At 40.9% G+C, this 72,089-nt stretch overlaps 2 protein-coding genes across 7 annotated transcripts in view; both read left to right on the top strand.

Annotated features, from left to right (window-relative positions):
• Positions 1-6,339, top strand: part of ivd (isovaleryl-CoA dehydrogenase) — a 10,832-nt gene extending 4,493 nt beyond the window's left edge. The window contains exons 7-12 of the mRNA XM_036955209.1: positions 2,502-2,598; positions 2,704-2,797; positions 4,294-4,375; positions 4,590-4,694; positions 4,875-4,947; positions 5,135-6,339. Of these exons, the coding sequence (XP_036811104.1) occupies positions 2,502-2,598; positions 2,704-2,797; positions 4,294-4,375; positions 4,590-4,694; positions 4,875-4,947; positions 5,135-5,268 (585 nt within the window). The 3' untranslated portion in view covers positions 5,269-6,339. The remainder of the gene's footprint in view (positions 1-2,501; positions 2,599-2,703; positions 2,798-4,293; positions 4,376-4,589; positions 4,695-4,874; positions 4,948-5,134) is intronic.
• A 10,495-nt stretch (positions 6,340-16,834) lies between these two features.
• Positions 16,835-45,415, top strand: bahd1 (bromo adjacent homology domain containing 1). 6 transcript variants are annotated; one of them, XM_021574828.2, is made up of 7 exons: positions 16,835-16,969; positions 34,809-36,358; positions 39,625-39,986; positions 40,554-40,713; positions 41,084-41,163; positions 42,914-43,005; positions 43,160-45,415. In XM_021574828.2, the coding sequence occupies exons 2-7, from the start codon at positions 34,816-34,818 to the stop codon at positions 43,347-43,349; spliced, it is 2,427 nt and encodes an 808-aa protein (XP_021430503.2). In that variant the 5' UTR covers positions 16,835-16,969; positions 34,809-34,815; the 3' UTR covers positions 43,350-45,415. The 6 variants fall into 6 exon arrangements, with proteins under 6 accessions (XP_021430503.2, XP_036811101.1, XP_036811102.1 ...); XM_036955206.1 differs by lacking the exon at positions 16,835-16,969 and adding an exon at positions 27,988-28,074; XM_036955207.1 differs by lacking the exon at positions 16,835-16,969 and adding an exon at positions 29,482-29,600 and having other exon boundaries at positions 42,914-43,010; positions 43,160-43,301.
• Positions 45,416-72,089: the final 26,674 nt, after the last annotated feature.

Below are 72,089 nucleotides of genomic sequence, written 5' to 3'. Positions count from 1 at the left end.
GCCTGTTTACGTTTGACCAGTTATGGGTCTGGGTCTATTCCCTCTTTTTTTTGTTCGGCTTTGAGCAAATTTCAGGTCTGCGGAGTGCAAACTTAAACGTTTTGAAAAGTCTGCAACTTCCAGCGTGTGTTTACTGTGAACTCTGAAGCTGTACCCGCTTTAAGTTAGTTTTAAGTGGGCAAGTAGGCTACTGTGTCTATTTGATCATAATGTAGGCCTACCAGAGTGGCCTACAATGGAGAAAATGCATCCTATAACATTTTAACATGGAAATAGCTGTTCTATCAATCAGCCTACAGTAGCAGCCAATGTTTGGTGTTCAATGTAGGCCTACATTCCATGAGACTTTTTTTAAACATACAGGGTTTGGCATTAACCTGTTTATCCACTTGTCCTTCAGACAAGGTGACTGGAAATGTTGTTTAAGCAAACCACTTTACAAAATAAAATGCATTATACCATTTACAGAGAAACAGACAAATTAATGTCCCCTCTGCCTATTGGCAGAGGGAATACAACACTACAACACTGCCCCTTTAAGACAAACTCTTTACCTGACTCGTTTTTCAAATATGTCTAGGAATGTACATGTTTTGTGCTCTTGTAGGAAGCAATCACTCCCCTATTGCTGACTACAAATTATCTATAACTGGGCTAATGACTCACTAACTAGCAAAGGATATGAACAAAATGTGCACACGTGGCTACATTCAGCTCTCGCTTTGAGCTCAAAACAAGCGCATCTACTCACAACTGCTTATGCTGTAAACACAGTCCAGTTCAAAGTAAATGGACAGATCCATATATGGTCTGTTTGCATATAGGCCTATTGCAGCTCTGATTGGTTATGCCGCACCGGTCTGTGTAGAGTACGGCCTGAGTCCTGTGTGTCAATGCAATAGATTCCTACTCCAATGCGTTCTGCCTACAACAAAATATCTTGCGTAGTTTTTGTTTCGGGTATGTTGTATTGAAAGTGGCTAATATTGCGTTGCTTCGATCACAATTGCCACAGTAAAGGGAAATGTTGCGTGTTTACTGGGAAAACTGTAGAACAGTGGTCACCAACCTTTTCTTAGTCAAGATCACTGAGTCAAAAATGCAAGCTGAGATCTACTGCTCAGATTATATATTTTTTTATATGACTTAAACGTAAGCCTATGCAACATTAACCAATTAAAACAGTACTGTAGCAATGAGGTTTGTGCAGTAAGCTGTAGGCCCAATACATTATCACCGCATATTGGCTTTTGCTTGAATTGCCCTGCATAGTTCGGGACATGTTTTTATAAATATTTTTTTTCAAATTCTATTTCAAAATTTGAGGCAGGCTATATGATCACACTGGTAATCGATCCGTTGTTGTATTACTTGAGGCCCAGCTCCGTAAACATACTTTTACATTTTTATTTTACTGGCCTGAGGGAGAGGGCAGCAGACTGACGGTCTGCCTCTCAACATCCCTCCGCTCTCCCTTTCCTCCGCTGACACTGACCAAAAAGGGACACTGTCTTTCAGCTGATGGTGAAACTCGAGTCTCACCACATCATTTCTGCCTACAAATTCATGTTACTCCTATGAACAGAGAAAGTAAAATATTCATAACAACGCCTGTGGAAATAGGAAGAATATGCATTTTATGTCTTAAGTGTTGAATACAGTCTCTCTCTAGTCATGTTTGTAAATCTCAGTGTCAACTTTGCTTTCTTTTATGCCTGCTAAATTACTGGAGACACAGTAATATGAGCCATCCGATTGGCCAGCGGTAAGCCTATAGTGCACTTGATTTGCTCTCCGGGCCCGCCGGGAAGGCAGCGTTTGTACCTTCAGACACATGAAATGGTTCAAAATGGTAAGTTTGCCTACCCATTGCACATGGCAGCTAAATTGGCTGCACCTACTGGCAATAGAGACAAATAAAACAAAATAGGAACACAAGGCTTTATCGTTGGGTTTTTTACAGAAATGTTTGGCTATCGACTAGGATTGCCTTGGAGGACGATAGACCGGTTGGTGACCACTGCTCTAAAAAGTTGAGTCCAATCTCTGGCTTCTCTCCATGGGCTGATATTTGTTCTGCACGGCAGTCTGGGCTACCGCACGGCAGTCTGGGCTACCGCACGGCAGTCTGGGCTACCGCACGGCAGTCTGGGCTACCGCACGGCAGTCTGGGCTACCGCACGGCAGTCTGGGCTACCGCACGGCAGTCTGGGCTACCGCACGGCAGTCTGGGCTACTGCACGCCCGCATGCAGTTTTAGAGGGACCGTTGTTCTGGACCCGTTTATACTTAACACTTTATTTTATTATGATCAATAATGGAAATGCTTCTGTCTCGGCCTCTACATGGACTTTCCCGACATTACCCAGGTTTCCCAGTAATCGTGTTTTTGGAGGATTATGGATTTCTGGAAAACCTGGGAGTTTTGTGAAAGATACTAGAATTTTGCAACCCTAGTCTTGGACATATTGGTAAATTGTGTCCAACTTTTATTCCTACAGGGTATGCCAGGGTTTAGTACAGCACAGAAGCTGGATAAACTGGGAATGAGGGGATCCAACACTTGTGAACTTATCTTTGAGGACTGCAAGATTCCAGGTGTGTGTGCCTGAGCGTGTATGCACATTTGTGTGAGTGTATTCAGTAATATTTTGTATCATAATGAATTATGTTTTCAATTGCAACGGTGTCTTTTGATTACAGTGGAGAATGTCTTGGGTCCTCTCAACAAGGGAGTCTATGTGATGATGACTGGACTCGACCTGGAGAGACTTGTGCTCGCAGCAGGACCTATCGGGTAAATATACATATTCTAACACCTATTCTGTCTACATCTATCTAAACTCAGCAAAAAAGTGTCCCCTTTTCAGGGCCCTGTCGTTCAAAGACATTCACAGATCTTCATTGTAAAGGGTTTAAACACTGTTTCCCATGCTTGTTCAATGAACCATAAACAATTAATGAACCTGTGGAACGGTCATTAAGACACTAACAGCTTACAGACCGTAGACAATTAAGGTCACAGTTATGAAAACTTAGGACACTAAAGAGGCCTTTCTACTGACTCTGAAAAACACAAAGAGAGATGCCCGGCGTCCCTGCTCATCTGTGTGAACGTGCCTTAGACATGCTGCAAGGAGGCATGAGGACTGTAGATGTGGCTAGGGCAATGAATTGCAATGTCCGTACTGTGATACGCCTAAGACAGCGCTACAGGGAGACCGTACGGGCAGCTGATTATCCTCGCAGTGGCAGACCACGTGCAACAACACCTGCACAGGATCGGTACATCCGAACATCACACCTGTGGGACAGGTACAGGATGGCAACAACAACTGCCCGAGTTAAACCAGGAACGCACAATCCCTCCATCAGTGCTCAGACTGTCCACAATAGGCTAAGAGAGGCTGGACTGAGGGCTTGTAGGGTTGTTGTCTGGTGAGGACCTGCCTTACATCACCGGCAACAATGTTGCCTATGGACACAAACCCACCGTCGCTGGACCAGACAGGACTGGCAAAAAGTGCTCTTCACTGACGAGTCAAGGTTTTGTCTCACCAAGGGTGATGGTCGGATTCGGGTTTATTGTCGAAGGAATGAGCGTTACACCGAGGCCTGTGCTCTGGAGCGGGATCGAGGTAGAGGGTCCTTCATGGTCTTGGGCGGTGTGTCACAGCATCGTCGGACTGAGCTTGTCATTACAGGCAATCTCAACGCTGTGCGTTACATGGAAGACATCCTCCCTCGTGGTACCCTTCCTGCAGGCTCATCCTGACATGACCCTCCAGCATGATAATGCCACCACGCACAGAACGAGCAGTATGGCTGATTTCCTACAAGATAGGAATGTCAACCTTCTGCGACAGCCAGCAACGTCTGGGATTGGAGGGCTAGGGCCATTCCCCCCCCCCCCCCCAGAAATGCCTGGGGACTTGCAGGTGCCTTGATGGAAGAGTTGGGGTAACATCTCACAGCAAGAACCGACAAATCTGTTGCAGTCATTGAGGAGGAGATGCACTGTATTACTTAATGCAGCTGGTGGCCACACCAGATACTGACTGTTACTTTTGATTTTTGGAGCCCCCCCCCCCCTTTGTTCAGGGACACATTATTCAATTTCTGTTAGTCACATGTCTGTGGAACTTGTTTAGTTTATGTCTCAGTTGTGGAATCTTATGTTCATACAAATATTTACACGTGTTAAGTTTGAAAATAAACGCAGTTGACAGTGAGGATGTTTTTTTTTTTTTGCTGAGTTTGTTCTGCAATGAAGATAATGCTCCCCTCTTTCAGCATTATGCAAGCTGTGATGGACTTTTCCGTTCCCTACCTGCACGTTAGAGAAGCTTTCGGACAGAAAATTGGACACTTCCAGGTGGGAAATCAACCAAACCATTCTCAGGCGGTCAAATAAGGAAGGGCACTTGTGTCAATCATATTCCACTTACAACAGACCTATTTGTCTTACACATACCACTTCCTTTAAGGTTATAAAATCACTACATTTGATGTGAGAATTAATAATGCTTTCAAGTATAACACTTAGTTTGCCTTTTCTGGAATTGATGTTTTTTTATCCTTCCTACCAGTTGATGCAAGCCAAGATGGCTGACATGTACACCCGCCTGGGTGCATGTAGACAGTATTTGTATAACGTGGCACGAGCCTGTGACAAGGGACACTCCAATTCCATGGTGAGCATTCTGGACAACAACAACAGTCCATTTTATTCATGTGAAATTCATAGATGTAACGTAACAGCAAATATATTGGCTGAAAGTGTTGATGACAAATGTAATGTTACGTTTTATAATGTAATGTGATAGGAAAAAAAAATATTGGATGGCACAGTATTATCTTGGTGTTTATTGTAGGACTGTGCTGGGGTCATTCTTTATTGTGCTGAGAATGCCACTCAAGTTGCTCTGGATGGAATTCAGTGCCTGGGTAAGAACCAAGCCATGCACTTTTATAGAAACATGTTGATCTTTGTAGCTAATGTTAACATTGCATGCTCAACTGTTTTACACTTGTGTTCATCCCAACTATAATCTGTCTGGGGAGGTGGAGGGATTGGAGGGCTTGATTTTCATTTCATTTATGACAAGTCATTGTTGCGTTTCTTCACCTACAGGTGGCAACGGCTACATTAATGATTACCCCATGGGCCGTTTCCTGAGGGACGCCAAGCTGTATGAGATCGGAGCAGGCACCAGTGAGGTGCGCAGGCTCATCATTGGTCGAGCCTTCAATGCCATGTACAAGTAGACCTTGAAAGCTGAAGAGAAGTACACGCATTGGATCACGACTCACCCAAAGGCCTTACACGAAATACCATTATACACTCTTAGAAAGGTTTCTAAAAGGGTTCTTTGCCTGTCCCTGTGTAGGAGAACCCTGTATTGGTTCCAGGTAGAACCCTTTCACCCAATGAAGAACTGTTTTAAGAACCCTTTAGTGAAAAGTTTCTACCTTGGACCAAAACTGTCCCTGTAGGAGAAACAGCCGAGGGAACACTTTATGATTCTCCATATCAGCTTTAGTCACGGGCAACAAGCACCGGAGTAGCACCAACGAATGATGATTCATCTGGTGTGGACTTAGATCTCTGCCTCCAGTGTTTTTAGATACAATAAGTAGTCTGGTATCAACCCAATTAAACTGTATTTATCATACTTTTAACATTTCTTGTTATTTCAATAACAATTTAATTTATGGCATTTTAATCGGGTTTTATTGATTCTACCTTGCAGTGAAATGACCTTAGTCTATATAGTGGAGGAATCTAGTAGTGTGTGTGTGTCTGAAGCAGTGAACCATACAATATGGTCTGTTATGCAAATAGTTCTTGCAAGCAGCAGCATTTTTAAATCCATGACAAACTTCAGATTAAAATTTCCCCCTTCCGTTAGTTGTTGCCTTCCGTTAGTGTTTCCTGTGTACATGGCTTTGTACACAAGTGGCTACCATTAACGACTTTTAAAACTATCGTTATCTTTTTGTGTTGTCACTCTTCTTATTTTTTTTCCAAAGTATTTGTAAACTTTCCATTTCACGGTGGTGTTGAGCTGTGTTGAAAATCCTCTCCATGAATGAATGTGAAGTGAAGATAGTCAGCAAAAACAATGTACTTGTACCAAACAATGATTTTCTATAATGGAAATATCATTGTTTACTTTTAAGAGCATATTCAAATGGTTAAATCAACTAAAAATTGTCTGATAGGAAGAACAAAAAAAATGCAAGATTTGTTCATTCCTCAAGATTTTGTTTCAAACTAAGTATCCAAGTTGGTTGGTGTCCTGTTTGTGTAGAATAAAAAATTACTTGGATTTTGCACTATTGGACCATGTCTTATTTAAAATTAAAACAGTGCGCCATGTCTAATATTAAAGAAGTCTTGAGGTATTGCTCGCCGGAGGTAGAATACCTCATGATAAGCTGTAGACCACGTTATTTACCAAGAGTTGTCATCTATATTATTCGTAGCTGTCTATTTACCACCACAAACCGATACTGGCACTAAGACCGCACTCCACAAGCTATATAAGGCCATAAGCAAATGCTCTTCCAGAAGTGGCGCTCCTGGTGGCCGAGGACTTAAATGCAGGCAAACTTACATCCATTTTACATAACTTCTACCAGCATGTCACGTGCAACCAGAGGAAAAAATCTAACTCTAGACCACCTTTACTCCACACACAGAGATGTATACGAAACTCTCCCTCGCCTTCCATTTTCCAAATCTGACCATAATTATATCCTAATTGATTCCTATTTACAAGCAAAAACTAAAGCAGGAAGTACCGGTGACTCGCTCAATACAGAAGTGGTCAGATGACACGGATGCTACGCTACAGGACTGTTTTGCTAGCACAGACTGGAATATGTTCTGGGATTCTTCCAAAGACATTGAGTACACTACATCAGTCACTGGCTTCATTAAGTGCCTCGATGATGTTGTATTTTTATACCCCAACCAGAAACCATGGATTACAGGCAACATCCGCACTGAGCTAAAGGGTAGAGCTGCCACTTTCAAGGAGCGGGACTCTAACCCAGAAGCTTATAAGAAATCGCAATCCGTTTTTAATGTCCCGTTGGTAGGATATACGTGCTCGTAGTTCCTCTATTTTTATTATCGATCGAATAATCCATCGTACGTTGGCTAATAGGACTGATGGTAAAGGTAGATTACCCTCTCGGCGACGGATCCTTACAAGACACCCGGACCATCGTCCATAAAATCTCTGTCTTTTCCTCCTGCGAATGACTGGGATGAGGGCTTGGTCTGGAGTAAATCCTTCCCGTCCGACTCGTTGAAGAATTAGAATTCCTCCACTACGGGGTGAGTAATCTCTTTCCTGATATCAGGAAGCTCTTTTCGGACACGACACGGTGGCAGAAACATTATGTAGAAATTGGCCTAGAACCGTTAGGATCAGCTTTATCTCCCCCTTTAAATAAAGGATGCATCGTGACTGCCTTCCAAGCAATGGGAACCTCCCCAGAGATGACAGACAGGTTAAAAAGGTCAGAGATAAGCTTGGTGATGATAGGGGCAGCAACCTTAAGAGGAAAGGGTCTAAACCACCTAAACCAGATGTTTTTTTAGGGTCAAGTTTAAGGAGCTCCTTTAGCACCTTGGACTTAGTGATTGCCTGCAGGGAGAAACTTTGTAGTGGGGCAGGGGAAAAAAGACGGAGGAACATCAGGGATAGTCACATTAGAAGGGGTGGGAGATGAGGAAATGTTGGACGGGCAAGGAGGCATGGCTGAGTCAAATAGGAATCAAGTGGTGATTAAAGAGCTCATCCTATGTGCTCCTTGTCAGTAAGGAGGCGGCAGGTAGCCTTGTTAGAGCGTTGATTAGACCGAAAGGTTGCAAGATCGAATCCCCGAGCTGACAAGGGAAAAATCTGTTGTTCTGCCCCTGAACAAGGCAGTTAACCCACCATTCCTAGGCCATCATTGAAAATAAGAATTTGTTCTTAACTGACTTGCCTAGTTAAAGGTCAAATTTTAAAAAGTAACAGCCACATCAACATTAAGGGACACAGGCAGTTGTGAGGAGGGTTTATTCTCCAGGTCTTTAACCGTTTCCAGAACTTCTTGGGGTTAGACCCACAGAGAGGGAACTGCTCCTTAAAGTAATTAACTTTGGCTCATATATCCTGAGTGCACTTATTTCTAATTTGCCTAAATGAGAGCCGATCAGCCTGCGTGTGCGTGTGCCGAGCGATTTGCCAAATGGAATTCTTGAGGTGGAATAACTTTGCCAGATCACGGTCGAACCAGGGGCTGAATCTGTTTTTAATTCTCATTTTCTTTATGAGCGCGTATTTGTGAACGATACCACTGAAAATATCAAAAAAGAAGGTCCAAGCGTCTTCGACGGGAATAAGCTGATTCTATACCAATTTACAGAGGCCAGGTCACGAAGGAAGGTTTGCTCATTAAAGTTGTATAGCAAGCATCTATGACAAGTCAGGACAGGTTGTTTCACTGAGCAGCCATTACGAACACAGGCTGTAAAACAGTGATCACTAAGGTCATTACAGGTATCAGTCTGGTGTTTCTATCGGGATTATTTGTAAGGATAACATCAAAGAGAGTAGCCTTTTCTGGTTGTTTGAAGTCATACTTTGTGGGTTGGTAAACATCTGAGAAAGATTTAGGGAGTCCCGTTACTGTAGATTTAAGCATGTCCCAATTTAGGTCACCTAACAGGATATATTCAGACTTAGTGTAAGGGGCCAGGAGAGAGTTTAGGGCATTTAGGGTACAGGTCAGTGCTGATAGTGGCCAATAACACCCAGAAACAGTCAACAAAGAGTTATTTGAAAGTTTAAATTGCAAATCTAGAAAATCAAATTGTTTGGGAACAGACTTGGTGGAGACAACCAAGCCCTGAAGATGTTCCTTGGTTAAGATTGCCACTCCACCACTTTTGGAAGATCTGTCTTGCCGAAAGAGGTTATAACCAGAAAGGTCAACATCAGTGTTCAAAACACTCTTTCTTAACCACGTCTCAGTAATGACCAACACATCTGGATTGGAGCTGTGAACCCACACTTTCAATTGATACATTTTTGGTAATAAGCGTCTAGTGTTAACATGCAGAAAACCCAGGCTTTTACGAGAGCATAAATCAGTGAAGCAGATATCAAGAGCACAAAACAGAATTGGGGCAAGCAACAGTAGATGGGCCAGGGTATACATGCACATTTCTATATATAATCAGCAATAATACAACCAGGGCACGGCAGAGGACAGGTAAAGCTCTGCAGTGTTGTTTTATAACATTTGAATGTGCATTAGATGGCAACAAGATCATATTGTACAGCAATTTCATTAGGTAACATGAATACAAAGCCAGTGAGAGGTGGTTACAATAGGATGGGAGGCCAAGAGTCCGTGTAACCAATAGAGTCAGAGTCCCGAGTGTGGGAACAAACAGACTGTGTCACAGTTGGGTCAACAAGCAAGTTCAAAGTCGACAAAGCACGCAGGAGTCATGAGGCAAATTCCATTTTTATTTAAAAAATATATATATTTCACCTGTATTTAACCAGGTTGGCCAGCTGAGAACAAGTTCTCATTTACAAGTGCGACCTGGCCAAAATAAAGCAAAGCAGTGCGACACAAACAACAACACAGAGTTACACATCAACAAACGTATAGTCAATAACACAAAATAAAATAAAAATAGAAAGATCTATAAAGCACAAGTGAAAAATGTAACAACTTGGGGCTAGCCATTGTAAGTTCAGAGTCACTCGCCTCAACAGCTTGGGAGAGAGGGTGTCGGGGGTACCTATACCAGACAGGGGGAGACAGGCCAGGGCAGACGGTGAACAGATCGTCAGTTGGAATCCAAGCAGCAGAGCAGCAGGCAACGGGAGTAGGTGTCACACCCACTTGGGAGAAGCTTTTTTTCGGGAGGCAGATTCCTTGTAGAAAATCCCAGCTAGCTCACTAATGTAGCAAGTCTCTGTCCTTCTTTTCCGTGTTGAGAAGAAGATCGTTAGCTAGCTATATATTTTCAGTGTCAGCGAATGGTCCTTGACGACGTCCAAACAAAGTTGTCCTGTGGCTGTTGTATTTTGGGGATTCGGAGGAGGATATCTTCTCTGCACAGATGGAGGGGGCTTCAAAGGCCTCTGCATTTGGCTGGAGAGGGGCTGTGAAACTCTCCTGCCATTGTTAGGATCAAGAGTTTTCACACTTCAGTGCAAGTTTCAGTCAGATTCTTTCCTAGCAGTTTGTTAGACTTATTTATTAAGCTTCATATAGCAAAAATAACCTAGAGATGAGTTTGTCTTTTACTTTTTGGCTTCAGAAAGTAGGTTCAGACCGAACATTACTCACTCAATTTTGTGTTGGATGGTATTTCCAAGTTCCTCTGTCTTTCTTCTGCAGGTTTTGGCTTGTTAGAAGTATTTTTAATGGATAGTCCTTCATATTAAAAGTCCATTCGGGTAATTTTGTCCACAATCAAGGTTTTAGGTATGCAATTGTGAACTGGAATGAAGGTTTTGATGTTGAGGTTAGTGTCCTGTATACGTCCTTTCAAAAACAATTCAGGTTTATCTATATTTATCCAACTCCATTTCTATATTTTTGCAGAAGAATTTAGGAGCATATGCTCTATGTGTCTATTCCCTTTCACTCCCTGCTAGGCGATTGAATAAGTGCATCGACGACATCGTCCCCACTGAGCTAAAGGCTAGCGCTGCCAGGAGCGGGACACTAATCCGGACTCTTATAAGAAATCCCGCTATGCCCTCCGAAGAACCATCAAACAGGCAAAGAGTCAATACAGGACAATGATGGAATCTTACTACAGCGGCTCTGATGCTCGTCAGATGTGGCAGGGCTTGAAAACTATTACAGACTACAAAGGGAAACCCTGCCGCAAGCTGCCCAGTGGGGCGAGCCTACCAGATGAGCTAAATGCCTTTTATGCTCTCTTTGAGGCAAGCAACACTGAAGCATGCATGAGAGCACCAGCTGTTCCGGACGACTGTGTGATCATGCTCCGATGTGAGCAAGACCTTTAAAAAGGTCAACAGCCACAAAGCCGCGGGCCAGATGGATTACCAAGACGTGTACTCAAAGCATGTGCAGACCAACTGCCAAGTGTCTTCACTGACATTTTCAACCTCTCCCTGGCCATATGTTTCCCATGAAAACATACATGAAATGAGTTGCAAAATGAATAGGAAATATTGTCAAGATGTTGACAAGGTTATAAATAATGATTTTTAATTTAAATAATAATTGTGTCCTTCAAACTTTGCTTTCGTCAAAGAATCCTCAATTTGCAGCAATTACAGCCTTGCAGACCTTTGGCATTGTCACGCCCTGACCTTAGTTATCTTTGTTTTCTTTATTATTTTGGTTAGGTCAGGGTGTGACAAGGGGTGGTTTGTTGTGTTTTTGTCCTGTCTAGGGTTTTTGTATGTTTATGGGGTTGTTTACAAGTCTAGGTGTTTTGTATGTCTATGGTTGCCTAGATTGGTTCTCAATTAGAGGCAGCTGTTTATCGTTGTCTCTGACTGGGAACCATATTTAGGCAGCCATATTCCTTGGGTAATTCGTGGGTGATTGTCTTTGTATTAGTTGCCTGTGTCTGCACTTATTCTATATAGCGTCACGTTCGTTTTGTTGTTTTTGTAAGTTTGTTGAAGTGTTCTTCGTTTCATTAAAATAGAAGATGTATTCACATCACGCTGCGCCTTGGTCTCATCCATACAACGAACGTGACAGGCATTCTAGTTGTCAATTTGTTGAGGTAATCTGAAGAGATTTCACCCCATGCTTCCTGAAGCACCTCCCACAAGTTGGATTGGCTTGATGGGCACTTCTTACATACCATACGGTCAAGCTGCTCCCACAACAGCTCAATAGGGTTGAGATCTGGTGATACCAGCTGACTGGTATGAAGATCATCAAAAGTTAGTGATTAATTTTATCTTTATTTCTGCTTTTTGTGACTCCTCTCTTTGGCTGGAAAATGGCTGACTGTTTTTTGTGACTAGGCGCTGACCTAACATAATCGCATGGTATGCTTTCGATGTAAAGCCTTTTTGAAATCGGACACTGTGGTTGGATTAACAATAAGTTTATCTTTAAAATGGTGTATAATACTTGTATGTTTGAGGAATGTTAATTATGAGATTTCTGTTGTTTGAATTTGGCGCCCTGCAATTTCACTGGCTGTTGTCAAATCGATCCCGTTAACGGGATTTGATCCCTAAGAAGTTTTAACAATGTGTCTATACTGTATTTCTGATCAATTTGATGTTATTTTAATGGACAAAAAATGTGCTTTTCTTTCAAAAACAAGGACATATCTAAGTGACCCCAAACGTTTGAACAGTAGTGTGTGTACAAGGAAGTGTCAGAGGAATGCCCAAATAATTGTCAAAGACTCCAGTCACCCAAGTCATAGACTGTTCTCTAGGACCCGAAGGCTCCTCAACAGCTTCTACCCCCAAGCCATAAGACTTCTGAACAACTAATCAAATGGCCTCCCGGACTATTTACATTTAGTTTTTACACTGATGCTACTCAATGTTTGTTATCTATGCATAGTCACTTTACAAATTACCTCGACTAACCTACACCCCCGCGTATTGACTCGGTACCGGTACCCCCCCTGTATATAGCCTCCTTATTGTTATATACATTTCTTGAATTGCATTGTTGGTTAAGGGCTTGTAAGTAAGCATTTCACGTTAAGGTCTACTACACCTGTAGTATTCGGCGCATGTGACAAATAAAAAATTGATTAGATTTTCTGTATTTTTGTAAGTAATTAAACTGGAATATGGTGAAGTATAAGCAACTAGCGTAAATCAATGGATCTGATTCATTTGATTCGATGCTATTCCATCACAGAATCTTCCATTTAATGCATCTTCTACCCTGCACAAAACAAATTCATGCTGGTAATATAAGCTATTCAGAACTTCTCTTCTATATTACGTTTTTCATACATATTTTTCTCACTGCCAATTGCTTATGCAAAACGTCACCAAATAGGTGCAATATTGAAAAATACTTTGGTTACAAATATAACTGGGTGTGCAGAGCCGTGGCGGAGTGGTAACACTCCCCCCGCCCTCAATGCCCATGCGACTTTAAACACAACGTGCAACAAAATGTCAAATTCTAAAATGACATGGAGGCGGCTTACGGTAGAGAAATTAACATTAAATTATCTGGCAACAGCTCTGGTGGACATTCCTGCAGTCAGCATGCCAATTGCACACTCCCTCAACTTGAGACCTCTGTGGCATTGTGTTGTGTGACAAAACTGCACATTATAGAGTGGTCTGTTATTGTCCACTGCACAAGGTGGGTGGGGTTATATCCTGCCTGTTTGGCCCTATCCGGGGGTATCATCGGATGGGGCCACAGTGTCTCCTGACCCCTCCTGTCTCAGCCGCCAGTATTTATGCTGCAGTAGTTTATGTGTCGGGGGGCTAGGGTCAGTCTGTTATATCTGGAGTACTTATCTTGTCTTATCCGGTGTCCGGTGTGGATTTAAGTATGCTCTCTCTAAATCTCTCTTTCTTTCTTTCTCTCTCTCGGAGGACCTGAGGCCTAGGACCATGCCTCAGGACTACCTGATGACTCCTTGCTGTCCCCAGTTGACCTGGCCGTGCTGCTGCTCCAGTTTCAACTGTTCTGCCTGTGGCTATGGAACCCTGACCTGTTTACCGGACGTGCTACCTGTCCCAGACCTGCTGTTTTCAACTGTCTAGAGACAGCAGGAGCAGTAGAGATACTCTTAATGATCGGCTATAAAAAGCCAACTGACATTTACTCCTGAGGTGCTGACTTGCTGCACCCTCGACAACTACTGTGATTATTATTATTTGACCATGCTGGTCAGTTATGAACATTGGTACATCTTGGCCATGTTCTGTTATAATCTCCACCCGGCACAGCCAGAAGAGGACTGGCCACCCCTCATAGCCTGGTTCCTCTCTAGGTTTCTTCCTAGGTTTTGGCCTTTCTAGGGAGTTTTTCCTAGCCACCGTGCTTCTACACCGGCATTGCTTGCTGTTTGGGGTTTTAGGCTGGGTTTCTGTACAGCACTTTGAGATATCAGTTGATGTAAGAAGGGCTATATAAATACATTTGATTTGATTTGTGCACATTTGAGAGAAATTAGCTTTTTGTGCGTATGGAAAAATTGTAGGATCTTTTATTTCAGCTCATGAAACATGGGACCAACAATTTTACATGTTGAGTTTATATTTGAGTTCCATATATATATATAATATTTATATTTGAGTCTAGATTGTCCATTTTGCGAACGAAATGAACCTTCTAGTTGATCCAATCTTCCAGCTATTATTCAACTCTCTAACCTCTAGTTGTCTAGGCTTATTTGTTTTTTATTGATGTAGTTCTGTCCTTAAGCTTTTCTTGTCTATTATGGTTCCATGTTTTGTGATGGACCCCAGGAAGAGTAGCTGCTGCTTTTGCAACAGCTAATGGGGATCCTAATAAAATACCAAATATCCCAAACGCGGTCCTGGGGCCGTCCCTGGATACACATTTTGTTTTTTTGCCCTAGCAATAAACAGCTGATTCAAATAACCAAAGCTTGATGAGTTGGTTATTTTAATCAGCTGTGCAGTGCTATGGCAAAAACCAAAATGTGCAGGATCAAGTTTGGGAGACCTTTGGTCTAAGCTACCTACTTCCCTCTGAGCAAGAACCACACTGTAATAAGTAATAAGCAAAACCCTTGCATCTACACAATGAACTAACAATATAGCCTATTTTATGACATGGGTGTAAAAATGAAGTCTGAATTTGGTGTACTTTTGCCCCCATGTGGTGATTTGTAGCTTGCCATTTAGTTACTTTAGTTGTGTATGCAATGTAAGGGATTTTGCCATGTCAGCAGCTATCATACAATTATAACAATTCAGTTCATGATTTGGGGAGGGGGGGGGGGCAATAGCTCAATTAAACATTATTTTGTGAAACACTTATTTTATGTACTTTGTAAATAAAATAAAGGCAGAGGATATAATTGTTTTTATAAATCGTGTTTGTGGCAAGGAGAAACAGGAATTACTTCACATTTGACATATTGTTGTCTCTCCCTCCTCCATGTTATCTCCCTCTTACACTTTGGCGTCTTTTAGCCTTTATCTTCTCCTCTCATATTACAAAAGCCTTTGACCAGCTCCTTCTCCAAGTCCATCTCTCAGCAGTCTGCAACAGAGAAAGCACACTGGCTACCATTACTCAAGTTCCACTTGCAAGTGCTCAAATCATGGATTGTCAGCTTGTTTCCACTACTCCTTCAACTCCTATTTCCGACCTCTCTGCTCTCATGAAATGACTCAGCCCTGCCTGATCCAGATGGCTGAAGGCGGTTTGAATCTCAACAGTCTCAAAATGAATCACCCTGCTATTTGCTCTGGAAAAGTGCTACCCTGTCAACCGTTAATGAACAGTCCAACTCCCCCCAGATAGGCCAGATAGCAACCGTTACTTTTTACTGTAATGTTTTGAACGACTTCCAAGACAATTCAACCAAGCCACTTACCCTACTTCGACCCATCTCAAGGCAAAAGGTCTGAATACTTATGTAAATAAGGTATTTGTTTATTTTTATTTTTTATTTGCAGGTATTTCTAAAAAACTGTTTTTGCTTTGACATTATGGGATATTGTGTGTAGATTGATTGAGGATAAAAAAAAAATGTTTTACTTATATAAATGTCATTAAGTATAATACATTTAGTATCCATGTAAACATGTACATTTTCCATGCACCCACATTTTTGTCAATCACAGCCTCAGATAGGTGTGATGTGAGTGACAAGTAGTTTTTGCAGATCCGTTTTCGGTAACCTCTTTAATCATCTTTCCAACATCATACATTTCTGAAACCCTCAAGATGTTTCCTAATCACACAACCAACAAGGACACATGTGTATCATATTCACAAGAGGCATGCCACTAATTTGTGTACACTGAGACAAAGCCATATTTTCAGTTCGCATTTTGATAAACTTGGACAGCAGGTTAGATAAACTGGGATGGTCTTAATAGTACTGATGGTCTTAATAGTAATGATAATTCAATTTTGTGTGATTAGGAAACATATTGAAGATTTGAGAAATGCATCCCGTGTTAGGCTAATATACTGCATAGATGTCAAAAGAGGTTACAGAAGACAGGAAATGCAAAGTGTCCCACTTTTTCTGAATTCCCCCTACTATAGTTCTGCTTGGTGCAAGATAGCAGTACTACAAGAACCAGAGCCCTGTCTAATCTAATTACAGGGTCCCTAATGTAAACTGGATCTCTTTCCTACATTGGAAAAGCCTATAAGACTGTCCCACTTTAGCTACTCCTTGCTGTCCTACATTAAAACTATGGTTGGTAATGTGGGATTACAAAATTGAAACATAATATTGGAAACTTTTGTGTTTTAATGCACCAGTACATAGTATGCATATTTACATCACAATTTTTTCCCAGTGCAATATTTCTGACCTTTTTATAAATGTAACATCAAAACAGGAAAAAAAAGCTATGTTACTGATCTTACCATGGGCTACGCAGGGTGAGCGCTCTGTTAGAAGCTTGTATCACCCCTTTTATGTCGCAACAGTTAAATTATGTGATTTTGATCATGTGGTTCCTCTGCAAGGGAACAACAACAACAGTTGTGATTTTCAATTGTCAGACTAAGAAATAAACACGTCAGGATTAAATTGTCCCACTTCATGATGTCCCAGTTTTTCTGAATTCACCATACTGTATGTCCATGGCCCTTTAAGAAACTCCATGTTTTCGAAAACATGTGATACGTCAACATTTAAAAAAACGATGATGACGATGTTATGTAAAAAATTAAATAAATAAAAAAAAGGAAAAGAAAAACTCCGAAGTGAATCGAGGTCCATGTAGCCTACCGTCCGCAGGTAAGTGCTCTCCTTTCATATCTTCTTTCTCCGGCGATGGTTACGGCAGTGACTAGTGTTATTGAGCTCGATATCCGTAGCCGCCTCGCAATTTGAGGGTCTGTAACTGGATGAAACTAGATCCATTTGCAACTGTACAATACGTGTTTCATATCTCCATGCGGAGTCTCATACACCTGACATGTCTTAATAAATATCGCACTTTTTTGGGGGTGATTTTCCTGCAATCAGCTGTTTTTGACGCTTCATGCGCAGTGTTCGGGCGGAGTTACCAGGACTCGAGTTTGAGTGGCTGGTGAGAACAGAAAGTCCAGTGACATCAAGCCCTTCGGAGTAGGCTAGAGGATGAACACATACAGTTGAAATCGGAAGTTTACATACACCTTAGCCAAATACATTTAAACTCCGTTCTTCACAATTGCTGACATTTAATCCTAGTAAAAATTCCCTGTCATATCAGGGATCAGTTAGGATCACCAGTTTATTTTAAGAATGTGAAATGTCAGAATAATATTAGTGATTTATTTCAGCTTTTATTTCTTTCATCACATTCCAACTGGGTCAGAAGTTTACATAAACTCAATTAGTATTTGGAAGGATTGCCTTTACATTGTTTATCTTGGTCAAACGTTTTTGGTAGCCTTCCACCACCTTCCCACAATAAGTTGGGTGAATTTTGGCCCATTCCTCCTGACAGAGCTGGTGTAACTGAGTCAGGTTTGTAGGATCCTTGCTCGCAAATGCTTTTTCAGTTCGGCCCACACATTTTCTATCGGAATGACGTCAGGGCTTTGTGATGGCCACTCCAGTACCTTGACTTTGTTGTCCTTAAGCCATTTTGCCACAACTTTGGAAGTATGCTTAGGGTCATTGTCCATTTGGAAGACCCATTTGCAACCAAGCTTTAACTTCCTGACTGTTGTCTTGATGTTGCTTCAATATTTACACAATTTTCCTGCTTCATGATGCCATCTATTTTGTGAAGTGCACCAGTCCGTCCTGCAGCAAAGCACCCTCACAACATGATGCTGCCACCCCCGTGCTTCACGGTTGGGATAGTGTTCTTCGGCTGGCAAGCCTCCCCCTTTTTCCTCCAAACATAACAATGGTCATTATGGCCAAACAGTTCTATTTTTGTTTCATCAGACCAGGTGACATTTCTCCCAAAAGGTTTTTTTTAATTCCCCATGTGCAGTTGCAAACTGTAGTCTGTTTTTTTTTTTTATGGTGGTTTTGGCTTCTTCCTTGCTGAGCGGCCTTTCAGGTTATGTCGATATAGGACTTGTTTTACTGTGGATATAGATACTTTTGTACCTGTTTCCTCCAGCATCTTCACAAAGTCCTTTGCTGTTGTTCTGGGATTGATTTGCACTTTTCGCACCAAGGTGCGTTCATCTCTAGGAGACGGAACGCGTCTCCTTCCTGAGCGGTATGATGGCTGCATGGTCCCATGGTGTTATACTTGCGTACTATTGTTTGTACAGATGTGGTACCTTCAGGCATTTGGAAATTGCTCCCAAGAAGAACCAGATTTGTGGATGTCTACAATTTTTTTCTGAGGTCCTGGCTGTTTTCTTTAGATTTTCCCATGATGTCAAGCAAAGAGGCACTGCGTTTGAAGGTAGGTCTTGAAATATATCCACAGGTACACCTCCAATTGACTCAAATTATGTCAAATTATGTTAGCCTATCATAAGCTTCTAAAGCCATGACATCATTTTCGGGAATTTTCCAAGCTGTTTAAAGGCACAGTCAACTTAGTGTAAACAATTGTTGGAAAAATGACTTGTGTCATGCACAAAGTAGATGTCCTAACCGACTTGCCAAAACTATAGTTTGTTAACAAGAAATCTGTGGAGTGGTTGAAAAATGAGTTTTAATGACTCCAACCTAAGTGTATGTAAACTTCTGACTTCAACTGTATATGTTTACACTGAGCTGCTTTGAACTCGTGTCACAGCCGATGAGACTACTTGACAAGTTGTTGCTATATTGAGTCATTCTCCAAAACATATGTTTTTTTTTGTTGCCATAACAGATTAAACCATTTGCAACAGTCAAGGATGACTGTGTCTTTTAAACAGCTTGGAAAATTCCCGAAAAGCTTTAGAAGCTTCTGATAGGCTAATTGACATCATTTGAGTCAATTAGAGGTGTACCTGTGGATGTATTTCTAGGCCTACCTTCAAACTCAGTGCCACTTTGCTTGACATCATGGGAAAATCTAAAGAAATCAGCCAAGACCTCAGAAAAAAATTGTAGACCTCCACAAGTCTGGTTCATCCTTGGGAGCAATTTCCAAACGCCTGAAGGTACCACGTTCATCTGTACACACAATCGTACGCAAGTATAAACACCATGGGACCACACAGCTGTCATACCACTCAGGAAGCAGGCGCGTTCTGACTCCTAGAGATGAACGTACTTTGGTGCGAAAAATGCAAATCAATCCCAGAACAACAGCAAAGGACCTTGTAAAGATGCTGGAGGAAACAGGTACAAAAGTATCTATATCCACAGTAAAACGAGTCCTATATCGACATAACCTGAAAGGCTGCTCAGCAAGGAAGAAGCCACTGCTCCAAAACCGCCATAAAAAAGTCAGAATACGATTTGCAACTGCACATGGGGACAAAGATCATACTTTTTGGAGAAATGTCCTCTGGTCTGATGAAACGAAATTAGAACTGTTTGGCCATAATGACCATCGTTATGTTTGGAGGAAAAAGGGGGAGGCTTGCAAGCCAAAGAACACCATCCCAACCGTGAAGCACGGGGGTGGCAGCATCATGTTGTGGGGGTGCTTTGCTGCAGGATGGACTGGTGGACTTCACAAAATAGATAGCATCATGAAGCAGGAAAATGATGTGGATATATTGAAGCAACATTTCCAGACATCAGTCAGGAAGTTAAAGCTTGGTCGCCAATAGGTCTTCCAAATGGACAATAACCCCAAGCATACTTCCAAAGTTGTGGCAAAATGGCTTAAGGACAACAAAGTCAAGGTATTGGAGTGGCCATCACAAAGCCCTGACCTCAATCCTATAGAACATTTGTGGGCAGAACTGAAAAAGCGTGTGTGAGCAAGGATCCAACAAACCTGACTCAGTTACACCAGCTCTGTCAGGAGGAATGGGTCAAAATTCACCCAACTTATTGTGGGAAGCTTGTGGAAGGCTACCCAAAACATTTGACCAAGTTAAAAATGTTCAAGGCAATGCTACCAAATACTAATTGAGTGTATGTCAACTTCTGACCCACTGGGAATGTGATGAATGTGATGAAATAAATAAATCATTCTCTCTACTATTATTCTGAATCACATTCTTAAAATAAAGTGGTGATCCTAACTGACCTAAGACAGGGACTTTTTACTCTGATTAAATGTCAGGAATTGTGAATAACCGAGTTTAAATGTAGTTGGCTAAGGTGTATGTAAACTTCCGACTTTAACTGTAAATGTCATATTTCCGTTTTTTATTTTTTTATAAATTAGCAAACATTTCAGAACCTGTTTTTGCTTTGTCATTATGTGGTTGTGTGTGGTTGTGTGCGTGTGTGTGCACATTGATGAATGTACACAGGAAAAAAGTAATTTAATCACTTTTATAATAAGGCTATAATTTATCCACATTTGGAAAAGGTTAAGGGGTCTGAATACCTTCCGAATGCACTGTATTACAAAACATGTTTGCTGTAACAATCAGTCCCTTGCATCAATTTTTTTTCTTTTAAATGTGTGATATAAACTCATTGATTCTTGAAGAATATAACTTGTACATGCCTCATGAACTTAAATGCCCAGTGCAGTCCAAAAATGTAATTTTCCTGTGTTTTTATATGTTTCCACACTATGAGATTGGAATAGTACTGTGAAATTATGAAAATTATGATAAGGCCCTTTTAGTGTAGGAGTTGTTTGGAATGAACGCTCAAAATTGTATCCTGTTTTGTTGGGATTGAGTTTTAGCCAGGTGGTAAATGTAGTTAATAGATCAATGAGAAAGAGTTCCAATCCTCTCTGCCAGTAACCGCTAGTTTTCAGTTTTCCCCTTCCCACTCAGACCACTCACAGACAGTCCTAGCTAAATTTGTGTTAATTTTTGACCATTTTAATTGAAAACAATCACAGGTACTTCATTGTTACCCAGAAAGGATTTCATATTGAGAAAAAATCATCTGCATTGAACCTTCTTTAAAATAAACTAAGACCATCAGAACCCAAAATATAAGCTTGTTTTACTCAATTCTTTTGGAGACAATGTAATTGTAAACAAACACTCTATAGCCATAACATAGTTAAAGCTATAATTCTGATCTCACGGATGGTCTGTCCTTGCATCCATAGCCCCCGTCTATGAATTTGCGAGTGGTTACATTTCTCCAGCTCCATCCATAAGAAGTTTAACCAAAAAGGTGGCGGGGTGAGCTCTTTATTGTTTGATTGCCCCTTTTAATGAAATGTTGCGAATCGGTTATGTGAAGGCTGTGACAAGATGTCACTTTGCAGTAGCCTCCAGAAATGTCAGAGCCTATGTGTAATGCACCATGAATGGAAGCATAAAGCCATACAGGAAGTCTTCTTCCACAAAGTGCCCTGCAGGTTACTTGCACTGCCTGCTTTGTCACTCTCTTTATTCTGAATTAATAATCCTCTTTTAAATATGCAATTCATGAAAAAGCAGAAGAATCTGTGCACTTGGATAGTAATAAGAGTTCATGTGGAAAAGTGCTCTTTGGTCTTTGGACATCAGATGCAATATTGTACAGTTGTACACTGGAGCAACAAGAATATCTGAGATGGTTTTGTTTTGATTACTGAGCAGATGGAAGCCATAAGACTCTGAACTTACCCTAAGTGATTGTTTTGTGGACGATCGTTGGCCCCTAACTTAATAGCCGAGGTAGCAGAGCCTGCGTTTACAGTTGCCCAGTTCTGATCTTTATGAAGCAAAGCCAGGTCAGACAGGAAACCCCAGTTTCATCAGCTGATGTTGCACCAATTAGATTCATCACCCTACCTTAACATGGAGGTCTATGTAGTTAGATTCATCACCCTACCTTAACATGGAGGTCTATGTAGTTCTATTCATCACCCTACCTTAACATGGAGGTCTATGTAGTTAGATTCATCACCCTACCTTAACATGGAGGTCTATGTAGTTATATTCATCACCCTACCTTAATAACATGGAGGTATATTTAGTTAGATTCATCACCCTACCTTAACATGGTCTATGTAGTTAGATTCATCACACTACCTTAACATGGTCTATGTAGTTAGATTCATCACCCTACCTTAACATGGAGGTCTATTTAGTTATATTCATCACCCTACCTTAACATGGAGGTCTATGTAGTTAGATTCATCACCCTACCTTAACATGGAGGTCTATGTAGTTAGATTCATCACCCTACCTTAAAATGGAGGTCTATGTAGTTAGATTCATCACCCTACCTTAAAATGGAGGTCTATGTAGTTAGATTCATCACACTAGCTTAACATGGTCTATGTAGTTAGATTCATCACCCTACCTTAAAATGGAGGTCTATGTAGTTAGATTCATCACCCTACCTTAACATGGAGGTCTATGTAGTTAGATTCATCACCCTACCTTAACATGGAGGTCTATGTAGTTAGATTCATCACCCTACCTTAACATGGAGGTCTATGTAGTTAGATTCATCACCCTACCTTAACATAGAGGTCTATTTAGTTAGATTCATCACACTACCTTAACATGGTCTATGTAGTTAGATTCATCACCCTACCTTAACATGGAGGTCTATGTAGTTAGATTCATCACCCTACCTTAACATGGAGGTCTATGTAGTTAGATTCATCACCCTACCTTAAAATGGAGGTCTATGTAGTTAGATTCATCACCCTACCTTAAAATGGAAGTCTATGTAGTTAGATTCATCACACTAGCTTAACATGGTCTATGTAGTTAGATTCATCACCCTACCTTAAAATGGAGGTCTATGTAGTTAGATTCATCACCCTACCTTAAAATGGAGGTCTATGTAGTTAGATTCATCACCCTACCTTAAAATGGAGGTCTATGTAGTTAGATTCATCACCCTACCTTAACATGGAGGTCTATGTAGTTAGATTCATCACCCTACCTTAACATGGAGGTCTATGTAGTTAGATTCATCACACTAGCTTAACATGGAGGTCTATGTAGTTAGATTCATCACCCTACCTTAACGTGGCAGTTTATTTAGTTGACCAGTTTCTGCACATCCTCTGATGGCCACAATGCGCTGGTGGTTCTTGGTGACATGCTGTTGCTGTAACATGCGTTTACTCGCCATCGCCATGCGTGTCTGTTTTTCTGAATTCCCACCCCAGCCTCCACCTGTTTGGGCTATGCTTTTGTAATGGTTGAGCTTTGCTATGGCAGTGAGCTTCCCTGAAGCTGCAGAGCCTAATGCCAATGTATTGCCAACCTAATGTATTGTCATTTACTTTCCAGTAAGTGGTTAAATGAATATGTGATGTTTTCTGTCTGAATTCCACTAAATGGTCTTTTGAGCAATCAGGTCAGCTCTTTTGCCAATAATTGACAAAATATCAGGATTGGGCTGCCTGTGTAACACAGCCAGAGCTGGATGCAGATGGGTCACATGGATGCTCAGCATCGGGGTCTGTTCCAAAGGGTGCAGCATTACAGAACGTCCAGAGAGAAATGTATTCAAATCAAATCTTGGGTAGACCCGATGTGACTAACTGGCAATGATATGACGGACTGGCAATGATATGACTGAGTAATCTATGAAGTTCTGAGCGTTTCACTGAATACACTATTGTTCTCACTGGTAGTGGCACTAAAAAAAAACAGACTAAAGCCATCGTTAATTTATTTTTTTGCTAATTTATTCTCATCCATTTTTCTTCGATCACGCTATCAGTTTAGGGGAATGTGTTTTTATTTTTTTATTTAAACCAATTTCAATCTTGATGATTCTCATTCACTTTTATCAATATCTGAAATAGCTTGTCAAGACCTTTACTGTTCCTCTTAGCTCCAAGCCATACAGTAGTAAAGCACTGGCAGCTTGTTCCTATTTATTGTGTTGCACTGAAAATATATATATATAAACGCAACATGCAAGAATTTGAAAGATTTGACAGTTTGCCCACACGACACCATACACCCTGTCTGGCCGGTACAGTTGAAACCGGGGGTTTCATCTGTGAAGAGTACACTTCTCCAGCATGCCAGTGGCCATGGAAGGTGAGCATTTGCCCACGGAAGTTAGTTACCATGCCGAATTGCAGTCAGGTCAAGACCCTGGTGAGGACGACGAGCATGTACAGTGGTTCCTCCTTTAAAAGTTGCGGCAGACTGCGGCACACCCTGCATGCTGCTGCAGCATTCTGTGGCACGTCATTTAATTCTCAGCCATTTCTTCTGTTACTGCAAGTTATTGCTAGTTTGACCACCAGAGGGCATCTTTGAGAAGCATTTGATGGTATTCTGTATTGACATTACCAGAGAATTTAACCTCTCTGATCTCCCAAACCCGGATCCGGTATCGTGACTACAGCCTCAAGCTCATTACCATAACGCAACGTTAACTATTCATGAAAATCGCAAATGAAATTAAATAAATATGCCATCTATCAAGCTTAGCCTTTTGTAAACAACACTGTCATCTCAGATTTTCAAAATATGCTTCTCAACCATAGGAAAACAATCATTTGTGTAAAAGTAGCTAGCTAGCGTAGCATTAGCATTAGCGTTAGCATCCAGCACGCAACATTTCAACAAAAACATAAAATCCTTAAAATAAAATAATTTACCTTTTGAAGAACTTCGGATGTTTTCAATGAGGAGACTCTCAGTTAGATAGCAAATGCTCAGTTTTTTCCAAAAAGATTCTTTGTGTATTAGAAATAGCTCCGTTTTGTACATCACATTTGGCTACAAAAAAACCCCGAAAATTCAGTCCTCAAAACGCTAACTTTTTTCCAAATTAACTCCGTAATATCAACTGAAAACATGGCAAACGTGGTTTAGAATCAAGCCTCAAGGTGTTTTTCACATATCTCTTCGATGATATATCGTTCGTGGAAGCATGGTTTCTCCTCTCAATCAAATGGAAAAAAACTTGCAGCTGGCTTTGCGCACCAATTTCGACGCAGGACACCAGGCGGACACTTGGAAAATGTAGTCTCTTATGGTCAATCTTCCAATGATATGCCTACAAATGCGTCACAATGCTGCCGACATCTTGGGGAAACGGCAGAAGGTCTAAGCTTATTCCTGTCGCATTCACAGCCATATAAGGAGACATTAGAAAACAGAGCTTCAGAAATCTCATCTTGGTTTCGCCTGTAGAATGAGTTCTGGGGCACTTACAGACAATATCTTTGCAGATTCTGAAACTTCAGAGTTTTCTTTCAAAAACTGTCAAGAATATGCATAGTCGAGCATCTTTTCGTGACAAAATATCGTGCTTAAAACGGGAACGTTTTTTATCCAAAAATGAAATAGCGCCCCTAGAGATCCAACAGGTTAAAACCTTTTTTGTAATTACATAGTATATGGGATTGATTTTAAGAAATTTGGCTTAATTAATTAGATTAATATTATGGTGTTTCCATTCAGAGAAAAATTGTCAGTTTATAAATTCAGACCGTTTCGCTCTCGGAGCGCACAGTAGACTTTCGGGCCAAGGACTAGGGTTCCTTTGAGGGTTCTGGTCTTACAACGGCCACCATATGGCCACGCTACAATCCTCAAACACATCAGCCACTACCTGGAATCAAGCCAAATGCCACAGCTGTGAAATGTACTGGTCTGTTTCGAGGGAAAACGGCCACTGAAACCTACCAACGTCAGCTGTTGGTGTATCCACAGCTGCAATAGATTTGAAGGGCTCCCTGGCTTCTCTCTCATCACACTTGAGTATTTACAGGGTGAGGGACAGTAACTCCTGTTTTAGGAGTCAGCCGCTGTCACCCCGAGGGGTTTTGTATGTCTCTTATCGTTCACTGAAAAGCACAGAGCACATGGCATAAAGTGTCCTTCAAAGTGACAGATGAATTAAATTGGGCATCTCCCCACTTCAGATCTTCGGAAAGACAGACCCTACTAGTCAGAGGTCTATTGTTCCTGATGGTTTTTGAGAGGCATGTCAACCTTTTTTATACTTGCGTAGAAAAGCTGTCAACTAAGGGCCAGGTTGTAACTGAAAAATGTCCATGTGAGTTGATGTGATGAGATCTAAAATGCTGACCGCAAGTAGACTCCCAATCACTCTCTCTCACTCACTCACTCACTCACTCACTCACTCACTCACTCTCTCTCCTCACTCTCTCTCCTCACTCACTCTCTTTCTCTCACTCACTCACTCTCACACACTCACACTCTCTCTCACACTCTTACTCTCACTCACACACAGTGGTTAGTTTCAAGACCTCTCTCTCTCACACACACACACACACACACACACACACACACACACACACACACACACACAACGCAGTAGTTAGTTTCAAGTCTCCTCTCACTTGCTCACTCTCTCAGCTCCATCTGTCACTGTCCCTGGCATCTTGCCCTGCTCTTTGAAGATGAGCTGAAGCTAACTAGACTTCCTGTGTCACCTCCTATCTGAACAGAGGTTGTGAACTGTCATCTACAAATCATCTACAAATCTGTGCACACGAATGTGTACAAGTGAATGTTCACATTTGCTGCCTGTTGAGTTCATGGCAAGCATCAAACAGTTTTGAAGTTTGTGTACGTCTTCTGTACATTCAAGCATTCAACACCTGACATGCTGCGCCAATATTAATGGTAAATAACTTTTGGATGTAGTAACTACACTGCCGTACTTTATTAACTGATTTTGAAGCTTTTGTAAACTTCTGAAATTGGTGTCATTTGTATCTCTCTCTCTCTATCCTGCTTTATAGTTATCATGAAAGTTGTTTCAAAGCTGTGGTGGAAAAAGTACTAAATTGTCATACTTGAGTAAAAGTAAAGATACCATAATAGAACATGACTCAAGTGAAAGTGAAAGTAACCCAGTAAAATACTACTTGAGTAAAAGTAAAGATACCATAATAGAACATGACTCAAGTGAAAGTGAAAGTCACCCAGTAAAATACTACTTGAGTAAAAGTAAAGATACCATAATAGAAAATGACTCAAGTGAAAGTGAAAGTCACCCAGTAAAATACTACTTGAGTAAAAGTATTTGGTTTTAAATATACTTAAGTATCAAAAGTAAAAGTAATGAATAATTTAAAAATTCCTTCTATCAAGCAAACCAGACGGCACAATTTGTTTTCTTTTTACCGGTAAATTTAAACAAATTTTTTTTACGGATAGCCAGGGTTATACTCCAAAATTCAGACATCGTTTACAAACAAAAGCATTTGTGTTTATTGAGTCCACCAGATCAAAGGCAGTAGGGATGATAAGTGATGTTCTCCTGATAAGTGTGTGAATTGGATCATTTTCTGTTTCTGCTAAGCGTTCAAAATGTAACGAGTACTTTTGGTTGTCAGGGAAAATTTATGGAATAAAAAGTACATAATTCGCTTTAGGAATGTAGTGAAGTAAAAGTAAAAGTAGTCAAACATATTAATAGGAAAGTACAGATACCTCCAAAAACTACTTAAGTAGTACATCATTAAAGTATTTTTATTTAAGTACTTTACACCACTGTTTCAAAGGGATGCTTTTTTTTTCTCATGGCACCTGGTTTGCATTCATTAATGCACGCAATGGAAAAGGTTTTTCAACAGAAAATAAAAATGAAAGTTTCTTATTGGAAAGATCCGTGTTGATTTGTAGACCCTCGCGGTTTCAGTCCATGTTCTTCCATGTGGAGCTTAAAGAGCAACTGAATGTACCTATTCCGCATGTGTTTCTCTATTGCTCATTAAGAAAAACTTAATTTCAGTCTTGGGGATGCGGTTTGATGTGGCAGTTACTGATGTTTGTCCCCGATTAGACACCGTAGTAACAAAGCCAGTATCACTTCCTCAAAATAGTCAGAATGAATCGAAGTTAACTCAAGAAATCTGAAAGTCATTCAGACATTTTTTGCCGAGGAGGTTTTCAGTGGTGTAAAGTACTGAGGTAAAAAATACTTTAAAATACTACTTACAGTAAATAGTTTTTGGGGGTAAATGTACTTTACTTTACTATTCATATTTTTTTATACATATTTTACTTGTCCTCAACATTCCTAAATAAAATAATGTACTTTTTACTCCATAAATTTCCCCTGACAACCAAAAGTACTCATTACATTTCGAATGCTTAGCAGGACAGGAAAATGGTCAAATTCTCACACTTTTAAAGAGACCACCCCTACTGCATCTGATCTGGTGGACTCACTAAACACAAATGCTTCATTTGTAAATTATGTCTGAGTGTTGGAGTGTGCCCCTGGCTATCTGTAAAATAAAAATAAATTCTGCCATCTGGTTTGCGTAATATAAGGAATGTGAAATTATTTAGACTTTTACTTTTGATAATTAAGTATATTTCAAACCAAATTATTTTAGACTCTTTTAACCCTCAAGTAAGTCCTGACGAACTCGCTGAATTTATGAACAAAATGATCCTATTTACACTTTTTGGTAAATTTTGACACTATAATAAATGTTTCTGACTCATATTGATGACACATAGGCCACTTAGTATCAGTTGTTTATTTCCTTCAGTTGCGCTTTAATGAACAGGTATGACTCATTTGAAGATATGAGGAAGATGTTTTTTGTTCATATTCACTCATTCAGAATAGGGGAATTGGTGCATGATATTGTCCCATTAAAACTGGAGTCAGAATTAATCTATACTGTCATTAAAAATCATTGCACAAAGACATTAACGTTGGTTCCAGTCAGAAAGGAAAGACTTAGGTGTTAAATGTCATGCTAAGTGAGGGGAAAGTGCTCAGAATGCAATTTAGGTGCTGATTCAGTGTAGGGGGTCAAGCTCTCTGCTGTCTGCCTACTGTATTTAGCAGTTTTCATACTCCATTAAATCAGACATGAGGCCTTTTACAGCTGTTTATCATACACTACACATTTAATATTGATGAGACCAATTATGATTTACCCCAATAAGTGTGATTTTTGACATGGTGCCAACATTATACTAAAATTACCATAAAGTTGTCTCAGCCTAATTATTAGCTCAACATTATACAATTTACTTGAAGTGCGAAAATATATCAGAGTTGCGTGGCAACCCAAGCACCTAACTCCGGGCAAACGCTCGGCCACGCCCACGGACGTCAGATCCCGATTTATTGTGGGAAAGAAACTGAGTACCTCCCCGACTATTTCTAGAATGCAAACGCATTCTAACCGATCTGATTGATCCCAGAAACCGATGGGTTGGGCTAGATCCAGAATAAGTCATCATTGTCTTTGATACTCTGATTGGTTAGAGATGATCCAATCGCTGATTTACTTTGTATTGTACAACACCCCTTCATTTTGACTTCACCACAAACGAGTTCACCACATACGACTTCAATAATGGCAGTCTCAGACTGAAGCATGCAGCGAAGATGGAGCAGTGAAAGAATTCACTTCCGAGTCCTCAGGCAAACATCAGAGAGCCTTTATGTTTAGAATGGCTATGGTTGAGAAGTAAGCTATAATAACCTAGTGGATGTTCAAAATGTTATTCAAAGCAATAGGAGCAAAAGAGGCATGGATTTCATATAGGTTTAATTAGGCCTATACTTTCATTGCTGGATATTGATTTGAAATGTATTTCACCGTTGTATTGTTTTGATATGTGGACATTGGATAGCCTGAACTGAATTTGTTCCATCCCATGGAGGAAATAGACTTTGATTGGACAACCTAGATATCAAAGACTCGCAATACCGTCGTTGTCATTGGTTTACATTTAGTTTGGAGATTTTCCGATTGGGGTTGATTCAATGAAGACTTTGTAACAAAGTTTCCGCTTGATATTGATTTTCTCATAGGTCAGGGCGCCGCAGTGTCGTGAAGCAGGTTTGATTCATGCAGCAAGTTTTAATTGTCGGAGAAAACTTGATCGTTCAAGGTAGAACAGAGCGATATTGCAATTACTGGCAGTTCATTTTGACCTCGGTAAACTTCGATAATAGGAATCTTTTGAGAAAATCGTAGCTCTTATTAACGATATTTTACTCGATGTCCCAGCGCAACAGCAGTCTCTTAATGCAGCGCATGGATATTATCTCCAGCATGCTACTTCGGAAGTAGGTCACAGTTTTACGACGTCTCTATTGGGCGCTCGTTTTTTTCTAAATTAAACCTCGACTCTGGTCATAATTTATAAAAGGTGTATTCTGAATTAAGAGTGGACTCAAACCGATCTTCCATCGGGACCGAAGGTAAAATTGCATAGCGCATATACGTCATATTTAATGTAAACGCTAATTGAGTGAGTGACGATGTAATAACATGCTTATAACCGCTTTATTACGCTTAGTCAGTGATCATAGTCATTCCTCGCCTGCAACCACCTGAACCCCTACTTCTGATATTATACCACAGCCTGTCATCCTGTTAGAATATCCCATGTCGATGGCCGAACTCAATAATTCAGAACAGATTCTGGCAACGCATTATCAATCTCATAATTTGGGTTTCTGGGCAGACCATAATGACCGCCTATAATATGAAATATTCGATTAGTAGTAATGAACACCCATATGAGTTATTAGTTAATCATAATGTGTGTTTCCGATCTAGTGGCTGTATAGCCTCGTGCTCATCATGGTGATAAATAAATCTGATAAACCCGGACGGTGATAATACGGAACGTGATGATATGGATTCCATTGATATAACGCCCTATGGGAACTGCACTGTAGCGCAAGGTCGCTTCCCTCAACATATCCATGGTATTTTGCCTCTCTCTCTCTCTCAGTATTATTTGAGTTCTGGGCAGGTTTTGTGTGGGTTACACGATCATACCTTTAGATTATTAGGCTATTCCATATCCAGCAGTAGGCTATTTGTCACAATCTACTTGCAATGTGTTGGTCACTCATTGTGGCCAAACTGCAAATATTTCCCCAACACCAACTTTTGGTGTGATTGAAAGTAAAAAAAGAAAGAGGAAATATTATTTAGATGCTATAGGCCTAGCATAGAAATATGTTTCTTATTCAGAGTTTGACCCTTTCTCAATATAGCGTGTCTGTAGAAAACAATGTGCTTCAGTTACACTTGATCCGTTGCATAGCCTTCTGTCGTATCCCAATGAAGCAACTTGATTTGATATCCATAGACAGAAACTCAATGTGTGTCTCCTTCTGTTCTCTCGTTATCTGTAAATTAAATTAGTCTTTCTCATGTATTACATTTCATGGTCCACAGGAAATAATGTCCAACCAAATTGTGGGATGTTTGGAAGTGCAAGGCTAAAAATGTTTTTTTTTTTAGAATCAAGTCGACTTACCGTTATTGTGGTTGTCATTTAAAACGTATGTCTGGCTATAGAATAGGAAAATACGGAAGAAAGAACAACCAATCTTGTATAGAGTTGGTTTGTTTTTTAGAAGAACAATCACATTTTGATTTGGTTATGCTCTTAATACTTGTGGTGGATTATTCTCTTAAACACATCTTAGTATTGATTTGTAAATTAAATGATCATAAACTTTAAAAAACAATATTACCAAAACAACAGGCATCTGTTTTTAAGTTTTTCTTCTTCTTCTAGTCTTATGTCTTATCTTATTCTAATCTTGACTCAGTAGTGGGTTTGAAAAGGTCGCTATTTGTTTCTGAAAGATTGGAGGAAACCAGTGAAAGGATATTGTGAAGATAAAAAGGACCAGATCTGTAAGCCAGTTCAGTTTCTTTCAAATACTGTGCTTGATTGAGCTTGCTTGGCATAATTAACTCAATGGAATAGTTCCAAAAGTGCAAACCCTACTTATCTGGCACTCCAAAGCTCGTACTTGAGAGAACCCAGATCTGTAAGCCACTTGTGTTGGGTAGTAATCATGCATATGGGGCGGCAGGTAGCCTAGAGCGTTGAGCCGGTAATCGAAAGGTTGCTGGATCGAATCCCCGAGCTGACAAGGTAAAAATCTGTCGTCCTGCCCCTGAACAAGGCAGTTAACCCACTGTTCCCTGGTAAGAATGTGTTCTTGACCGATAAAGATGAAATAAAATTACAAAAAAATTCAAATGAGGCATAGAGACAGGTCTCTCCTGTACTTCTGTTCTGACTGATTTGTGGGAATAACACAACTACATCAATAGGAAGGCAAACTGGGTTCCTGTAAGGTAGGGATGTTTAGGTCTTGGATGTGTGAATAAAACCTCCTCCATTCATGTCATAAGAATTTCCCACTGCCTCATGATATCAAACAAATGAATTGGGGGGTGACTAGTTAGTTTACAGTTATGGGTGTTTTCCTGCATTGATTTCAGGGAGTAGTAGTCACACCAACATTTGAATGGTTGCAGATTGATTTTATGAAATGTTCAACGACGATACTGATTATTGGAGGACCCAAAAAGCCGATACCTTTTATTTTTATTTATTTTATTTATTTGTAATAATGACAATTTCAACAATACTGATTGAACACTTATTTTAACTTAATACATCAATAAAAATCTATTTAGCCTCAAATAGATAATGAAACATAATGAAACATGTTCAATTTGGTTTAAATAATGCAAAAACAAAGTGTTGGAGAACAAAGTAAAAGTGCAATATGTGCCATGTAAAAAAGCTATCGTTTCAGTTCCTTGTTCAGAACATGAGAACATATGATGGTTCCTTTTAACATGAGACTTCAATATTCCAAGGTAAGAGGTTTTAGGTTGTAGTTAATATAGTATTTATAGGACTATTTCTCTTTATACAATTTGTATTTCATATACCTTTGACTATTGGATGTTCATGCAAAGCAAGGGGAACAACCACTCCAAGTCTCAGAGCGAGTGACATTTGAAATGCTATTAGCGCGCACCCCGCTAACTAGCTAGCCATTTCCCATCGGTTACACCAGCCTAATCTCGGGAGTTGATAGGCTTGAAGTCATAAACAGCGCAATGCTTGAAGCACAAGGAAGAGCTGCTGGCAAAATGCACTAAAGTGCTGTTTGAATGAATGCTTACGAGCCTGCTGGTGCCTACCATCGCTCAATCAGACTGCTCTATCAAATATCAAATCATAGACTTAATTATATTATTAGTAATACACAGAAATATGAGCCTTTGTTCATTAATATGGTGGAATCTGGAAACTATCATCTCGAAAACAAAACGTTTATTATTTCAGTGAAATACGGAACCCTTCCGTATTTTATCTAATGGGTGGCATCCCTAAGTCTAAATATACCTGTTACATTGCACAACCTTCAATGTTATGTCATAATTACGTAAAATTCTGGCAAATTAGTTCGCAACCAGCCAGGCTGCCCATACTGTTGCATATACCCTGACTCTGCGTGCAATGAACGCAAGAGAAGTGACACAATTTCACCTGGTTAATATTGCCTGCTAACCTGGATTTCTTTTAGCTAAATATGCAGGTTTAAAAATATATACTTCTGTGTATCGATTTTAAGAAAGGCATTGGTGTTTATGGTTAGGTACAGTCGTGCAACGATTGTGCTTTTTTTCGCAAATGCGCTTTTGTTAAATCATCCCCTTGCATTGCATCGATTATATGCAACCCAGGACATGCTAGATAAACTAGTAATATCATCGACCATGTGTAGTTAACTAGTGATTATGATTGATTTGTTTTTTTATAAGATAAGTTTAATGCTAGCTAGCAACTTACCTTGGCTTCCTTTGGCTTCTTACTGCATTCGCGTAACAGGCAGGATCCTCGTGGAGTGCAATGAGAGGCAAGTGGTTAGAGCGTTGGACTAGTTAACTGTAAGGTTGCAAGATTGAATCCCGGAGCTGACAAGGTAAAAATCTGTCGTTCTGCCCTGAATAAGGCAGTTAACCCACTGTTCCTAGGCCGTCATTGAAAATAAGAATGTGTTCTTAACTGACTAAAAAAAATATCTATATATATATATATATATATATATATATATATATATATATATATATTTAAATACCGATTTCAAGTTCACAACAATCGGAAATCGGCCCTAATTAATCGGCCATTCCGATTTAATCGGTCGACCTCCAGTTCATAGTATGATAGAAGATTAAGTGCCGTAAGAGAAAGCAAGTCATCATAAGGCTTCAGAAGACTATGGGTCATTTCAGGTTTTAGGTTTTGTATTGGAAAAAACGACTTCTATCCGGGAGTCTTTGATATGAATGGCCACTGTGGAAAGTGGCGATTTTCCTATTTGTGAATGACAATCCACTCTTAGACATTATGACTAGAGTGTGATTGTATTTCCTGAGAGCTAAACGTTTATTGCAATTTATTCTGTGAGGATGTAGATAAAGTAGAATCTGAAGCTTGTTTGATGAGTCACTTGGATCTGCACAATAGGATAAGGGCAAGATTTTGCTTTCCTGGAAATATGAGTGTGTGTGTGTGTGTGTGTGTGTTGGGTAATTCCTACATCGATATGATCCTATGTCAGTCAGCAGCGGTATCTTTCTGAACTTTTTGAAACCCATATCCCCTCTGTACTAACCGTTTCTACTACAGGCTTACTCTTTAAGCCAGTTACCAGTTGCAAAATATGTGGTCAACCACATCAGTGTTTCAGCAGATAAAATATAGCTGTTTTTTTATGGCCATAATAAAAACTGTATTGAGCCAAACTTTATTTTTGGGCATTCATCCACTGTCATGTCGGTTTTTGCAAAAAAAAAACTCTCCCCATGTATTGATTTCTTGGTCTCCTTCCCCAGGGTCTGTATGAAGGGATGTGATGACCCATGCAGATACCGCCCCAGTGACTCCTGGGAGCAGGTAGGTCTTCCACATGCGGAGGCCATGGCGGGGGGAGCCCAGCCAAAACTAAAAAGAGGGAGGCCCAAGGAGGTAAAGAGAGGCAGTGTGAAGGAGAGCAATGAACTGTGGGAAGAGGAGGAGGGCAGGAAGCTGGATCTGTGCGAGGGGGACAGCCTCGACTGTCGAGTCCTTCTCACTCGTCTGGAGTCGAGCGGTGATGAGGACAAGGAGAGCTGCTTGGAAGCTCCAATAGAGACCAAAGAAGAAGGGAGCCATAGCCTGGTGCGTGGAAGGACCAAGCCCTGCAAGTCTAGACAAAAGACCTGCAAAGCCTATCGGCTAGCGCCGGAACCAAACAATCAATCAAAAGTGTTATGCACATTACCTGTCGTGGAACCTCGCAAACGGAGGCTGGCCTCTCTCAACGCAGAGGCTGTGAATACTCTGCTCTTATACAGAGAACATCCGCAAGTGTCCAGACTCGTAAATAAGCTACATTCCAATGGGAATCTGGCAAAGGATGCAATCATTTTGGGCCATAACACCCCAAGTGGTCCTAAGGTGGCAAAATCAGACATTTGTGGAACTAGAAGTTCCAAAACATACCAAAAGACTATGAAGATGGAGGATGTGGGTCTGCTGAGTCTGTACGGTCCCACCCCTCGGCGTCAGGCCAGCCTCAATGCTTCTGCTTTGCTCAAGATCACCAGCACCTCTTTCAAAGCCAAACACCGGGGGACCAAGGCCAACTGCAACCAGCTGAGTGGGGTAGTGAGGATCAAGCTAAAGAAACGGCATCATCATGAAATCCATCACAGGCAATCCCAGGTCCAGCCACAGCTGGTTCAGAAATGCTGTAATCTCTGTAAAAGGGAATACTTCCACCCAGAACCACAGTGGGAGGGGACTACAGGGGGGAATGGCTCCATCAGATCTGACTTCCAGTGTGGATCCTTCCTTGGCTACCCGATGAAGTCTGTGGAGGAGCCAGTCGAGACCCAGACGACTCCTTCTTTCTGCTGCTGCTCCCAGGAAAGGTTGGGGGTGTACTGCCACCGACTGGCCCTGTTCCTTGGCCAAAAGAGGTTCGGTGACGACGAACTTGAGGAGCATTCGCTCTCCAAGGGCCGCCTCCTCTCTCCCCGTTCCCTTGCCCACCCACATGCCCTGACCATAGGCCCCTACCCTTACCCATGTTTCTCAGGCTATTATGTCCACTTTGCCCACCACAAGACCTCCTCTACCCTCATGACCTCCATGAGCTCCAGCCCCATGCCCTACCCGCCCTCTTCTGTGGCCTCCATCACGTTGTGCCCTGGTGGGGTCCAGAGTCCCAAGCTACTGTCCCCGACCGGCTCCCACCCCTCAGGAGTCTCCCACCCGGTCTACTGCTATGGAGAAGCCTGCAGAATCAGTCGCTACCCCTACAGAGCAGTAACAACGCTCGCCAGCAGGGGGTGCTGCTATAATGCAGGTTGCTCCAGCTGCAGCCATAACACCAAGTTGGGTAAGAGAAGGCAGAAATGCCTATAGATATGTAGTAATAATGATGTGAATGGGTCATGATGATTGCAGAGTGTTAACTGCATATTTGAGATGGCTCAGTGACCTTTTTTAGTCAATTAGTCAACTCAGCTACAATCTGCCGAGAAAATTCTCATGTTTTTACCTTTTTTAGAATACAGAAAATCAGAAATGTCACAGGTGAGGCATGAATCTAAAGTTTTCAAGAAAGTTGTTCAGTTGTGTTCTAGGATGAGGTGTTCTAGGGTTAGGATTAGGTGTTCTAGGGTTAGGATTAGGTGTTCTAGGGTTAGGATTATGAGTTCTAGGGTTAGGATTAGGTGTTCTAGGGTTAGGATTAGGTGTTCTAGGGTTAGGATGAGGTGTTCTAGGGTTAGGATTAGGTGTTCTAGGGTTAGGATTATGAGTTCTAGGGATTCATTCAGTGGGATCTAAAAGCCCAGTGGGGTTTAAATCCACAGTCCTGAGCTGAACTTTGTTTCTTTATCCCTGCCCGCCACTCTAGCCATTAGTTGTGTGAGTAGGTCCAATGAGTAATCACCACAGATTGTGTAAATAGGATGTACTGGATTTACTATTGAAGCTGTGGACTATTCGTCTGGAGATGCCAAGCTGTGCTCTCTGATCATCCAAACCCCATTTACTCCCAGTGGTCATATATACACTACCGTTCAAAAGTTTGTGGTCACTTAGAAATGTCCTTATTTTTGAAAGAGAAGCACATTTTTTGTCCATTAAAATAACATAAAATTGATCAGAAATACAGTGTAGACATTGTTGATGTTGTAAATGACTATTGTAGCTGGAAACAGCTGATTTTTAATGGAATATCTACATAGGCGTACAGAGGCCCATTATCAGCAACCATCACTCCTGTGTTCCAATGGCACATTGTGTTAGCTAATCCAAGTTTATCATTTTAAAAGGCTAATTGATCATTAGAAAACCCTTTTGCAATTATATTTGCAGAGCTGAAAACTGTTGTTCTAAATTAAAGAAGCAATAAAACTGGCCTTCTTTAGACTACGTGAGTATCTGGAGCATCAGCATTTGTGGGTTCGATTACAGGCTCAAAATGGCCAATTAACTGTCTTCTGAAACTCGTCAGTCTATTCTTGTTCTAAGAAATGAAGGCTATTCCATGCGAGAAATTGCCAAGAAACTGAAGATCTCGTACAACGCTGTGTACGACTCCCTTCACAGAACAGCGCAATCTGACTCTAACCAGAATAGAAAGAAAAGTGGGAGGCCCCAGTGTACAACTGAGCAAGAGGACAAGTACATTAGAGTGTCTAGTTTGAGAAACAGACGCCTCACAAATCCTCAACTGGCAGCTTCATTAAATAGTACTCGCAAAGCACCAGTCTCAACGTCAACAGTGAAGAGGCAACTCTGGGATGCTGGCCTTCTAGGCAGAGTTCCTCTGTCCAGTGTCTGTGTTCTTTTGCCCATCTTAATCTTTTATTTTTATTGGCCAGTCTGAGATATGGCTTTTTCTTTGCAACTCTGCCTAGAAGGCCAGCATCCAGGAGTCGGCTCTTCACTGCTGGCGTTGACTGGTGTTTTGCGGGGTACATGTGGAATCATTTCAGCCTGTCTTGTGTGTACAGTATCGAGCGCTGCTATAAAGCTTAACAAACCATATATATATATACACACACACACACACACACACACACACACACACACACACACACACACACACACACACACACACACACACACACACACACACACACACAAGACAGACTGAAATGATTCCACATGTCATTTCAGCCAGGAGTCCCATAGCCCCTTTACAGTACTTGAGTCACTGCCTCCGGAGCAGTGGATGACGACAGAACAGGGCCACTCTTACTGAGGGAATTTGTTCTCAGCTGGTCTGTGGTCAGATCGTATTTGTCGGGGACCACAGCAGCACTCATGACTTCCTTTAAGGATGCTGGTTACAGATCAATATGGCGTGTCGTTGGCTAGCCCGCTCAGAGGCGCTATTAGCTGAGGTAAATTGGTATTTGACAATGTCTTGTTGCCTCTGTTGAGCTGCCTGCTTTGATGTGACACAGAAATGGACCCTTTTCCCCAGAGGAGTGATGGAGACTTATTTTTTAATTTCCTACTACCACAAGCTATCCGTATCATCCTAGCTGGACTTAATGTTCAGGTGAACCTGCACTACACTAGTGTGGTGGGTTGATTCCTTTGGGGTTTTCAAAGACTCCACACACACTCCTACATTACATTACAGCGTCTCCACTACCATTGTGTACAGAGCCAATCACGCATCAGCTGATGGAATCCTAGATTTCCAGGAACAAACAGTAGTGGTAAATGAGTGCTGACTGAGATGATGGGAGGCAAGTAACATAAATGCTATAATAAAAAATTATAATAATAAATAAAAATAAATAAATAAAATAAAAAAAATATATATATAAGTAGAATATTTGCATAATAGGTGGCTAAAACGCTATTAACTAAAAAACATCTCTCCACGGCATCACTATTACAGTATCATAATTATTCCATTATTCCAGAAGGTTCAGTTGTGTCAAGTCGGATAACAGAAAGATTTGAACATATAGACAGCAACATTAACACATAATGGAATCAAATGCTGACAAGGTATAATATACAAGATAAAATGGAAGTCACAGCATCCGTTTTCATTTCAAAGCCGTACTGATGCTTGTACAAAACTTGTAGCAGCTCTGTTGGTTCGCGCCCTCAAGGCAGTGCTGCTTATTGGCTGTTCAGTGGATGTGTAACATCCAAGATGATTTTATTGCCCCTTTTTACTTGTGCGCTCTTTGTAAATGTCTCAGAGAGCTTTTTGCTTGTACAGATAGATAGATGTATGTTCTCTCCCTCTGATCACTTTCAATATCCTTAGCCAGCTCTCTGCTTCCACACTGCCTGTCTGGGGGACCATCAGGCCACAACAAATGGCCATCTCTGCTACTCTGATGTGGCCATCCCCGTGGCCATCCCCGTGGCCATCCCTGTGGCCAGCCCTGTGGCCAGCCCCGTGGCCATCCCCGTGGCTCAAAGCTACAATTAAGACAGAGAATACAGATCGTGTTCTTATCTCTACTGCACACAGCGTCAGTGGCGCTGAAACAGTAAGACGCCACTGACGTCAGTGGCGTATCTTTTTTATGTCAGGAAAGGAGAGGATGAATGTGAAGTAAGATGTGAGTTTAAGAGACTGATTACTCCAGTGTCTGACTGTTCCACTTTTCCCCACAGAAGACTACTCCTCGCCTTTGGAGGACCACAGCCCCCCCTCTGTCCCAGTTTCCCCCACACAAGGCTGCCTTGCCACCGCCAGCGCTCCCCCAGCCGGCCAATCAGTGCCCCACCTCCAGAACCCTCTATCGGACCCCAGCCAACCGAGGATTACGCTGCAAGTGACCCGGGAGTGTCCTCAGCGTGCAAAGCCACCCAGCAGCTCTCGGTCTGGGGTATGTGGTGACTCCCATATTCGAGACGAGCATCAGCTGGGGCCTGCCGCCAGCGGAGCTGCCAAGCAGCAGAGGATCACCCGTCGCCGGGCAACCAATGGCTGGCTGCCCGTGGGCGTGGCCTTCGAGAAGGAGGTTTTCACTGTGGTATGTGTCGCTCTGTGTTAAGAGATACTGGTTGTGCCTTGTAAGATAGCTAGCTGAGGCTACAGAATATTAGAATTTCCTCTAAAGGAAAACTTAGTCTGTATGTATGGTATTATTACCATCCACTCTTACTTCTGTGCTAAAAACAATGCTAATAACCGGCTGATTAGCATGTGCTAATAACAGTTCCAATAACCGGGTGATTAGCATGTGCTAACAATACTGTTAATAACCGGGTGATTAGCATGTGCTAATAACAGTTCCAATAACTGGGTGATTAGCATGTGCTAACAATACTGTTAATAACCAGGTGGTTACCATGTGCTAACAATACTGTTAATAACCGGGTGATTAGCATGTGCTAACAATACTGCTAATAACCGGGTAATTAGCATGTGCTAATAACAGTTCCAATAACCGGGTGATTAGCATGTGCTAACAATACTGTTAATAACCAGGTGGTTACCATGTGCTAACAATACTATTAATAACCAGGTGGTTACCATGTGCTAACAACAATGCTAATAGTATGTGCCATCAACAATGACATATTGACTATGTTTCCAGGGGGAGGAGACGACAGTGTTGCGCAAATGTTTTGAAGGAGTACAGCGGGACGGGGAGGTCATTCGGGTTCGAGACACAGTCCTGCTGCGCTCCGGTACCAGGAAGAAGTCTCTGCCCTACGTAGCCAAAATCTCAGCCCTGTGGAAGGACCCCGAATCAGGTGAAGTTCTGCCTCTTTCACACGTAGCTAAACTGATACAAATGGATGATACAAAACTATAGCCTTGTTTTAAAAAAAAAACGCTTCAAATAGTGTTGGTTTTGTTTTAAATACTTGGTCGGCACTCAAGTGAACTTGCCTGGCACAGACAGTGTGCCAGGCAACTGATGGCCAGGTTTTGTACTTTTTCATACTACTCCATCTGGCATTCCAGTCAGCAATCAAATGTCTGCCGCAAACTTTTGTAGAATGTGACAAAAAAAAGTTGAAATGATTATGAATGGGCTCCCTACACATCTCATCAAATGTTCAATTCGACTTTGGTAATCCTCTTCTCACTCTGAAAATGGCACTGTTTGTGTGTCCTCAGGAGAGATGATGATGAGCCTGTTTTGGTTCTACCGCCCAGAACACACACAGGGAGGACGAAATCCCAACACACACTGTGAGGTGAGTTCTCCGGAAAGCACAGTTCACACTGTGAGGTGAGTTCTCCAGAAAGCCCAGTTCACACTGTGAGGTGAGTTCTCCTGAAAGCCCAGTTCACACTGTGAGGTGAGTTCTCCTGAAAGCCCAGCTCACACTGTGAGGTGAGTTCTCCTGAAAGCCCAGTTCACACTGTGAGGTGAGTTCTCCTGAAAGCCCAGTTCACACTGTGAGGTGAGTTCTTCTGAAAGCCCCGTTCACACTGTGAGGTGAGTTCTCCTGAAAGCCCCGTTCACACTGTGAGGTGAGTTCTCCTGAAAGCCCAGTTCACACTGTGAGGTGAGTTCTCCAGAAAGCCCAGTTCACACTGTGAGGTGAGTTCTCCAGAAAGCCCTGTTCACACTGTGAGGTGAGTTCTCCAGAAAGCCCTGTTCACACTGTGAGGTTAGTTCTCCTGAAAGCCCAGTTCACACTGCGAGGTGAGTTTTCCTGAAAGCCCTGTTCACACTGTGAGGTGAGTTCTCCTGAAAGCCCTGTTCACACTGTGAGGTGAGTTCTCCTGAAAGCCCAGTTCACACTGTGAGGTGAGTTCTCCTGAAAGCCCAGTTCACACTATGAGGTGAGTTCTCCTGAAAGCCCAGTTCACACTGAGAGGTGAGTTCTCCAGAAAGCCCAGTTCACACTGTGGATGCCATCTACAATGTTTGTGCAGACTCAGCCTGGGAAAAGAGATGGCAAACACACTATTTCCATTTAATGATGTATTTCCTGGAGAAATAGTCTGTACAGGCTTTTGTCAATATCCCCCAGGAACAAACACACTTTGTTCACCCAGGCTATGAATAATAAACAGCAGCCTTATTCACCATGCTCTGCGAGAGAGAGTTGGGGCGTGTTCAGTGGGGAGAAAACGTTTTGAAACCGGGCGGCACTAGCTGAACTCGTCCAATGAAAAAAAAGATTTTCATTAGGGTTGTAAAATGTTTTATTACAGTGTGCTCTGCTGGATACCCTGGGCTTCGAGAAGACCAAAGCTACTGCTCTGCTTTACGGAAGTCTCTGAAATGATAACCAGCTAGGAATAAATCAAAACTTAGACTGCACCATTTTTTAATTCCCAATGCAAGGGTGATTTCCTGATGAAGACGTTGGTTGAAAAGAGCTATGCAGACTTTTCTGTGTGCAAACTGATATTTTAGAAATGGTTAAGGGTTTGGTTAAGGGTTTGGCTAGTCAGTTTGCACATCAGAAAAGTCTGTATAGATCTTCCCAAGTGGGTCTTTATGATGATGATGATGTCAGACACGTAGTTAAGGGATCGTTCAGAAAGGACGTATTTTGATATATGTAAATACAGTATGTTCAATATGCTGAACTATCTCTTTACGCTGCTGCTTCTCTCTGTTGATTATCTATGCATAGTCACTTTAACTCTACCTACATGTACATATTACCTCAATTACCTCAACTAACCGGTGCCCCCGCACATTGACTCTGTACCGGTATCCTCCGTATATAGCCTCACTACTGTTATTTTACTGCTATTCTTTAATTATTTGTTACTTTTATCTATTTTTTACTTAGCACTTATTTTTTCTTAAAACTGCATTGTTGGTTTTTAAGGGCTTGTAAGTAAGAATTTCACTGTTGTATTCAGTATTTCACTGTAAGGTCTACACCTGTTGTATTCGGCGCATGTGACAAACAACATTTGATTTGTTTTGGTTCATGAGATTCAGTTTTCTCTCCTCTTGTCATCCAACTTCATTTCCAGAATGAAATTTTTGCATCCCGGCATCAGGATGAAAACAGTGTGGCCTGCATTGAAGACAAGTGCTACGTGTTGACGTTAGCACAGTACTGTAGGTAAGGTCTGTTCATCTCTGATGGGATATGGGGTGTGAGAATGAATAGTATGTGGGAGACACAAGATGGATTCTATTACATTTTATTTGTTGCATTGCATTTGTTCACTTATTTGCGTAGTCTTTTTGACATGTCCTTTGGCTTGGTGTTTCAGATATTGTGCTTTGGTGACTCGTCGGCGGGAGGATCTCCCTGAAAGTGCCACCAGAGTGGTGCCGCCTTCTGTCGAATACGCCGTCCCTGCCCACTGCTGTGTCCCAACGGACATCGACCCCGACCTGGTGTTCATGTGTCGCCACGTCTACGACTTCCGCTATGGACGCATCCTGAAGAGTCTGCAGTAGCACTTCTGTGGATGGTGGTAGAACGGAGGAATCTTAAACAGTGGAAGAGAGAGCTGAAAAGACAGGATTTTGAGACCGACCAAGCCACTCTGTTTTGAAAGGAGTGGAAGATGTTGACAGTTTTAGGCAGAGGAAGTCTCTAAGTCTGGAAGTGCTTTTGCTCAATGTCTCTATCTCTCACTCTTGAGCGATTTGCGAAGGGTCACACTTGGTCAAAGAGGAATTGTGTTTTATCATCCCAAGCACAAATCCCCTTTAATAAAACTGATTTGCCAAATTATAATTTTATTTTTTGCATCGTCCCATGACTTTGCCTGTATCTATGTGGGTTAATAGTTACGTTGTGTTGCCAGATGGTATCAGTTAAGACTTGTTTTGTATTTAATGGGATGACTCATGAATTAGATGGTGGCTTAACATATTTATCTGTATTGATTTAGTCTTGAGTTTAAGGTTTAATTGGCTTAAGTGCAGAGAAATATTTATTTCTATATGGAGAATTTTTTTATTTAATTTTTTAAAAGTAATTTAAGAGTGCATTATTTAGTATTTTCAAAGCAAGGAAGTCGACTACGAGATAATTATCATTCCTAAGTAGAAATGATCCAGGCGTTCGCCAAACACTAACTCTCTGTCTGCATTGTCTTAGAGGTAAAGTACCAGTGAATCCCAAACCAGCCTCTCGCCTATACCTCACCCCTACCAACTATACCTCACCCCTACCAACTATACCTCACCCCTACCAATTCATGGCCCTACGTAGTCACGTGTTGCTGACAAAACTCCCAGAGTGGCGAGGGGATTAAATAAACACATTAACTTCGAGACACACTCTTGACTTGAATTATGCAATTCATGTATGACATTTAAATAATAAGAGAATGAAATTCAAATTCCCCTGGTCATTTTACAAGATATAAATCGGACACAACAAATACTCCATTCTCTTGTATGAAATTGTACAAAATATATTGTGTTTACATGTTGGAATAGCTCTTCGCTTTGGAACCGGCAGCTTTGCTGGCTTGGTCGAAGTGGCTATCGAAGGGGCTGATCATTGTCACACCCTCGGCTTTGGGACACTTGTTCATATGAAGGAGGTGAGTGTGAAAGTGCAAATGGAGGGGAGAGGGGAAGGGACTGGTTTGGGATTCAGCATGAGAAATGATAATTGTATGTCCCTACTACCCTGCCTTGAATTGACCAATGAACGGGGGTTTGAACACAACACGCGCACTGCCATTAGCCATAATAACTTGCCTTACATCCCGCCGGTCGACATCTAGGATGCAAGCTACAATACGTTCAGTTCACACCTCACCAAAAAACCTGCCTTCCATCTAAACCAAGTTTGCCAGTGGGTGGATCTACAGTTCAGTACAAGCCCCTCCCCATGTTACTGTGCACTAATCCATGTTCCATTATGAGATCATCGACTGTGTCCTTAAACTGAACATGCTACTGATTCGTTAACATGGAAGTCACACTGTGGATTTATGTACATGTGTGTTTGCTTAGATCAGAGGGAATCAAAGTTTGGTATCACAGTTCCTGGAAAAGCTTCCTGTCTGATCAACACACACACACACACACACACACACCTGCTTCTAAGATGTATCTCGATATATAGGGCACAAGCCATAGGAGTACCTTCCTTACACGCTCAAGTCCTTTTTATGTCCAATCAAGATGTGATCGATTTTTCTTACATTGACTGTTGTGCCTGCCTGTCTCAGTGGACTCTGTGTCCAATAACTTTCCATGAAAAGTAGGCCAAGATTATTGTTATTTTTTTATGTCTTTTTTAAATGCCTTTTTTTTTCATGAAATTCTGTTAATTGCTAAGAAATGTTTGTACCAACAAGGGTATAGAATGGGTATAAAATGTCCCATTCAACTCATTCCCCGGTGTAGAAAACTCTCAATTCCAAGTTTCTTTGTTCTTGTGTGCATATGTTCCGAGTTTTAGAGGTTCTGGGAATTTTGGGAAAGAATATTCATAGCACCGTGTTTGTATTATTTAACATGTAATATACAAATATTTGAATGGAATAAATAATTAGTTTTAACCCAAGAGTCTCATTTGATGATGTTGCAAAGTCAATAGGGCAAATCTTTGCATATGTTTTTCTTTCTCTTTTTCTCCCCCCACTTAAAAAAATAAATAAATATATATATATAAGTTTGTGTGTAATTTCCTTCTGGTCTTGTAAGGAGGGTGAGCTGTTGCTAGGAACAGGCTGAGAAGTGTACTAAGAACAACCCACCACAAGGTGTCATACTAGTTCATCTCTGTGTTTTATTTAACATCTCTGTTTTCTGACAAATACAATATTGATGTCTCCATGGGCCGTATGCATCAAGCATCTCCGAGTAGGATCAGTTGTGTCTTTTTTAGAACACAATTCATTTTGATTACATGGACCGTGAGACCTGATCCTAGATCAGCACTCCTACCCGGAGACACTTGATACCCACAGACCCAAAAGTTATTTCATATGGATCCTCCAAACCAATAAATATTGGAACAATATGAGAAAATATATTTAATTGTTGACCTTTCACAGTTTCCTCACATTTCTCCGCTTTCTACCGAAACAGTGGCAGGGAGGCAATCGGTAATCGTTTCAACTGTGGGATTGCCCCTTTAGTAAGGCATGATAATGTACCGGAAATACAGACGTGATGTAGAGACGCCATGAGGAGTGTGAAGAGCAGACAAAGACATCTGTTTTTCTGCCCACTACTCCCAAGTCTGCGCCAAACCCATCCTTTAACTAGAAAACATGGATCCACCTCTCCTTGTGAATTAATGGAGGCCATTCATGTCTTCTTGTTGAGTGGATCAGGAGATGGGGGTGTCCAGGAGATAGAGACTTTCATCCAATACAGTAATTAGGGGTGTCATACATATTCATGAGGCTCTCTTACCACTCAATCAGCTTCTGGGTTTTGAATACCATGGTACATTTGCATGTCTAACAGCATGTGTGTTTGATGTTTGATGAAAGCTTATGAAGGGTAAACTTCTTACTTTTATCCCCTTGTAACTGTGATTGACCCAAACTGTACAACATCTGTGCACTGAAACATGCGGAGGACAGAAGTCCATTTGCACTAGGGAACTTGTACAAGTGTATTTCTACAGCAGCTTGTGGAGGTATGAGTGGAAATACACACACACATATACACACACACACACACACACACACACACACACACACACACACACACACACACACACACACACACACACACACACACACACACACATACACACACACACACACGTTGACACACATACACACACACACACACACACACGTGGACACACATACACGTTGACACACATACACACACACACACACACACACACACACGTTGACACACATACACACACACACGTTGACACACATACACACACACACACACACACACGTGGACACACATACACGTTGACACACACACACATTGACACACGTGAGAGAACACATGCATACAACTACACCCAAGGCAATAGATGACTAAGGGAAGGAACTGTAAGAAGCTCACCCTTCATAAGCTTTTATCAAACGAACACACACAAATACATGCACACACACACACACACACACGCAAAACGGTAGATGAATACACCTAAATGGAGTGCACCTGCAAAGTCACTCATCCCATTTTCAGCTGTCCATAAGATTTTCAATTTGGAGTTCTTCGCTTTTCTTAACAAAAAACATTAGTGCATCAATTTAATCTGTTTGTGACTTCAAGCTCATGTTGTTTAAGGATGTTCTTCCGTCTAATTCAAGGTCTCGGTGTAGTATTGTTTTTCTGTATTTTGAGACATGTAATTTTCTACCACCTCGCTTGTTATGTCAATTTGGTCTGTAAACAAAGGCTGGTGGCATCCATTTCCCATTTCCTCTTGACCTCAAAGGTACCAGAGCAGATTGCTCAGAGCATGTTGCTGGCGGAGTCAAAAGGGCAGCACATTATGTTCTGAGCAATCATTTATGAATGGTAACCGCAGAGGAAGCAATTATTAAGCTTTTAGAATGTTTGTTTTTGGCTTGAAAGTCATTGGCATTCCTTCTAAGATGTGGCGGGAGTAAATGTGGATATTGACATAACCATAACCAGCCCAATTCTCATCTTTTTTTCCACTAATTGGTCTTTTGACCAATCAGTATTGCCAATATTTGGTGAAAAATATCAGAATTGGACTGCCTGTGTAAACACAGTCATCGGAAAGTAAGTCAAATGATGTGACCTGTAGAAATGTATTTGTCCACCCTAGGGCAGGTGGTATAGGCTACCAGTCTTTGAATGTGTCTCATAATGACAGCTCTATAATAAAAGGGTTGGTGTGAGATCCTTCATAACATTTCAGACTAGATTAACTGTCTCCATGAGTCTCTTTTCACAAACCATACAGACTTGGCGGGAAGTGATAAGAGCAGGATGGGAAATTGTCCCAGGTCTGCGATGAGCATCATGAGGACCAGTGATTGAACCACCTGCTATAGAAGTTCCTTTAAACAGTACAGAAAAGCATTGAAAAATGAGTCTCTTCTAAAGCCGCTGGAGGGCACAGATTCCGGTGAGCCAGGACTATTGAACAGCGGTCTATTTTAGCTCTGGCTAGCATTCGGTCACCTTAATCCAGAATGTCATAACTTTCCAATATGGTCCTGAGAGAGAGAACCCTTGCTTCTGGCAAACAGCTCTGGCAAAACTTTGGCCAATTTTGCAGCAAGCTCATATTTTCACATGCAAAATAGTTTTGTGGCAGCGACTTGTGAACTTCAGGTAAACAATTCTAGCTAACATTCTACTGTTTGCTGCGATGTTGCTTCAAACTCATCATGAATATGCAAATCTTTTTTTTTTTACTTTGTGTATAACAACATTGAAATGTCTTATCTACTTAAACCAAATGACGTATAACTTTAAATCCACTTGCCTCTCACAGAGAAAACTAAACTTAACATACTGCATTTACTAAATATTCTAAACAACATGCATTCAATGTCTTAACAGATCAAGATAAATCCAATACAATGTTCTGATCCATCTCACAATGAAAACATTATGCAGAGTCCCACAATATTAACCTTAAAATCATCAGCATGCTAATGAAGAAAAGAGAAAAGACCCAAATTTTTTCGAAAATAAATAGTTTATTATATATTTTTATCTTCCTACGACATTTACATGAGACAAATGTGAACACTATCGGGATCTTAACCTTACTGTGTTTAATGGGGCAACTACAGAATTTACATGAGCCATGTGATAACTAAGCAATGAGCTTTCAACCAATAGAAGTTTAAAAGAGAATGAAAAACAGTTAAATAATTAAAACAACAAAAACTTTATAAATTCCAGTTCAGAACTATTGCCTTTTTGAGGGAACTTTGGAGATGCCGGCCCTGTGGGAGTCCTTTGTCCAAAGTGTGTTGAATGCATGCACTGAAACAATCAGAAAACACAAAACAAAACAACATTAAGATACTGAAAACAATTACTTAAAACATTTTCTATTTTGGCATCTGTAAAGCAGACTCAGCGACTATGGGCAGGTTTGACTTTGGAAAAGCGGGGTGACCCATTGCAATGTTACCTCAATGTAGCTATGCTTCTCGCTGAAACTGGCATTCTAAATATTTTTCAGTAAGGAAACAATGTTTCTGCCTTGTATAAATACTACTTAAACAAACAATGTAGTTAGCATAAACTGGTACCTACTAAATCTACCTTTAAATGTGTGGCCAGCTGCGCCTAGAGAGCCAATGTATTTACTTCTGTTTACAAGACCCCCCCTACCCTCGGCCATGAATGCGGGCATTGGTTCCTCTCGAGCATCCTATTGGTCCCTGCATGGACGTAGCGGTGTAAAGGTCTTAAGTATAAATACATTAAAGTATTACTTAAGTTGTTTTTTGGGATATATGTACTTTACTATTTATATTTTTGACAACTTTTACTTTTGCTTCACTACATTCCTGAAGAAAATAATGTAATAATTGACCTCCCGGGTGGCACAGTGGTCAAACCCACCAGAGATTCTGGGTTCGAGCGTAGGCTCTGTCGCAGCCGTCCGCGACCGGGAGGCCCACGGGACGACGAAACCATTGGCCCAGCGTCATCTGGGTTAGGGAGGGTTTGGCCGGCAGGGATATCCTTGTCTCATCGCACACTCGTGACTTCTGTGGCGGGCCGGGCGCAGTGCACACTGACCAGGTTGCCACGTGTACGGTGTTTCCTCTGACGCATTGGTGCAGCTGGCTTCCGGGTTGGATGGGCATTGTGTCAAGAAGCAGTGCGGCTAGGTTGGGTTGTGTTTCGGAGGATGCATGGCTCTTGACCTTTGCCTCTCCTTAGTCCGTATGGGAGTTGCAGTGGTAAGACAAGACTGTAACTACCAATTGGATACCATGAAATTGGGGAGGGAAAGGGGGTACATTTAAAATTAAAATAAAATATGTCACAATTTACTCCATACATGTATCCTGACACCCAAAAGAATGCTTAACAGGACAGAAAAAATATCCAATTCACGTACTTATCAAGAGAACATTCCCGGTCATCCCTACTGCCTCTGATCTGGCAGACCTACTAAACACAAATGCTTGTTTTGTAAATGATATGTGAGTGTGCCCTTGGCTGTTGAAAAATGACAATAAACATCTAAATATATAATATAAGCAATTTGAAATGATTTATACTTTTACTTTAGATATTTAAACACATTTTTTGCATCAAACTTTTGATACTCAAGTATATTTCAAACCAATACTTTTACACGTTTACTCAAGTAATATTTTACCGGGTGACTTTCACTTTTACTTGAGTCATTTTGATTAATTTATCTTTACTTTTACTCAAGTATGAAAATTGGCGAGATCTGAAAATAAATGTTGTCCTGCTTTGTGGAATTTCATGAAGGCACTATGTGATACTGATCGCACTATACTTTTCTGTGTGTGTAGATCTGGTTGTCTTTGTATGATAGAGCCATTGAACGTCTTTCCGCAATGTTCCTATCAGCGGATGCATTGCTAAATATACAAGCTGACACATTTTTTCCAGTCTCTGAAAGACTACAAATGGTGTGGGGTGGTGCTTTGCGCTCTGGTTCCATCTTTAATGTATTATCTTTTTATGTTTTACAGACAATACCATGTGGTGCCTGTGCTTCTTCCTGGAGTAGATTCTTGGAGAGAAACATAATCCCTTTGCCTGCGTGTGTCTGTTGCAGAACTGTATCCTGTGAACTGTATCCCTCTCGATGGATTGGACATTATGCTGGAATTCAAGCAGAATATGACCCAAGAGAAGTTGAATGGCATGACAACACTCCTCACACAGCTGAACAAGTGTTCCCTGAACTTAATGTATGTTTCTTTGGATTGGCAATTTCATCATGACCACCTCTCCCATCATCTGCTGATCACTAGTTCTCTTAGCTACAGACTGTTACACCAGATAATGTGATTCAACCAGAGATACTTCATCTTCGTCTTCATCTTCACCCAACCATTACTGGGAGTTACAGGATAGGTACTGTTTGGTGTAGCACAGAATTTTAGACCAACCTTAGCTTGGCGATGTTGACCCACTGCAACGGGGCACGAACATTTTGAGACTCCTGTTTCCACGAGTTGAGGACGAAGACAGCATTGCCAATCTAAGGTTGGTTGAAAATTCTGTGCTACACCAAACAGTACCTATCCTGTCATGCGTGTTATAGATACCAGGACAGAGTCCTGATGAAAGCCAGAATAAGATCCCGAGGTACTATAGAGATACATCCACCTCCATGCTTCACGGTTGGGATGGTGTTCTTGGGGTTGTACTCATCCTTCTTCTTCCTCCAAACACGGCAAGTGGAGTTTAGACCAAAAAACTATATTTTTGTCTCATCCGACCACATGACCTTCTCCCATTCCTCCTCTGGATCATCCAGATGGTCATTGGCAAACTTCAGACGGGCCTGGACATGCGCTGGCTTGAGCAGGGGGACCTTGCTTGCGCTGCAGGATTTTAATCCATAACGGCATAGTGTGTTACTAATGGTTTTCTTTGAGACTGTGGTCCCAGCTCTCTTCAGGTCTTTGACCAGGTCCTGCCGTGTAGTTCTTGGCTGATCCCTCACCTTCCTCATGATCATTGATGCCCCACGAGGTGAGGTCCTGCATGGAGCCCCAGACTGAGGGTGATTGACCGTCATCTTGATCTTCTTCCATTTTCTAATAATTGCGCCAACAGTTCCTTCCAGTTCTCTGCTGCCAATGACTGGAACGAATTCCATAAATCACTGAAACTGGAGAATTTTATCTCCCTCACTAACTTTAAGCATCAGCTGTCAGAGCAGCTTACCGATCACTGCACCTGTACACAGCCCGTCTCTAAATAGCCCACCCAACTACCTCATCCCCATATTGTTATTTATTTTTGCTCTTTTGAACCCCAGTATCTCTACTTGCACATCATCATCTGCACATCTATCACTCCAGGATGTATTTCACTACTATGGCCTATTCATTGCCTTACCTCCCTAATCTTACTACATTTGCACTCACTGCACATAGATTTTTCTATTGTGTTATTGACTGTACGTTTGTTAATCCCATGTGTAACTCCGTGTTGTTGCTTTTGTCGCACTGCTTTGCTTTCTCTTGGCCAGGTCCCAGTTGTAAATGAGAACTTGTACTCAACTGGCCTACCTGCTTAAATAAAGGCGAAATACAAATAAAATAAATACAAATTGCAGGGGTAGCAGAAAAATACCGAAGCGTAATGTGTGGGCCCTGTAGTCATTCGAAAAGTGAGTGTAGGGGCAATATTTGTTACATTTGTGATAGGAAAGTATGGGGAATTCACTTATTCTAACCAATTAAACTATAAACAATGGGATTTTCTCGGTCTGGTTAATACATTAAACGGCTTGAAACATTTTTTTTTCCGCAGTGTGAGTTACTAGTAACATAACTAGTAATAACTTAGTGTTAGGGTTCCATAATTTAGGGTTTCCATCAAATAAAAAAATCACTGCGGAGTAAATGTGACGTAATGAAGGAATCTCCTCCCTCAAATACACAGGCATTAAGTATGTTTCTCAACCAAGGAGAGGAGGTAACATCGAGATCCTACTACTACAAAGGGAGGCTTACTGGATATCCTGTCTTAAAACATTGACCCCTAGTGGTCTGAATATTGACTTTGATCTCAGACCCTTCTTATGAACAATTCTTTCATGTTCTTTCCACAGATTATTAGCGTACACCTAAAATGTTCCTCCTGTTGATGATGCATTAATATGCATTAAGGTTGAACCAAAATACTACATGTAACAAATGTGAAAATGTGAAATTAAAAACGAAACAATTAAATATGTTAACATTTATGTATGTGGATGCTAATATTATGTACAATATTCAATTATGTTTCTATATGATAACAATAGCCTAATATACACTGCTCAAAAAAATAAAGGGAACACTAAAATAACACATCCTAGATCTAAATGAATGAAATATTCTTATTAAATACTTGTTTCTTTACGTAGTTGAATGTGCTGACGACAAAATCACACAAAAATTATCAATGGAAATCAAATTTATCAACCCATGGAGGTCTGGATTTGGAGTCACATTAAAAATTAAAGTGGAAAACCACACTACAGGCTGATCCAACTTTGATGTAATGTCCTTAAAACAAGTCAAAATGAGGCTCAATAGTGTGTGTGGCCTCCACGTGCCTGGATGACCTCCCTACAACGTCTGGGCATGCTCGTGATGAGGTGGTGGATGGTCTCCTGAGGGATCTCCTCCCAGACCTGGACTAAAGCATCCGCCAACTCCTGGACAGTCTGTGGTGGATGGAGCGAGACATGATGTCCCAGATGTGCTCAATTGGATTCAGGTCTGGGGAACGGGCGGGCCAGTCCATAGCATCAATGCCTTCCTCTTGCAGGAACTGCTGACACACTCCAGCCACATGAGGTCTAGCATTGTCTTGTATTAGGAGGAACCCAGGGCCAACCGCACCAGCATATGGTTTCACAAGGGGTCTGAGGATCTCATCTGTGAAGAGCACAGGGCGCCAGTGGTGAATTTGCCAATCTTGGTGTTCTCTGGCAAATGCCAAACGTCCTGTACGGTGTTGGGCTGTAAGCACAACCCCCACCTGTGGACGTCGGGCCCTCATACCACCCTCATGGAGTCTGTTTCTGACCGTTTGAGAAGACACATACACATTTGTGGCCTGCTGGAGGTCATTTTGCAGGGCTCTGGCAGTGCTCCTCCTGCTCCTCATTGCACAAAGGCGGAGGTAGCGGTCCTGTTGCTGGGTTGTTGCCCTCCTACGGCCTCCTCCACGTCTCCTGATGTACTGGCCTGTCTCCTGGTAGTGCCTCCATGCTCTGGACACTACGCTGACAGACACAGCAAACCTTCTTGCCACAGCTCGCATTGATGTGCCATCCTGGATGAGCTGCACTTCCTGAGCCACTTGTGTGGGTTGAAGACTCTGTCTCATGCTACCACTAGAGTGAAAGCACCGGCAGCATTCAAAAGTGACCAAAACATAAGCCAGGAAGCATAGGAACTGAAAAGTGGTCTGTGGTCACCCCCTGCAGAACCACTCCTTTATTGGGGGTGTCTTGCTAATTGCCTATAATATCCACCTGTTGTCTATTCCATTTGCACAACAGCATGTGAAATGTATTGTCAATCAGTGTTGCTTCCTAAGTGGACAGTTTGATTTCACAGAAGTGTGATTGACTTGGAGTTACATTGTGTTGTTTAAGTGTTCCCTTAATTTTTTGGAGCAGTGTATTTAATATGCCATAAACTGTTTTTTAACAGTTTCACTAATGCATTCTAATTACCTTAATCATTATGACACACCCCTCACTATTGTCATTGGTTGCACTAATTGCACTGTTTGTCTTCTTAACCTGGTTAAAGTATTCATGACATTACCCTGAAGAAGGCACAGTGATGCCGAAACGTTGGTAAATACCCAATAAATTACTTGGAGTTTATATATGGAGTGTGTGACTCTCTTTATTTTTGATAGTTTATGTCTCAACGAAAAATATAATCTGTTGCCAGATCTGTTTCCAGATCAATGAATGTCGATTCAACTCGTTGACTGCTAAATCCCCTTTGCGCATGTGAAATATTTGCAAAGAAACACTATTTTCTGGTAATTGTGTCGTTATCATGTGCCAGATGTTAAGACAACGAACCATTATAATTGTGTTGTTTGCGGGATTTACTGGTAATTTCAATAGCATTTGGTCCATGTTACTGACTGAATTTAAGTTGAGGGCAGAAAGAGGCTCAGGTATTGTGAACTATTTTAACTCCCATCGAAATGCATCTTTTCCCTCGGGAATTGGCTGATGTATTTTGTGGATTTGGTGCATTATATGTTAATCTTATAATAATAGACGTTTAATGAGTGTGAGGCAGAAAGGAAATATCCAACAGAGGTTGGTATTAAAAATATAGAGTAATATTGTTATGTTAGACTACAATGAAAACATTGTCTTCTAGTAAGGAGAGAACAATCATGAGTGTTAGCCATTTTTGTTTGTTTTTGCCATATGATTTAACACACACACACGCACGCACACACACACACACACGCACGCACGCACGCACGCACGCACGCACACACACACACACACACACACACACACACACACACACCAGCATGCACACACAACTTACTGGTTATGAATATGGGTTAGTGCCGTGGTATCTTAAAGGGGCACACACATGGCATTTTCTAAAGTCTTTATTTTATGAGTTTTAATATAACACGTGAATTATTTTGATAAGAAATGTACTGGAAACTAAATGTAAACATGGGATACGAAATGTGTGAAATGTTTGACTGTTTTTTATTAATCAGTCTAATGTAATGAGAAACGTTTCTTTGAAGGTTTTGTATGACCTCTGTATGACCTCTGTGTGGTTTGATCACCCTCACTGGAAAGACATTTGGATGATGAATTTAACCCTCCTTCTGTGATCTGGTCGAATTGGACCAATTTACACGTTTTCTCTTTAATTTGATTGTCAGAAGGTTCCATGACTTTGTCCACACAGGGCATCTGAACACACACAAAATACATTTTGATGATTTCCATTACATTTTGGGTGTTTTATTTAACTTTTGTACACCTGTGGTCATTTCTAATGACGGGTCATTCGAGGTGAATGGGTGAGACTACAATTAGTGCATAAATCTAAGTTCGGGCACATGCCCATTCATCAGATGGACACACTTCCTCTCCCAGACCCCCACATGCATGTGTGTTTGAGCACACACACACACACACACTCACACCTCACTCCCCTTCTTGGCTTCCATGGCATCCCCCACGGGAACCTTTCCCAAATATAACCTTTCCTCCATGGGAACCATACCTGTTGGCATTCTCACAAACAATCTCAACATTGTTTCAATAATATATAGAACTTTTCTAACAGCTCTGGTATATAAAGCTTTTTTGAGGCCTTTCTCACAATTCATTCTGTGGCAGCACAATGACCAAACAATATACTGTATGTGAGGCTCTTGATCATATCTTTGATCATGACACTGGTGAGGAGGAGAGAGATGTTGTTAAACTTTGACACAAAATAGTCTGTGATAAATAGCACAGTAATGTTTTATCTGAGTATTTGTTATAGTCAAAATAATCCATACGTTGTTTGAGCTCAGGTCAATGAGGCCTACAGGCCATAAATAGCAAAATAAAAGTCATTTTCAAAAAAAAAACATGTCATTTTCACAATAACTTAAGTTGATAAAAAGATGTAACACAACATTAGGTGATAATATATGTATTATTATGGATTTATAATCAGCTATAATGGGGAGGTCATTTTGGACCGGGAACACAGAATGAATTAACATGAAACGATCAGAACAGGAGGGTTAGGTAACTTGTAATACTGCTAATTATGCTAATTATGATTATACTGTAATTATGAAGTTTACAGTTCATAGCCATATTTGTGATTCTGACCAATGGGAAGAAGAAGAGGGCATTGCCTTTGACTAAGGGTAAACTGTTTTAACCTATTCTCCTATGACTGTATGGGTGTAATTATTTTATTTTATAGAGTTATTATAGGTAGTGATTCTTATTCGATTTGTTTTTGTTAACCATTAGTGGTGGTGTTTTGTTTCACATGACTCACATTGTCAAAATGGGGGCGTTACCAGTCCTCTGAGGTTTTGAATGTATGTTTTCACACCTTGAGTGATATGTAGGAGTGTATTGAGTGATATGTAGGAGTGTATCAAGTGATATACGAAGAAGTGTAATTGTTGCGTTTGTTTTTGTTTCAATACTAATCTCACCAGATTGGGTCTGTTGGATGATCGAGATTACTCCCTAAGGATTAGTCCTCTGACTTCCTGACTTTGAGACTCTGCGATGAGGTTGACAGTGTGATGGGGAGTGTAAGCCAATTTGAAAAAATAGTTTCAATAGAATGTGTTATTCTCTTTCACAAATGTTTAGGCATTGGTATTTAGAATAATTTGTAGAAGTGCACATTTGTAGTATAGTCAAATGTTTGTCTGGATTTTCTGAATCAGAAATGATCTGAGCTAAACTGTTGTTCTGTTATCGTGAAAAGTGACATCAGATGGTGTCTTGACGCATAGCAGGGATAATTTGCCCGAGAACGTGTGTGAACCTCAAAACCCCCTCTAAACGGCTGAAGAAGAGTGACAAAGGTGTTCAATACAGCCCTGTCCTCACCACTGCTCCCGAGAGAGACGTGAGTCCGAGCCAGAAATCGACGTACAGCATCCAATCGAAGCTATCAACAGTTTTTTCTCTCATGCTTTTTTCACTCAGGAGTGTAAGCATGGAGAGAGATCCGTTCCAAAACATATCTTATGTTGCTGGTATACTGGTTGACATGTGGACAAGACATAATGGGGTGGTGAAGGTGGTGGCGGCCCAGGTGAGACATTGAAATTGAGACATTATCATTGGCCATCCACTTTGAACTATGAAGCTATCTGAAGAAGAACCAATGAAGACACAACAGAAGGAGGAGTGCCGGGAGGAGGAGGAGGAGTAGGAAGAGGAGGAGGAGGAGGAGGAGGAGGAGGAGGAGGAGGAGGGGGAGGAGGAAGAGGAGGAGGAGGAGGAGGAGGAGGGGGAGGAGGAAGAGGAGGAGGAGGAGGAGGAGGAGGAGGAGGAGGAAGAGGAGGAAGAGGGGGGGGGTCAACCGTGCCTGTATTTATTTATTTGGGGTGTCAGGTTGATTGTGGAGGTCTGCACACTGCGAAATGTATAGTTATTTTAGACTAAGAATGGATTGAGATACCGATCTGTCATTAACGTGCCGCTCACGGCAGTGAAAGACAGGGATAAACGGGGTCTGTAATGTAAAACAAAGTTAATGCTGGTAATAAGTAGTACAAACTATCTATATATGATCCCGTTTGTAAATGTACAATCTAACTATATTAGTGTGTGCTAAGTTGACTATGTTATCATAATTCTAATGTTAATGTTAGTGCATCAATACACATGGCTTTCTGGATGATACAGTACAATTGACTTGAGCATGTTTTAAGTATGTTTATAACTATGTAAGTGGACTAGCAGTAGTGACTAACGTGCTATGGATTAGATAGAATGATTAATTGTGCAAAATGTATTTGTAGCCAGAGGCTGAGTACATACGGGGACAGAATGTTTTGCATAAGAGTGTGCCAAATGATTGGTGACCATTGCTGTACATTCATACCCCAGGGTGAGGGTAACTTAACTATTGTAGTGGAGCATCTGAAAGAGCTCAGCGGTGATTGGAATCTGTTTGGATGGGTTCAGTCATTATTTGGTGTTATGGGAGCTGTAATATTTCACTGGTTGATTTACTGGCTTAGTTATATATATTTTTTTACAATAATGCTGATTATAACTTGTGTTAAGAAATTGTGCAGCAAAGCCGTTGAGAGTATTCTTGCCATGCCATTACTGACCCCTGAAGGAGACGCCTCAGAACCCTATTTACCTGATTTATTTCCTATGTCTGATTACATGTCTGATAAGGACTATGATAATCCATAGCACCAAGGTTAAAACATAAAGTTAATGGTGCAGCATGTCCATAGGCCATGCTCACGGCGGGAGTTATGTGAATGGTGCTCCCAAGGTAGAGTTAAGTGCCTATCGTCACGGTGACCCTGTGGCAATACGGACAGTGGTGATAAAGTATGTACTGATGTTTGAATTCATTTGAAGAGTTGAAACTCAATGACAACGGAGGTCATTTACAATTGTATTGTATTACGTGTAAGAAAGTATTTGACATGTTTTGTATTTGTATTTGTAATTTTTATGGATCCCCATTACTCTTCCTGGGGTCCAGCAAAATTAAGGCAGTTTATAAAATTTTATGCAATTTAATACATTCACAGATTTCCGAAACAAACTGTGTGCCCTCAGGCCCCTACTACACCACTACCACATACCTACAGTACTAAATCCATGTGTATGTATAGTGCGTATGCTATCGTGTGTGTGTGTGTGTGTGTGTGTGTGTGTGTGTGTGTGTGTGTGTGTGTGTGTGTGTGTGTGTGTGTGTGTGTGTGTGTGTGTCTGTCTGTGCCAATGTTTGTGTTGCTTCACAGTCCCCTCTGTTCCATAAGATGTTTTTTTATCTGTTTTTTAAATCTAATTTTACTGCTTGCGTCAGTTACTTGATGTGGAATAGAGTTCCATGTTGTCATGGCTCTATGTAGTACTGTGTGCCTCCCAAAGTCTGTTCTGGACTTGGGGACTGTGAAGAGACCTCTGGTGGCATGTCTTTTTGGGTATGTATGGGTGTCCGAGCTGTGTGCCAGTAGTTTAGACAGACAGCTCGGTGCATTCATGTCAATACCTCTCATAAATAAAAGTAGTGATGAAGTCAATCTCTTCTCCACTTTCATCCAGGAGAGATTGACATGCACATTATTAATATTAGCTCTCTGTGTACATCCAAGGGCCAGCCGTGCTGCCCTGTTCTGAGCCAATTGCAATTCTCCAATTGGCTCCTTTTTTTGTGGCACCGAACCACACGACTGAACAGTAGTCCAGGTGTGACAAAACTAGGACCTGTAGGACCTGCCTTGTTGATAGTGTTGTTAAGAAGGCAGAGCATTGCTTTATTATAGACAGACTTCTCCCCATCTTAGCTACTACTGTGTCAAGATGCTTTGACCATGACAGTTTACAATCTAGGTTTGAAATAAAAATATATATATTTTTAAATAGGTAAGGGTAGGCTCCATCTTTGTTCTCTGCTTTCTCAGCCTCAACAGAGAATACATTATTTAGTTTCCATTATCAAACAGGTAGCATAGTGATTAAGAGCAAGTAACCAACGAATATTTGATTTGAATCCCCGAGCTGACTAGGTGAAAAATCTGCCGATGTGCCCTTGAGCAAGGCACTTAACCCTAGTCGCTCTGGATAAGAACGTCTGCTACATGACTAAAAAGTCAATCCAACTACAATCCATCCCCAGTGGTCCAGCTCTGGCTCCTTGTGAAAGCAAGATAAAAAATATAACATGTAATTTTATGCCAGATAAAAGCTGTCATTATCAGGTATTATGCCAAGCCAGAGAAAAGCTGTCAATATCATCTTCTGTCAGGTATTATGCCACTGTGTGACCAACACCGTTAAAATGGAATGACTGAAAGATTATTCCCTGGGAGCTCTTTGTGTGACTACTACAAATTGGTATGGATTTATTTTCCGTGTGCTCTCTCTCCATGCCCATTCTACCCCAGTCAGCTCTCACTGGTTCTCTCCTTATAACAGACTCCTGCTGCCATGGAAAGTGAAGGAACAGGTCTTAGTCATGGCCACTCAATGGCAACTACCTGTGTTTCCATTCTAATGTGTGATTGTAAAGCCCTAGAATGGAGTCCCACTGGTAGCCTGGGACTCCGCTTGTCAGGGTCTTCCTAATGGGCAGCCCTGTGAGAGATTATAAAACACCCTGATAAAAACTCACAGATGAGTTGCGTCTCAATAGTCGAAACTGTCCATCTATCATAGAGGTGAAAGCAATATGGCACAGATTTCAGAGATTTCATAATGTAGACAAAATTGACTTTTTTCGCTTATTAAAGATGAAATATGTAACTTTTTGGGTGACTCCACCCCCCCCCCCCCCCCCCCCCCCACATAAACCGAAATTAGGCATACAATTAGAATTTTAGCAACCACGAAAAGGCGGAGTGATTCTTCATATTGCACCTTTAAGTTTTCATGTACCAAATAAAAATCTAAAGTTCCATGTCTTTCCATCACATTTTCAACTCTACTGATAGTTTTGTTACACAAACTGTTAAGTTAAATAGTTAGAGAGCAAACAAGTGCTCAGCATATGTGGGAACTCCTTCAAGATTGTTGGAAGAGCTTTCCAGGTGAAGCTGGTTGATAGAATGCCAAGTGTGCAAAGCTGTCATCAAGGCAAAGGGTGGCTACTTTGAAGCATCTCAAATATAAAATATATTTTGATTTGTTTAACACTACTTTGGTTACTACTGTGCATGATTCCATAAGTATTATTTCATAGTTTTGATGTCTTCACTATTATTCTACAATGTAGAAAATAGTAAAAATCTATTTGCCGATGACCACCTAATATACCTGACCAATATTGAAAACTCCATGGCCCCTTTGCAAAAAATATTTTCAGGAAAAAATAATAATAATGGCAATATGAAAAAGTTAAAGAATGACTCTATGATCTACAGCAATACTTTATGTGGACAAACAAAAAATATCAAATACCTAGGATGTTAAAAATAAGTGACAACAAACAACAAATATATAAAGATAAATTTATCCTATTACTGAAAAAACATGAAAGCAGATCTAATTAAATTGAATAATCTTCCCATAAATATTATAGGTAGAATAGACCTCTTTAAAATGTCATGGCTGTTTTTCTATTTATTACCCCACTGAAGAAAAGTATACTCGGTCATAACAGACTTTATATGTGCAAATAAAATGCATAGAATAAAAATGAATGTTTTTTAAAAAAATTTTTTTGTTTTACTTAACTATGCAAGTTCGTTAAGAAAAATGTCCTATTTACGATTAATGCCTACTCCGGCCAAACCCGCACAACGCTGGGCCAATTGTGTGCCGTCCTATGGGACTCCCAATCACGGCCGGTTGGGATACAGCCTGGATACAAACCAGGGTGTCTGTAGTGACGCCTCTAGCACTGAGATGCAGTGCCTTAGATCGCTGCGCCACTCGGGGGCCCAAGTTTTAAATCTTTCAAAGTCTGAAGGTGGTTTTAACCTTCCAGACTTGGAATTGTATCAACTTGCTACCCAAGGCTTTACTATATATATAAAAGTATGTGGACACCCCTTCAAATTAGTGGATTTGGCTGCTTCAGCCACACCCGTTGCTGACAGGTGTATAAAATCTAGAACACAGCTATCCAATCTCAATAGACAAACATTGGCAGTAGAATGGCCTTACTGAACAGCTCAGTGACATTCAACGTTGGCACCGTCATAGGAGGCCACCTTTCCGACAAGTCAGTTCATCAAATTTCTGGCCTGCAAGAGCTGCCCCATTCGACTGCCCTGGTCAACAAAGTGCTGTTACTGTGAAGTGAAAACATTTAGGAGCGAAGTGGTAGGCCATACAAGCTCACAGAACGGGACGGCCGAGTGCTGAAGTGCGTAGCCCGAAAAAATCATCTGTCCTCGGTTGTAACACTCACTACCGAGTTCCAAAATGCCTCTGCAAGCAACGTCAGCACAATAACTGTTCTCCAGGAGTTTCATGAAATGGGTTTCCATGGCCGAGCAGCCGCACTTAAGCCTAAGATCACCATGTGCAATGCCAAGTGTCGGCTGGAGTGGTGTAAAGCATATTGCCATTGGACTCTGAAGGAGTGGAAACAAGTTCTCTGGAGTTATGAATCATGCTTCACCATCTGGCAGTCTGATGGACGAATTTGGGTTTGGCGGATGCCAAGAGAATGCTACCTGCCCAAATGCATAGTGACAACTGTAAAGTTTGGTGGAGGAGGAATAATGGTCTAGGGATGTTTTGGCCTGCACAGATCCCTGACCTCAACCCGATCGAACACCTTTGGGATGAATTGGAACGCCGACTGTGATCCAGGCCTAATCGCCAAACATCAGTCCCCCACCTTACTAATGCTCTTGTGGCTGAATGGAAGCAAGTCCCCACAGCAATGTTCCAACATCTAGTGGAAAGCCTTCCCAGAAGAGTGGAGGCTGTTATAGTAGGAATGTTCCAACATCTAGTGGAAAGCCTCCCAGAAGAGTGGAGGCTGTTATAGCAGCAATGTTCCAACATCTAGTGGAAAGCCTTCCCAGGAGAGTGGAGGCTGTTATAGCAGCAATGTTCCAACATCTAGTGGAAAGCCTTCCCAGGAGAGTGGAGGCTGTTATAGCAGCAATGTTCCAACATCTAGTGGAAAGCCTTCCCAGAAGAGTGGAGTAAGGGGGGGACAAAATCCATGTTAATGTCCCTGATTTTGGAATGAGATGTTCGACGAGCAGGTGTCCACATACTATTGGTCATATAGTGTACCATGGATAGCTATTTAGAATGAATCTATAAATTGGCCCCCTAAAGGCATAGAATCCCTAAAAGACTTGATAGTAGGAAATGTGTTTATTTCCATGACAGCTTTAAAAAGCCATTTTGGGTTGACCAATGTAAAACCTATTCAAATGCATCCAACTTAAAAGTTTTATATCACAAATTTCGATTTGAAATCTTTTGGACTGATGAATGTACAGAATGTAAAAAACTAGAGATAAAATTCACAAATTTTTCAGCACAATGGCAGAGTCATGTCTTACGTGTAAAAATACTAATTACTCAATATGCCTTCTGGGAATGTTACAAAATTCAAAAGTTATTGGCGGAGTTGGAAAGATGGATGTCAGAGGTATTGCAAAGTAAATTTACTTGTAATTTGTCTGTCTGTATATTTCAAGACATGACAACCTGATGGGTTGGACAATACGGAGTTTGTACATTTTTGTAGAAAAAAAAATGTCAGACAATGGATCTTCGCTGTCGTTCATCTAGCAATGCTTGACTACCATTTAAAAAGCATTGGCTCTTTACGAAATTGTCTGATACAAAATGTCAGTGTGTCAGAGCCCTTAGACCATTGAGATACGCTCAGAGCATGGCACCCTATTCCCTATTTAGTGTCATGCTTTTTATCAAAGCCATAGGGATTAGGGTGTCACTTGGGACACAACAACAGGTTCAACTAACATGATGGATTTTTATATTACATCAAAATGGCTAAATATCACAAAGCCAGATGAGTTTGAGAAGTACATGTTTCAGAAACCCCCATGATACTCTCCTTTCAGTTGGATTGCTTGAATTGTTTACAGGAAGCACAGGAAAATTACAAATGCATAGAGTTTTTACTGATTACTTATGCAGAATGACAAACTCTGTAATTCGATGTGACACGGCAGAAGTAGATTTATCTGGAGAAAAATGATGGAAACATTCTGGGTGATGGCCAGGTTGACTGTTCTTTCCCATGCCTTTTGGAGGGTGTTGGGGTTGTTGTGTTGCCTCTCAAAATGATTTCAGAGTTCCTGATATGGTTTATCAACAATGTAATCTATAATTATCCTCAATACCTAGTTATGATGAGATGCCCCATCACATCTTTTGAGAGTGGGTGTATATTTGAAAGTGAAAGAGGACATTTTAAAATCAGGAAGACATCATGAAAACATCATCATGTGCATCAGCTTGATATCCCATGCTGATCTGCCACGTGAAATTAATTGAAATGTTGTTCCTGATCGCCTGTGAATGCCAAGTGTATCGGGAACATATGTCCGGGAAGACAATACTATACACAATACTAAACGCAATACTTGAACATACGACAATGACAAAATGGGGTGGGTGGTTGTGCCCCAAAACCACTCTCCCCATAATTTCCTTCTAAATTCTATATATTGTTGGCAACACCTTTGTCAATCTCTATTCCCCGCTCCACAAATGATGGTATAAATGAGCGTAGTGCGTAGCCTAAAGGTACAGCACCTGACCCCTGGTATTTGCATGACAATGAAGGTACATCATAAGAAAGGCTAACAATGGCCCAGGAATCTGGGGGCTGTTGGAGAGAAGGAAGGAGTGAGTGCTGCAGCTTTTTATAATGGATGCCCTTTTCAGAGTGCAGACCTCGTCCGGGTCCCAAACGGCACCCTATTCACACACACGCTCGAGCACGCGCGATAACATACGCACTATACATACACATGGATTTAGTACTGTAGACATGTGGCAGTGGTGCAGTAAGGGGCGCGAGGGCACACAGTGTGTTGTGAAATCTGTGAATGTATTGTAATGTTTTTAAGATTGTATAAACTGCCCTAATTTTGCTGGACCCCAGGAAGAGTTCATGGGGATCCATAATAAATACAAATAAAAATACCACTGAATGTCATTTCCTTTCTGAAAATACAATTACACGACAAAGGCCACAGTCAATTGAGTGTTCCCCGTATAGCATCGATGTCAGTGAAGTCATGTCATAAGTAGTTGTATGTTGTAGCCTAATTATAAATTGTCAGTTAAAGCATAACACCAGGATCTCCTTAGGAGGTATTGAGTGATTTCTTTGACCTCAGTCCATGTGAAAACAGTGGAGTAATGAAAAATCTATTCATACGTCACCTTGATTGCCTTTTCATTGAAGTAAGCATTGAAGAGATTTGATTCATGCCCCACTCAGTTAAACACGTGTGTACGTGTAATGGTGAAGGCGGTGGAGATGGAATCACAACACTGCACCAACTGATGTCATTTGTACAGCTCTTTAATGGACTTTCACTGGGGATGGTTTTACCTGCTGTGCTGGTCTCCTTCGCATCTTGTGTGCCTCACTTTTATCTGGGCAATGTGTTAACAATAAGATGTTTGTATTTGACTGGATGATGTATCATGTTCTGGTCTGGGTTCATTAGGGGCAAGCAACTGAAAATGTTTTCATTTTGCAATGGGGAAAAAAAAGTTTCCTATTGGACAAGTAGAAGGTAATAATTAATGATGATGAATAATAGATTGAATTGATAATTTGATTTTCCAGATACATGGTTAAAGTCTCTCCCTGTTTCAATCTGTTTTTCACGTGGTGCCTACTGAGCATGAACCGATCCTCTTTTTACCATTTCAGCACGACAGACAGAGCCTAGTAAAATAACCATCCGTGTTGGGGGGACAAGCACCATTGTCATCAACAAATCTATGGATTTTGGTATAATTATTACCCACTCCTGCTGTTTATACTTACTCACTGCATAAGTCACTGAATTCATTAGTGAGTGGAATAAATGTTGTCTTTGCAGTGATTCATCATATTATACTGTAGTAGTAGTCAGTAGGGGCGAGAGGTAGCCTGGTAGGATAGAGTTAACAGCCTGAGTTACACCAGGAATGCACAATCCCTCCATCAGCGAGCGCTCAGACTGTCTGCAAAGGCAGGTCACCAGACATCACAGGCAACAACGTCACCTATGGGCACAAACCCACCATCGCTGGACCAGACAGGACTGGCAAAAAGTGCTCTTCACTGACAAGTTGCGGTTTTGTCTCACCAGGGATGATGGTCGGATTCTCGTTTATCGTCGAAGGAATGAGAGTTACACCGAGGCCTGTACTCTGTAGCGGGATCGATTTGGAGGTGGAGGTTCCGTCATGGTCTGGGGCGGTGTGTTACAGCATCATCGGACTGAGCTTGTTATCATTGCAGGCAATCTCAACTCTGTGCGTTACAGGGAAGACATCCTCCTCCCTCATGTGGTACCCTTACTGCAGGCTCATCCTGACATGACCCTCCAGCATGACAATGCCACCAGTCATACTTCTCGTTCTGTGCGTGATTTCCTGCAAGACAGGAATGTCAGTGTTCTGCCATAGCCAGCGATGAGCCCGGATCTCAATCCCAAATGTCCGGGAACTTGCAGGTGCCTTGGTGGAAGAGTGGGGTAACATCTCACAGCAAGAACTGGCAAATCTGGTGCAGTCCATGAGGAGGAGATGCACTGCAGTACTTAATGCAGCTGGTGGCCACACCAGATACTGACTGATACTTTTGATTTTGACTCCCCCTTTGTTCAGGGACACATGATTCCATCTCTGTTAGTCACATGTCTGTGGAACTTGTTCAGTTTATGTCTCAGTTGTTGAATCTTGTTATGTTCATACAAATATTTACACATGTTAAGTTTGCTGAAAATAAACGCAGCTGACAGTGAGAGGACGTTTCTTTTTTTGATGAGTTTAGAATCGTGAGAATCGCAATACATGTCATATCGTTACCAAAGTATTGTGATGATAACGTATCATGAGGTCCCTGGAAATAAAACATATCGGATGATTCTGACTTCATCAGTTGCATACCAACGTGACATTTAGATATTCAGGGTTGTGAATTAATTTGCACAAATCAAACTTACATTTAAGCACTGCAAAGTGCATAAGCTATCTGAAAATCTTCTCAGACACCTGGCTGATGGCTTCATGGTAATCAAGACAGACATATTGAGTAGTTGGAGTGGTTACCAAAGCATCTGTTTATTCAAATTAAGCGTCAGTAAGTATTAGTCTCAGAGTGGCCCAATCCACAGGTCCTTCAATGTTATTTTAATGTTCAACTTTAACATCAAGAGCAACACAACCAACATGCTGCATGACAATCTAAAATACTATACAATGGTATGTTCATTATCAAGTTCATCCTGTCATAATCTAATAGACAAAACAACATAACAAATTGTTAATTTTACACAACATTTAAAGAAACAAAGATCTACACAATATTACATTTCACATGAACATTTATGAATATTGATTCATATTGGAGTAGTAGTGTAATGGGACTACAACATTAAACATTTGCTCATCTTGAGGATTATAAATAACTCATTAAAACTATTTCCATACACATCATCAATGATATTCAATCTCTTGAGCTGCATAAGCTATATGTACAGTAAAGTGTCTTAGGGAATCCTTTCAAACATTTGCTAACAAATTGAACATCTGTCTCATTCACAATCCATTCAGTAAATCATATTGACAACACAATCCATTCAGTAAATCATATTGACAACACAATCCATTCAGTAAATCATATTGACAACACAATCCATTCAGTAAATCCTATTGACACCACAATCCATTCAGTAAATCCTATTGACACCACAATCCATTCAGTAAATCATATTGACAACACAATCCATTCAGTAAATCATATTGACAACACAATCCATTCAGTAAATCCTATTGACACCGCAATCCATTCAGTAAATCCTATTGACACCACAATCCATTCAGTAAATCATATTGACACCACAATCCATTCAGTAAATCATATTGACACCACAATCTATTCAGTAAATCATATTGACAACACAATTTATTCAGTAAATCAAATTGACACCACAATGCATTCAGTAAATCAAATTGACGCCACAATGTATTCAGTAAATCATATTGACACCACAATCCATTCAGTAAATCATATTGACAACACAATTCATTCAGTAAATCAAATTGACACCACAATGCATTCACTAAATCATATTGACACCACAATCCATTCAGTAAATCATATTGAAATCACAATCTATTCAGTAAAGCATATTGACACCACAATCTATTCAGTAAAGCATATTGACACCACAATCTATTCAGTAAAGCATATTGACACCACAATCTATTCAGTAAAGCATATTGACACCACAATCTATTCAGTAAAGCATATTGACACCACAATCCTTTCAGTAAAGCATATTGACACCACAATCTATTCAGTAAAGCATATTGACACCACAATCCTTTCAGTAAAGCATATTGACACCACAATCTATTCAGTAAATCATATTGACACCACAATCTATTCAGTAAAGCATATTGACACCACAATCTATTCAGTAAAGCATATTGACACCACAATCTATTCAGTAAATCATATTGACACCACAATCTATTCAGTAAAGCATATTGACACCACAATCTATTCAGTAAAGCATATTGACACCACAATCTATTCAGTAAAGCATATTGACTCCACAATCCATTCAGTAAAGCATATTGACACCACAATCCTTTCAGTAAAGCATATTGACACCACAATCTATTCAGTAAAGCATATTGACACCACAATCTATTCAGTAAAGCATATTGACACCACAATCCTTTCAGTAAAGCATATTGACACCACAATGTATTCAGTAAAGCATATTGACACCACAATCTATTCAGTAAAGCATATTGACACCACAATCTATTCAGTAAAGCATATTGACACCACAATCTATTCAGTGAAGCATATTGACACCACAATCTATTCAGTAAATGTCTGTTTATTTGACTCCTATATCTAGGTGGTCCTTTGTATCGAACAGGTTCCAAGGTAAGACCCAAGTGCAGACTGAGTGAATTAACAGTGTGTATTGTAACTACAGGGGCAGGCAGGGGTCGATAATCCAGAGCAGGAGCAAAGGTACTGGCCGGCAGGCAGGCTCAGGTACAGGCAGTGGTCAGGCAGGCGGGTACAGGGTCAGGACAGGCAAAGGTCAAAACCCAGGAGGACGCGGAAAAAGAGAGACTAGGGAAAACCAGGAGCTGAGAGAAACCACTGGTAGGCTTGAACAAACAAGACGAACTGTCAACAGACAGACAGAAAACACAGGTTTAAATACACAGGGGATAATGTATGAAAACATGACTGTAAGTTGCTTTGGATAAAAGCATATTGCTAAATGGCATATATTATTATTAAAATATGTTGGCCAGCAAGTGGGATGATTGTTAGCGTGTGAATGAAATGTATTCAGAGCACGCAGGGTATGCGACTGAATAAGATATGTCTGAATACCAAATACTGAGAAGTGCGTAGGAAAGGTATACGTTCTTAAGTCTGAATCAGCCCCTTAGACACTACAATATATATTTTTAAATTTAACTAGGCAAGTCAGTTAATAACAAATACATATTTACAATGACGGCCTACCCCAGCCAAACCCGCCGCCATATGGGACTCCCAACCACAGCCGGATCTGTCGCAGCCTGGATTCGAACCAGGTACTGCAGTGATGCCCCTTGCACTGAGACGCAATGTCTTAGACCACAGCATCACTCAGGAGACCAATTCATATTGACACCACAATCTATTCAGTAAATAGTATTGACACCCCAATCCATTCAGTAAATCATATTGACACCACCATGTATTCAGTAAAGCATATTAACATCACAATCTATTCATATTGACACCAAAATCCATTCAGTAAAGCATATTGACTCCACAATCTATTCAGTAAAGCATATTGACTCCACAATCCATTCAGTAAAGCATATTGACTCCACAATCCATTCAGTAAAGCATATTGACACCACAATCTATTCAGTAAAGCATATTGACTCCACAATCCATTCAGTAAAGCATATTGACACCACAATCTATTCAGTAAAGCATATTGACTCCACAATCCATTCAGTAAAGCATATTGACTCCACAATCCATTCAGTAAAGCATATTGACACCACAATCTATTCAGTAAAGCATATTGACTCCACAATCCATTCAGTAAAGCATATTGACTCCACAATCCATTCAGTAAAGCATATTGACACCACAATCTATTCAGTAAAGCATATTGACTCCACAATCCATTCAGTAAAGCATATTGACTCCACAATCCATTCAGTAAAGCATATTGACTCCACAATCCATTCAGTAAAGCATATTGACTCCACAATCCATTCAGTAAAGCATATTGACTCCACAATCTATTCAGTAAATCATATTGATACCACAATCTATTCAGTAAATCATATTGACATCACAATCTATTCACACTGACACCATAATCCAATCAGTAAAGCATATTGACTCCACAATGTATTCAGTAAAGCATATTGACTCCACAATGTATTCAGTAAAGCATATTGACTCCACAATGTATTCAGTAAAGCATATTGACTCCACAATGTATTCAGTAAAGCATATTGACTCCACAATGTATTCAGTAAATCATATTGATACCACAATCTATTCAGTAAAGCATATTGACTCCACAATCCATTCAGTAAATCATATTGACTCCACAATCCATTCAGTAAATCATATTGATACCACAATCTATTCAGTAAATCATATTGACATCACAATCTATTCACACTGACACCATAATCCAATCAGTGAAGCATATTGACACCACAATCTATTAATTAAATGGCTGTTTATTTGATTCCTATGTTTATTTAAGCAATAAGGCCTGAGAAGGTGTGGTATGTTGGCCATTTTAAACTGGGTGGTTTGAGCCCTGAATGCTGATTGGCTGAAAGCCATGGTATATCAGACGGTATAGTGTCTTATAGTGTCTTGTAGTGTCAAATAAACAACCATTTACTGAATAGACTGTTCTCTCTGCTACCCCACGGCAAGCGGTACCGGAGCGCCAAGTCTAGGTCCAAAAGGCTTCTTAACAGCTTCCACCCCCAAGCCATAAGACTCCTGAACAGCTAATCACATGGCTATCTGTACTATTTGCACCCCCACCCACCCACCCACCCACCCACCCACCCACCACCACCGACCCCCATTTTTACGCTGCTGCTACTCTCTGTTTATAATCTATGCATAGTCACTTTATCTCCACCTACATGTACATATTACATCAGTTACCTCGACTAACCTGTACATTGACTCTTTACCAGTACCCCCTGAATATAGCCTCGCTACTCTTATTTTATTGTTGCTCTTAAGTTATTTGTTATTTTTCTATTTTTTTACTTCAGTTTATTTTATTAAATTATTTCTTAACACTTACTTTTCTTAAAACTGCATTGTTGGTTAAGGACTTGTCAGTCAGCATTTCACTGTAAGGTCTACCTACACCTGTTGTATTTGGCGCATGTGACAAATATAATTTGATTTGATACCATGGGTTTGACAAAACATTTATTTTTACTGCTCTAATTACCTTGGTAACCAGTTTATAACAGCAATAAGGCACCTAGGGGGTTTGTGATATATGCCCAATATACCACGATTCCGAGTTGCGTCGTGCCTAAGAACAGCCCTTAGCCGTGGTACATTGGCCATATACCACACCCACTCGGGCCATATTGCTTAAATATACTCAGCCTAAGGACTGTTCTTATGCACAACACAAAGCGGAGTGCCTGGATACAGCCCTTAGCAGTGGTATATTGACCATATACCACAAACCCCCAAGATGCCTTGTTGCTATTATAAGCCCGTTACCAACATATATATAACAGTAAAAAAGAACTTGTGTCATAGCTGTGGTATATTGTCTGATTTACACACCGCTGGAATGCTGTTTCAGCCAACCAGCATTCAGGACCCAAACTACCCTGTTTATTATGACAGATAATGACCACCTTTTGATCTGCTTCATAGTACGATCGTTTTGTGTGGCCAACAAAACTGTTTAAAAATAATTCTGCATAAATTGTATTTTCATAGATATACAGGTAACTGGCAAAATAATGGAAACACTTGAGTAAATGAAGGATACAAAGTATATTAAAAGCAGGTGCTTAATTAAGGTAATTAAGCAATTAACATCCCATCATGCTTAGTGATGAAAAATGAAAAATGCTGGGCAGGC

This window comes from Oncorhynchus mykiss, chromosome 19 (genome assembly GCF_013265735.2).
Source record: "Oncorhynchus mykiss isolate Arlee chromosome 19, USDA_OmykA_1.1, whole genome shotgun sequence".
In the NCBI taxonomy this organism is placed as follows: Eukaryota; Metazoa; Chordata; class Actinopteri; order Salmoniformes; family Salmonidae; genus Oncorhynchus; species Oncorhynchus mykiss.
This window is presented reverse-complemented; position numbering and strand designations above follow the sequence as displayed.

Coding starts and splice junctions, on each gene's coding strand:
- bahd1 (XM_036955204.1), top strand. CDS start 29,575: ATGTTTAGAATGGCTATGGTTGAGAA. Junction 36,359..39,624: donor CAGCCATAACACCAAGTTGG/GTAAGAGAAGGC, acceptor TTTTCCCCACAG/AAGACTACTCCTCGCCTTTG. Junction 41,164..42,913: donor ATCCCAACACACACTGTGAG/GTGAGTTCTCCG, acceptor CTTCATTTCCAG/AATGAAATTTTTGCATCCCG.